Genomic DNA, 72,089 nt, shown 5'->3' on the forward strand with positions numbered 1-72,089 from the left:
ATCCAACTGACCTATTTCCTTCTGGTAAAGTCACTAACTGTCAAGTTCCATTCTTCTTCAATGCGTCCATCTCAATATTCATGGCTTGCTTCCATTTTTAATCTGATAATACCTCAGAAACATTGGTAGGTATGAAAGTAGCGTTTAGGTTTGTAAGGAAGACTTTATGGATAAGTGAGAATTTTTTAAAAGAAAGATAGTTTGAAAGGGGATATAAGGGTTGTTTGGTGCATTTTTTGGTTCTTTCTAATAGAAATTTGAAGGTGTAGGTCATCATCTGTTGTTTGGGTCATCATTTTATCTTGTAATTTAGAAGAATTAATTACCTCATTTGAAGGAGTCAAGTCAGGCTCTTAAAATTGTGTCGATTCAGGAATGACCTTTGACTTTCTCATGTAAACTAGATTCTTTCCACATCTTACAACCATTTTAAGTCAAAGTTCAGCTAATGGTGTATTTGATTTATTTGACTTAGCTCTTAGTTCTTCAGCCTTAGATGAGTCTGGTACAAGTGTGTTTAACTCAAGACCAGAAATTTAAGGTCTATTTTACTGGGTTATGTGTATTTAATTTGGGACCATAAAGATTTAGTGTATTTGAGTCATGACCAAAATGACAATATGTATTTGAGTTATACTAGATAGGTTGTGTGTATTTGACTCAAGACCAGAAAGAATGAGACGCTCAAGCTTATCTTCCTTTAAATTCTCCCCTTGAAGATAATGTTGAGTGAAGTATGGTTCCTCCTCATGAAAGGTAACATCATGCAACACAAATAACTTTTAGATGGAGGATGGAAACACTTATATCCCTTTTAAGTAGAGGAATACTCGACAAAACCACATCTTAGGGCTCTAGGGTTGAGTTTTTTTTCTGTCTTGACTACGCACATGGACAAATGACACACACCCAATGATTCGAGGTTTAAGATTACTACTTGTTGATAAATTTGGATAGAAGGAAGGAAGAACATCCATATGACTCCTGAACCTTTATACTATAGAGGATAATCAATTTATAAGATATATTCTAGTGATAACTTCCTTCACTCATAAATATTTTGGAACATTTTGATTAAACAACAGTGACCGGGTTTGGTCTAATAGAAGCCCATTTTTTCTTTCTGTGATTCCATTTTGTTGTGGTGTTTCAGCACAAGAAAACTCATGGATAATTCCCTCTTTTTGACAAAAAGAAATAAGAACATGATTGAAGTACTCTTTTCCATTATCAGACCTAAGTCTTTTGATGTATACTCCAAATTAATTTTTAATCACGCAGAAAAACTTTGGAAAAACAATACTGACACCAGACTTGTTTTGGAGTAAAAACAACCAAGTAACTCAGGTACAATCGTCTATGAAAGTCATGAACCACCTAGCACTTGTTTTATTTGGATTGGTAGAGGGACTCCAAACATCCGAATGAATAAGGTAGAAAGGGGAAAGGCTTCTTTTGTTGTTTAATGGAAAAGATAGACAATTATGTTTAGCAAACTCGCACACATCACAATGAAGACTTTCAATATCTACCTTATTGAATAAAGATGGAAACAAAATTTTAATGATTTCAAAAGAAGGATGAATTTTTTTATCTTATTTTATTTTTAGAGAGTACTAACTTTGTCATAAATGAGTGAGACAAGTGGACTTTTGTAAACTGACCTAGTTCTTCAAGATAGTAAAGGTCTTCCTTTATTTACCACGTCCAATCGTCATTTCCAACTCTTTATATTGAAATATACAACAACCATTATGAAATGTCACAATACAATATAAATCGTTTGTAAGTTTTTGTATAGAGACAAGGTTCATGGATAGTTTTGGAACATTGAGGACCCTTTTAAAGTTATAGAATGGTTTATTTGGATATCTCCAACGCTAACTTCAATTTCAAGAGTACCATTTGCAGTAGATTTTTTTTATTACAGTATAAGTGTCACAAGCAAAAATTTGTTCAATTTTTGTTTACCATTCTAAATAAGCACCTGGATCATTTTTTCCTTGAAATGTTGTAACTTTAATTTTTATACCACTCAATCTTTCCTCGATAGGCCTTCCCACTCTCCCTCTCCTTAATCTTTCCTCCTTATCAGTATTATTTTATAAGTTTAGTAATTGATCAATCCTTGCATGAATTGTATTTGTTTGTTCTCTCATCATTTCTCTCATTTTAGTTGTGAGAGCTTCCAACAATAGTCTATTAGATTCTATTCGATGAGGGCTACCATCACCACCTGAATTTGACATGGTTAATCACAAAATAATAATAATAATAATAATAATTCTAACGTGTTTACACTCAAATTTGTTTTTTTCTAATATACACTTTTGCCTTTTTCCACTCAATTTCTCTTTTAGTTCTTTAAAGAAACCAAATTTAATCACACAAGAAAAACAAATTTCAAATGCTAAATACTCAAAAGGCTGAAAATGAAAGGAAAGTGGAAATAAAACAAGGAAATAAAGGAGAAAAATTAAGACAAAAGAAATTAACAAGGTAAACAAGAATGTGACGGCAAATAAAGCAATATGGATAATCACAATCTTAAACACAACCAAAAAATTATTTTATGATTTTTTTCCTTTTTTTTCGAATTTTCTTTTTTGAATTTTTTATATATATTTGATTCAGTACAAGCTAATAAGAACGGAAATTAAAATTTGTAAAAAGAAATGGTCATATACGAACCGTGCTCTGATACCACTTGATGGCTAACCAATTTGATATTCGACCATTTTTCTCATGATTTGATTAATTTATGAAACTTGTAATTTTAAGGTGATAATATGGTGTTGGAATCAAGAAATTATATCAAATATTGGAGTTGAGAAGAATTGAAACAAAGTAAAATTTAGAAAGAAAATGATGGAAATTATAGAAACGGGACGCCACACTCTTTCTATGATTTAGAAAGGATGATAAGTCTAAGTGAAGATCATCACAAGAAACTTGATTTCTTGATAAGATCAAAATATAGTCTAATCCATAACCAAAGGAGAAAAGCTCTCAAATTCACACAATGTTTTAGTTTAACAAAATTCATCTTGCATTTTTATTCATGATTAACTCCTTATTTATAGATGAAAGGTAACTTACAATAATAACTGAAAAAATTCTACAACTTCAGTCCACTAACCTATTATTAATGACTTGAGAATGAAATATCACACAATAAAGATGGTGGAGAAAGTGAATATTCATTGCCTTGATGAATAAAAGCAATGTATAGCCACTATGATTAATGCATCACACCTTTCTATTTCTCCATCCTTCAAATATTCATTTTTTCTGCCCATTATTTACTTAGAAATATAAAATCCACATAATTTTAAAGCTTTAAGAGCTATAGAATGTTTAAAACACACACACACACAAAACAAAAAAAAACAAGTGTTTTGGGCCAAAATTTGACAAGTTAAGCCCTAACATATTTTATCACAACATAATTGATTAAAAACATCAAAATGGGGAAACAAGCCCACATGACATTCCCTATTCATTACATTCAACCAAAATGACAAGTCTTATCCCATTTTCTTTCAATTGATCCCTTGCTCCCATTGGTTTGTTCATAAATTACATTAGATCACCGTTAACTGTCGTAATACGTGCTCTTGTCATAAGACCTCCCAAGCTTTGTCTGTGACTCCTGGATCTAATATCCAAAATAAGTAAGAAGGTGTTTCTGAGACATGAAATCCATATGAGAGTGGAAGCTTACCAAAATACACCACACTACAATTACTTGATGATTTTTCCATACTATGTGTCATAAAGAAGCCATAAGCAACCACCAAATATTTATGTATAAGATACCAAAGAAAACAAGATTCGATGAAGGAATCAACCCATAAAATATAGGGACAATGGCTGGTAAGTGCAGACAATGGCTAAAAAATGTACAGAGTTGTACTGATGGTGGCAGGAAAGTGTACACGACTTCTGAAAAGTGTACATAACTGTACGGACGACTGCCAAAAAAGTATAGATAGAAGTTAACTTGAAGAACTTGGAAGCATGTAGCGCACAATCAATATTTGAGGTTATTGACAACAAAAAATGCCTAGTCAGATTTCTCAAGAAATATTTGTGAAAGTTAAGTCCCCTAGATCAGGGGCTCTGATTCCATGTGAAAAATATGATTTTTTTTTTATGAATGTGCTTGAGTGAGTAAAGCACTCAACAACCATGATATTTATACACACTATATAATTAGTTACATATTATTTTTACAAGGAGAAATAAATAATAGCTCAACTCCCAAAATACATGAATCTAAAAATACATGAACCTAAAGACTTAAATTCTACTTTTAATAGGAAAAATACAATGAATTTTCCTATTTTCAACGTGTGGTTAAGATCAACGTGAGAATAAAGTAAGTGTAGCAGATATGAGGATTTTGCAATGGAAGTGGGATAAGACTCGACATTATTAAATTAGAGTTGAAAATATTAAAAAGTGTCAGGGTAGCGCCTATACCGGAGAAGATGGTCAAAAATAGACTAGGTGGTTTGAATATGTAGAGAGAATACCGATAGATTATGTAGTAGGGATGATAGACTAGATGGAGAGAAGAAAACCAATTAGAGGAAGGGGAAGACCTACAAAGACTATCAGAGAAGTTATTAAGTAAAATCTCGAGATCAATCATTTAGATAGAAGCATGATCCTTGATATAACATTAAGTCAAAAGTTGACCCGTGTAGTTGACTTCATTTAGTAGTATAAGACTTAGTTGTTGTTGTCGTTGATGTCATAATCAAACTCAAAAAATCCAATAATCAAATTCATATAAAGTAAATATACATTCTTTTCTAATAAGAGGTGACACAAAATTATTACTATATAGTCACCAATTCATATTCAAAATCATCTTATATACAAGTCTGAACATCAAACAAAACAAAAAATAGAGTCATACACTTTTAGATAAATCACTCAAATCAAATGACAAATGCTAAATGCAAAATAAAAATGTAACATTGAAATTGAATAACAATAATACAAATGAAAGTATGAAATTCAACATTAATAACAAAATTAAATAACAAGAACTAGTTTTATAATAATAAAGAAAATTGATTATGATAGTTGAAAGTTTGAGGTAGATTAATGAATGAAAGGTAGAATTTTAAGATTTTTAAAATTTTATATTTTGATTTAAGACACGAGGGAGGAGATGTTTCAATTATGGACTTTACACTCCTTGCAAAATGTGTTAGTAAAAAAAAGTGCAACCTACCGGTTAAAACAAAACCACTAGTTCACTAGTTTGACCGGTGAATTGGTCAAGTCACACCGGTTTACACTATATCAATTGCATATTCATTTTTTTAATTTTTCCATCCCACCCTACCCTTCAGTTCACAACTAGATCGGTCAAATTGGCCATTTTGAGTTGAGTTTTAAAACACTAGTATTGAGTTATATTGAGAGACTAACGACAACCTAGGAAATACCTAATTTAGAGAAACTTTTTTGCTCGAATATTTGCTTAAAGGATGTGGATATACCATTAGAGTAGGCATGTCAACAAAACACGTACTCCTAGACACCTGTTTGGATAGGGGTGTACGGGGGTCAGTTTGAAATGAGTTTGGCCAAACCCAATATCCAATTCATATAGGACTCTCCGATTTGGTGAGGTAAAATAATCACTCGTTATATCAATTGGATGGTTTGGACAAACTCACTAATTTTCGGGTTGGATCGTGGATTGCCCAAATAATTTTTCTATTTTATTAATATTAAATGACGAAATGATAAGTCATCATATTTTTTTTATAAAAGTTACTCAACATTTATATCTTAAAAAATTTAGATAACCTATTTTCACTATCTTTTAGCATCATAAGATAATAAATGACGTCTTCAACTAATACAAATTATCATAAAATACTAGCAACAAACTAAAGTTGCATGACATAAAATTGTATTAACATCAAAATAACTAAAGAGTGAAACATTTAAAATTAGTTAAAGTCACGGTTCATTGAAAAAGTAAATGTTAAGAGAGTAAAATTGCAACAATTAAATTAATATTAAACAAAATCATTAAAATTATAATAATAAATATTTGATTAGTGGATCAGTATCCAAAATCCGATTTTATAGAATACAAAATATTTTATTTTCAGATTTTTTATCTAAAAAAACTATACTTTTTTTGTAATTTTATTTTTAATTTTTAATAAAATATTTTTATTTTTCATAATTACAAATATTTTTTAATTTCTATTTTTTTTGTTTTCACTTTCAATAATTCTTCTTCTTCTTTTTTATAAAAAAGAATTATGTATATAATTAAAGCGGTTTATAAAAAAAAACTGGTTATGAACCGATTTTAAACTGAAATAGAATTGTTTGATTTAAATGGTTTAGTTCATTAATCATTTAAGTGGTTCAGTTATTTTATGGTGCAATACAATTCAGTTTAGTAATATAGTTTTGTTAACCAAATTTTCACACACCCCTAAATTTGACCATGGAAGTGGATAATATGTTTTATTTTGTTGATTAAGAAAGTAATGTAATCGATTAATAAGATAGAGAAAAAATAATCTTTCTTTAAACCACATCTCAATTAGTAGCTGTGCTAAGACGTCAGTTGTAATGGTGCATGTTTAAATTTACGAGATCTCATTTATTCATTTTTAAAAGATGAGTTTCAGCTGATAGCTTACTTGATAACATGAAGAAAAAAAGGTAATGTAATTTAAATGTTATTTGAGATATTAAGTTATATGAGTGTCATACCCCAAAAATTACCCATCATTTTTCCCAAAATAAAAAATAAAATAAAAAAAAAATAAAAAAAAAAAAAAATAAAAAAATAAAAAAAAAAAAAAATAAAAAAAAAAAAAGAAAAAAAAAAAAAAAAAAAAAAAAAGAGAATTTTTTTTAATTAATTAATTAATTAATTAATTAATTAATTAAATAATTAAAATAAATAAATAAATAAAATATAACAAATTATTTTGGACTTGGGTCTCCCTCAGTCCAAGCCCATTACCCACGAAATTAGTCTATAAATACTGAAGTTTCAGTAGGGGGAGTTACACTTGGAGTTACACTTGGAGTTACACTGGGAGATTCACTGGAGAAAGAAGGAAGAGAAGCAAAACACTCTGAGGTTTCCTTGGAACAAAACCTTGAGGAAAAAGAAAGAGAGAGAACAGAGAAGGACGGATAGAAACTTTGGCATAGGAACCCTGCCTACCCGGAGAATTCAGAGTAAAGAAACCCTGAAGGCAGCCCATCTGCACCGAAGCCATCGCCGTCCAATTCCCGCTGCCTAACTTATTCCGATACTACAAGTGGTCAATCCCTTCAACCTTGAATTGGCAAACAGGTTTGCGTATCTCTATTGTTTATACTTTCAATTGGCCATATCTACATATATAATGTATCATGATTAAATGTTGATATATAATTTGCTTTCGTATGGGAATCTAAATACGCCTGAATACCCTGAATGTTTGACCATGTTATTCCTGTGATAAAATGCCATAAAATTCAAAGTTCCTAACATGGGGCTGTTTTCAAATTCAAAATCCGTGGCCTTCGCTAGGCGAGGCAGAGGCGGACGAGACAGTACCTGATTCTTCTAGTCTGTTTTTTTTATGTTTTTATCATAGCCATGCATTATTCATCCTATCCTATTTATTGTTGTGATATTTCTCCGGTGTAATCTTCGATTGCACCCTGATTTGGTGTTCTGACATGTTTCTTTTTTGAGTTTCGTAAAGGTTCACATATTATTGGCTAGGTATTCCACTTTATTTGTGGGATACCCTTGTGGAGTTTCACCCTAAATTAACTTTTAATGTATTAATTTCTAATGTATTAATTTTTTAATATATTATTTTTAATAATTTTAATGTGGAGTTTCATCCTAATTATATAATTAATTGTAAAACTTTGCCTTTGAATAAGTGATCTTGGACCTCTCTTTGTTGCCTTACGATTACGATATTACGGTCATGTCCCGCGAACGTGGGGATACCCTTAGCAAAGACCCTTCGGTTAAATCATCATAAAATAAATTATAGTCCCTCGGATGTTGCCTTCGAATATACAACTTTGTCCCTCGATGACCCTCCGATGTTGCCTACGGTTAAAAGATGATAGTCCCTTCGAATGCTAAGGTATCCTCGTAACTGTTGCCTTCAATGACCAATCGATGACCCTACGATGACCCTTTTACATCCAAAGGATAAAACTACTTATTTCTCAATAATAAGGACAGTTTTACCCTCATAAGGATAGGAAATACTCATAAAGACCTTGGGTCGGTATAACTCTTAATTGCTGGCTCACAACCTAAAACATTTTTTCACACCTCACACCTTTCAAAATACCTTCAGAAAATCACCACTTGGTATACATTCATACTAGAATCATTACCGAGTTATATTTTTCTAAACAATTTTCAAAACTAAACGAGATAATCACTTTGTATACATTCATACAAGAATCATTACAAAGTTAAATTCTCTTTTCAAAACAATTTTTCTAAACAATTCACAAACACTTTTTTTTTAGACAAAAATAATATAAGTGATCGAGCAATTAAGAGCCCATGGATAACCATGGATACAAAGGGTGCTAACACCTTCCCTTTGTATAATGTACCTCCCGAACCCAAAATCTAAATTAAGGTTTTTCCTGTTCTTTTCCACCTTTCCTTATTGGATAAAAGAAAATTCGGTGGCGACTCTTGCTAACCGCGACATTGCGATTAAAACCACAAAAAAGTCCAGTTCACCGTATGACAAAACTGGCGACTCCACTGGGGACCCTAAATATTTAAAAAGAGAGGTTACCTTAAAAACAAGATCACTTATTCAATTTGTCTGATTTATTTTTAAGGGATTGCTTGGGTATGTTATGCTTGAGTGAAAGATCCTACACCCGGATCTAGTGTACCTTAGGTAAGTAGCAAGAGATCATCGCGACTGTCCGGCGTATACTGGAATGGTCAAAATGATGGCTACGGTTAATGTGGCACTTTGGATGTCCTGATGTTCCTCGTGTTAGTTGAGGAAATATTTGGCATTCGCGTGGTGTCATAAAAGCATTAACCAGACCTTTAGAACCCTAATTGACTCATCCTGGCCATTAGAAAGTAGTGAGATAACTGGCTTCGGTTCCGACTGGAGTTGGTTGAGACTCGATACTACACTCTTTGAGATTGGACTTTAGGGAAGCTTCGGTCAACCACTTGGTGTTGCACTGAAGTGGACTTAAGGAAAGGTCAATGATTTGAGATCCTTCTAGAACCCGGTTACTATTCTAAGACAGGTTGAACCAACCAAACTTCAGTGGGGAGGGTATTTACCTATGGAACTCACGCAAGCCTTAAAACCTAGGAATGATTGTTGTGTGACTTGCTTGTGCTTGTTATTTATCTAACAACATGACATCATAACAACATAACATCATAACATCATGGCATTGTACTAACCATTTCAAGGATTTAGGGATTTAACTCTGCTAAAAAAAAAAAAACAAAAAAAACAAAAGCAAAAACAAAAGAGAAAAGAAAAAAAAAGCTCTTTTTGTTAGTTTATGCAAAGTTAAATCCCGAAAGTCCTTGAAAACATTTCATACATTGCATTGCATCGCATAACAGGTATTCTAAAGGATCAGTGTTCTCACGATTTTCCTATCAAACAGATTCCAGCAGATTCAAACAGATTGAACAATGGCTCTCGAACAAACTGTCAAAGATCTCCAGGCCCAGAATGCTCAATTCCAGGAAATGATGCTGAGCTTATCTAAGGGGCAGGAAGAACTGAAAGCTCTTTTGATGGAGAAGAAGAAGGACCAGAAACCTGTGGGTTACATCAACCCGGGGAGAAGGCTTAAGGGACAGGTTACAGGAGTCAAGATTAGAATTCCGAAGGATTCAGAAGAAGAGACCGAGAATGATTCGGAAGATGAGAATCCTAATCTCGTCAATTCTGAGGACGACGATGAAGATTATGAACATGAACAGTACTCTCCGAAGGATGATAAGTACAAGTTGCTGGAAGAACGTATGCTAGCTATGGAGGGGCAGAAAGTGCCCGGTCTGGATTTCGAAAACTTGGGTCTGGTCTCTGATGTGGTCATTCCCCGCAAATTCAAGGTTCCCATTTTCACTAAGTAGATGGTGCCTCTTGTCCTCAGATGCATCTAAGGGCTTATGTGAGAAAGATTCAGCCGCACACTACTGATAAGAAACTGTGGATCCATTTCTTCCAAGAGAGTCTGTCTGGCACACAGTTAGAGTGGTATTATCAGCTTGAGAGCTCTAACATCCGCACATGGACTGATTTAGCAACAACTTTCTACAAGCACTACCAGTATAATTCTGAGTTAGCGCCTACTCGGCTACAGCTACAAAATATGACTATGGGCTCTAAAGAAAGTTTCAAAGAATATGCTCAAAAGTGGAGAGATTTGGCTGGCAGAGTCAAACCCCCTATGACTGATCGAGAGTTAGTGGACATGTTCATGGGTACACTGACTGGCCCATTCTACAGCCATCTACTGGGAAGTTCCTCGTCAGGTTTCACTGAACTTATCTTGACAGGTGAACGGGTTGAAAGCGGCATTCGAAGTGGAAAGATACAGGCAGCTACTTCTGCAAGCACCAAAAAGTCCTATCAGGGAAAGAGTGAATCAAATGCTGTGTACAGTGAGAGGAAGCATAACAAGAAGAATCGTGACCATACTGTTGGGGCAGTTACAATTGCCGCACCGCCATCTCAGAACTTCCAACACAGACAAGACAGGTCGAGAAGACAGTTTACCAAGATCAATATGACTTTAACCCAAGCACTGCAGAGTATGTTAAAGGCCAATTTGATTACCCTCAGAGGCCCTCCTGCAAATCCCAACACTACTTCTCCTCGTTATAATCCCAACGCCAGGTGTGCCTATCACTCCGATAGCCCCGGGCATGATACGAATGATTGCTGGTTGTTGAAGAACAAGATTCAGGATATGATCGACGCTGGAGAAATTGAATTTGATCCTCCGGCGACCCCCAATGTCATCACAGCACCTATGCCTAATCATGACCAGAATGTTAATGTTGTGGACGACAATTCTCACGTTACTGACGTTGCTGATTTAGCATCTCCTCTCCTGATCGTTAAGAAGAATTTATTGCAAGCTGGTTTATTTCCAGGTTGTGCTGAAGATTGCGATCTCTGTGTACTCCGACCCAATGATTGTTTGAAGTTGAAGAACGGCATTCAACGGCTGATGGATGATCGTACAATTCTATTTGAAAGGGTTCCTAAGGTGGACAACTCTATTGAAGAGGTATCTGTGATTGCTAGGTCCAAAGCTCCAGTGAAGATTACCGCTACTAGAGTGCCTGTGAAGATTACCGCTGAGCCCAAAGTGGCTCCCCTGATTATTACCGCACCTGGCCCCGTGCCATATTCCTCCAGCAAAGCTATTCCGTGGAACTATGGAGGCGACGTTTACATCCATGGCATAAAGCAGGTTGGTAGTTCTGCTAATCCTAATGATATTGTGGGGACTAGTAAAGTTACTCGAAGTGGAAGGATCTACTCCCCAGAAATCTCACCTCCCGCTCCCGAAATTCGAGGAAAAAGACCAGTCAATCCTCCTCAGTCAGAGACATCGGTCGAAGTTACTTCTGAAGATGTTGCCAAACAGGAAATGGAAGAGATGCTGAAAATCATCCGTAAGAGCGATTTTGATGTAGTGGAACAATTGGGGCATACTCCGTCTAAAATCTCAATGTTGTCCTTGTTATTATCCTCTGAATCCCATGCCAATGCATTGATGAAATTCTTGAAGACCGCTCATGTGCCTCAAGAAACATCCGTCGATCAATTCGAACATTATGTTGCTAATTTGACTGTTGACAATGGCCTAGGCTTTTCCGATGCTGACCTGACGCCAGCAGGAAAGAATCACAATAAAGCTCTGCATATCTCCATCGAGTGTGAGGGGATCACCCTGGCTCACGTGTTGATCGACAACGGCTCTTCCTTGAATGTGCTCCCGAAAGCTGTACTCGATAAATTTGACTACAAAGGCATTGAACTGAAACCTAGTGATGTTGTGGTGCGTGCTTACGATGGTGCGAAGAGTGTTGTCTATGGTGAAGTGGTTCTTCCTATCAAGATAGGACCTCAAGTCTTCAACACTACCTTTCACGTGATGGACATTCGTCCCGCCTACTCCTGCTTGTTGGGGCGCCCTTGGATCCATGGGGCAGGTGCGGTAGCTTCGTCGCTTCATCAAAAGCTGAAGTATCCAATAGCAGGCATGGTTGTCACTGTATGTGGAGAAGAAGAGTATATTGTCAGTAGTGTGCAAGCCTTCAAATACGTCGAGATGGATGGTGAATTCTTTGAGACTCCTTCTCAGTCATTTGAAGTGGTTCCTCCACCCAGTCCTGTCCTTAAGCCAACTCCCCTTGTGCCCAAGGTTGTTCGTGCTCCCCCTGTCATGATCTCTCTGAAAGATGCTCAAGCCGCGATTGAAAATGGTGTTCGTGCTGGTTGGGGTCAACTGATCAATGTACCGTACAAGTCTGATAAAGCTGGCCTGGGGTTTAACTCTGGAAAGATAGTCAAAAATCAGATTAATGCTATGGAAGATGCTGATAGTGATTGCGACTTAGATAGCTGGATTTTCCCAACAATTGGTGACGGACTCAACAATTGGAAGACTGAAGACATTATCCCGATTTCCTTTAGTCAGGAGTAATTGTTATTGTTTATTCTAGAATTGCAAATTTTAATTTTCTTTTACAATCAAACTTCTTAAAGCATTGTGTCTATGCCCGAGGCACAATGGCTAATTTGTTAGGGGTTTGTCATTTTCATAAGCATATTCATATTCAATAGATCAATGGACTTTTTGCATTCAAATATTGCGCTCTTTATCTTTCCTGTCATTTTTCAAACAAGCTATGTTTCTTGCACACACTCACGTAACAATTTGCCGATCCATATCCACTCTGGATCCTGTTGGTAATGACTCTGCTACTGTTCATTATGACTTTGAAAATCCGATCTACCAGGCCGAGGATGGAAGCGAGGAAGATTGTGAAGTCCCTGGAGAACTTGCCCGACTACTGCGAGAAGAAAAGACTATACAGCCGCATGAGGAATCAATTGAAATTGTAAATCTGGGTACTGAAATAAACAAGAAAGAAGTCAGAGGTTTCTTGGGGCACTCGAATTACATTGCCCGATTCATTCCACACTTGACTGCTACCTGCAAACCCATCTTCAAATTACTGAGACAAAATCAAGAGATGGTATGGAATGATGAATGCCAAGAAGCTTATGACAAAATCAGGAAATATCGCCAAGAACCTCCAGTTCCGATGCCACCAGTTGAAGGAAGACCTTTAATTACGTATTTGACCGTGTTAGAAAATTCAATGAGGTGTGTTGGGGCAACATGACGAGTCTGGTCGAAAAGAGCATGCCATATACTGCCTTAGCAAAAGGTACCGACTGTGAAACAAGATACTCACAGCCCGAGAAAGCTTGCTGTGCTTTGGCCTGGGCTGCTCGCCGACTAAGACAGTATATGTTGAATCATACCACCTTATTGACTTCTAAGATGGATTCTATCAAATACCTATTTGAGAAACCTGCTGTCTCCTGAAAGAGTTATCACTGACAATGGTACTAATTTGAACAACAAGATGATTACTGAACTCTGCACGCAGTTCAAAATAAAACACCATAACTCTTCTCCGTACCGGCCAAAGATGAACGGCGCCGTGGGGACTGCTAACAATATCAAGAAGGTCATGCAAGAAATGACAGTAACATACAAAGACTGGCATGAGATGTTACCCTTTACTCTTTACGGTTATCGCACTTCAGTGCGCACTACGACAGGGGCAACTCCGTTCTCTTTAGTCTATGGAATGGAAGCCATCTTACTAGTGGAAGTTCAGATTCCCTCTCTAAGAATCATGAAAGAGGCGGGCTTAGATGAAGATGAATGGATTCAGACTCGACTCGATCAGATAAATCTGATTGATGAGAAGAGACTTGCGGCTGTTTGTCATGGGCAGATATATCAGAAATGCATGACCCAGGCATTTAACAAAAGAGTTAAGAGACAGGTGTACCAACTTGGCGACTTGGTGATCAAGCGTATCATTCTACCACAAGGTGATCCCAGAGGCAAATGGACTCCCACATACGAAGGGCCATTTGTGGTTAAGAAGGTATTCTCTGGTGAAGCCATGATACTCGCTACTATGGATGGTGAAGACTTCCCACATCCCATGAACGCGGACATAGTTAAAAAATACTACGCATAAAAGAGACCCGCTAGATCGACGTATCTAGGCAAAAGTAAGGGCATCCCGGCGAACCAAAAGGGTTCGGGCAAAAATTAGGGATATATAAAAAAAATGTACACCCGGCAAGTCGAAAACCTGAAAAGGCGGCTTGGGCAAAAAAGGGTATCCTGGTGGACTGAAAACCTGAAAAGGCGGTCCAGGCAAAAATTAGGGATTAAAGCGTATGACTATGTCCCGTTCTCAGTCAACTTTCATCCAAGTTCGAGGGACTGACCAAGCCAATCACTTCTATCCGACAGCAAGGGATGAGATGCTCGAAGACATAATGACAGTAGTAGGCTTAAAATCAATAGACTTCTTCCACATAGCTTTCTCTTTGTTTTCGACAATTTCCTCTTACTAGGATTTCTGTCTCCTTGTACACAAATTGCCTGTTTATAGGCCTCCTTTCAAAATCAATACAACCCTCTTTCAAAAAAAAGATGCTTTTGTTTTTACTTTTCTGTTTTGGTTGCGTAAATGTCCATTGATTTAATTTGAATTAATATGTGCATTTGAATATGACTGATGTTTACCAAAAATACATGCATAGAATAGCAATAGCAATTACTACCCGACTTCAGGATCCAGGAAAAGGTCTAATCATGCTTCCAATGAATCCGCTACCAATTCTCTTCCCCAGCAAGCCTGTTTTTTTTTTCCTCAGAAAATGGCAGTATCCCCAGGCACAGCCAGTTACTCCCCAACAGAGGTCGGCGTCACCAGACAGATTGATCATCTCATCCATCCCCAGCCAGGCTCTGTTGAATATTTCCACCATCAGACAGAAATCAAGCATCCCCAGCCGAGAAAGGGTCATCGACACAAATGTCTCAAATCAGTAGATGGGGATTTATTTTCCCCAGTAGAGTCCCCAAGCAGAACTTCTCATACGCATAACTCATTCATTACATCCTTTCACAGCATACGCATGCATACAACATTCACATTTATTTTAGCATAACACGAAACATCTCATGCATCATGACATAGCATGAAGCTAACTTTTTCTTTGCAGGTTAATTATCCTCCTGATATAGTCAAAGTAGAAGGTTCATTCAGACAGACACCTTTATCAATCACATTCAAGATTCAGATACATATTTCAAATACAGTTCATGGGAACATTCATTCTGACAACACTTCGATATCCTCCTAACGACGGCATCTCTAAGCCCATCCCAGACATTTATTGCAAGTACAACATATACAGGTTATCAGATACAGCCTAACGTACGGTTCATTCTGATTCAGCCCAACATATGACTTCTTCAGCAACTCCAATGCGGTCTAACGTACGACCCATTTGGACCTTCAAATCCTCGGATACTGCCTAGCGTACGGTACGTTCAGGGGTGTAGTCTAGCGTACGACTACTTTCTTCTTCGGATACAGCCTAACGTACGACTCATTCTGCAACTCAGATACGATCTAGCGTACGATCCATTCTGAACTCCAACAACCCCAACGCGGTCTAACGTACGACCCGTTTGGATCTTACAACCCTCAGATGCTACCTAACGTACGGTACATTTCTGAAGTGTAGTCTGGCGTACGACTACCGCTTTCATCATCAGATGCGGCCTAACAGACGACTCATTCTGCGACGGTCTAACGTACGACCCGTTCGGATGTCCATCCCCACAGATGCTACCTAACATACGGTACATTTCTGAAGTGTAGTCTAACGTACGACTACCCCTTTCGTCATCAGATTCAGCCTAACGTACGGCTCATTCTGCAACTCAGATACGATCTAGCGTATGGTCCATTCTGATCCTTTATCCCCAACAGCATATGACACACTCCGACTCCCCAGCGAAGTCGGCAGCCTAATGGATGACTCATTATACGGTCTAACGTACGACCCAGTGTGGCACCCATGTCTTCAAATTGGCCTAATATACGGCGCGATCTGAAGCTTTCGTCATCAAACCTCCCGGATGGCATCTTTAAGCCCATCTCCATCAAGACCAACTGTCGATTCTCAAGTGCAAATTTTTGGGGCATTCTAGTGTTCAATAATCTTCCACCTCCAGACCACGAATGACATACACGCCATCCTAACTCTCTCGGTTCAAGAATATTGAACAGGGGCAGCTGTCATACCCCAAAAATTACCCATCATTTTTCCCAAAAAAAAAAATAAAAAAAAAATAAAAATAAAAAAATAAAAAAATAAAAATAAAAAAATAAAAATAAAAATAAAAAAAAAACGAAAAAAAAACGAAAAAAAAAACGAAAAAAAAAAGAGAAAAAAAAAAGAGAAATTTTTTTTTAATTAATTAATTAATTAATTAATTAATTAAATAATTAAAATAAATAAATAAATAAAATATAACAAATTATTTTGGACTTGGGTCTCCCTCAGTCCAAGCCCATTACCCACGAAATTAGTCTATAAATACTGAAGTTTCAGTAGGGGGAGTTACACTTGGAGTTACACTTGGAGTTACACTGGGAGATTCACTGGAGAAAGAAGGAAGAGAAGCAAAACACTCTGAGGTTTCCTTGGAACAAAACCTTGAGGAAAAAGAAAGAGAGAGAACAGAGAAGGACGGATAGAAACTTTGGCATAGGAACCCTGCCTACCCGGAGAATTCAGAGTAAAGAAACCCTGAAGGCAGCCCATCTGCACCGAAGCCATCGCCGTCCAATTCCCGCTGCCTAACTTATTCCGATACTACAAGTGGTCAATCCCTTCAACCTTGAATTGGCAAACAGGTTTGCGTATCTCTATTGTTTATACTTTCAATTGGCCATATCTACATATATAATGTATCATGATTAAATGTTGATATATAATTTGCTTTCGTATGGGAATCTAAATACGCCTGAATACCCTGAATGTTTGACCATGTTATTCCTGTGATAAAATGCCATAAAATTCAAAGTTCCTAACATGGGGCTGTTTTCAAATTCAAAATCCGTGGCCTTCGCTAGGCGAGGCAGAGGCGGACGAGACAGTACCTGATTCTTCTAGTCTGTTTTTTTTATGTTTTTATCATAGCCATGCATTATTCATCCTATCCTATTTATTGTTGTGATATTTCTCCGGTGTAATCTTCGATTGCACCCTGATTTGGTGTTCTGACATGTTTCTTTTTTGAGTTTCGTAAAGGTTCACATATTATTGGCTAGGTATTCCACTTTATTTGTGGGATACCCTTGTGGAGTTTCACCCTAAATTAACTTTTAATGTATTAATTTCTAATGTATTAATTTTTTAATATATATTTTTTAATAATTTTAATGTGGAGTTTCATCCTAATTATATAATTAATTGTAAAACTTTGCCTTTGAATAAGTGATCTTGGACCTCTCTTTGTTGCCTTACGATTACGATATTACGGTCATGTCCCGCGAACGTGGGGATACCCTTAGCAAAGACCCTTCGGTTAAATCATCATAAAATAAATTATAGTCCCTCGGATGTTGCCTTCGAATATACAACTTTGTCCCTCGATGACCCTCCGATGTTGCCTACGGTTAAAAGATGATAGTCCCTTCGAATGCTAAGGTATCCTCGTAACTGTTGCCTTCAATGACCAATCGATGACCCTACGATGACCCTTTTACATCCAAAGGATAAAACTACTTATTTCTCAATAATAAGGACAGTTTTACCCTCATAAGGATAGGAAATACTCATAAAGACCTTGGGTCGGTATAACTCTTAATTGCTGGCTCACAACCTAAAACATTTTTTCACACCTCACACCTTTCAAAATACCTTCAGAAAATCACCACTTGGTATACATTCATACTAGAATCATTACCGAGTTATATTTTTCTAAACAATTTTCAAAACTAAACGAGATAATCACTTTGTATACATTCATACAAGAATCATTACAAAGTTAAATTCTCTTTTCAAAACAATTTTTCTAAACAATTCACAAACACTTTTTTTTTAGACAAAAATAATATAAGTGATCGAGCAATTAAGAGCCCATGGATAACCATGGATACAAAGGGTGCTAACACCTTCCCTTTGTATAATGTACCTCCCGAACCCAAAATCTAAATTAAGGTTTTTCCTGTTCTTTTCCACCTTTCCTTATTAGATAAAAGAAAAGTCGGTGGCGACTCTTGCTAACCGCGACATTGCGATTAAAACCACAAAAAAGTCCAGTTCACCGTATGACAATGAGTATAAGTTCTTACTTCATGATTCAATCTTTATCTTACCATTGTTTTTTTGCATTTCTATAATGTGTTGTATTAATATAAAGATTGCTGTTACTTTTAATCTTAGTGTAATTAAATCGATTTTGTTGTTTGACATGTCAATATTACTGAGTATGTTTTGAGCCGATTAAATGCTCAATTATGAAAGTCCAATCCAAAATTTTACCAAGTAAGACAAATGATCAGGTGAAACCTCATCATAAAATTGAACATCTAATTCTAATAACTTAAATATATTCTATTGTGATATGATTGAACAACTCTCTACCTCACATGTTGGGTTAGACATGACAGTTTCAACTGCCCGTCATATATAAGTTCAACGACACGTCATTTTAGATATTATCTTATGTTTTTTTTGCTTTGCCGCACTAAAACTCTCATTGACGAGCCAATTTTTTTTTGTTGACATTACATGTTTTTTCCACCTGAGAACTAGGTCCATAAGCAAATAGAAATTAATCCGAAGAAAGAGGAAGGAAAATATAATAAATTACCTATATTTTTATTCAAAAAATGATACTAATTTTGTGATATATTTAGAAGGCGAAAATAAGAAAGGAACATAAATGTGTATGATAACTTTAATTTCCACCCATTGTTGTTAACTTCCATGAGAAATTCCTTTTTGACTGGTCATCTGTAATGTCAGACCATTCCCTCCCACTATGTTGAAGGATCCGAGGTCACTAACTAATGTTCTATGTCCAAAATTATACACTGATTATTAAGAGTTCTAGATCCAAGAAAATCCCTTACTTTCATGCATAAAAAAATTCACTTGTAATAGAAAACAAGAGTGAAACTGAAAAAAGGAAATAGCCTTGTACACATAAAGTTAAAAAGCCATTCAAGCTTTGCTTTATTTTCATTTTTAGTTTTCTAAAGACTGCAAAAGCTTCATTGTGTGGAAACTTTGTCTCCATGCCAATCAAGTTTGAGGTGTTATGGGCCATATATTTTGTAACTAGGGTTAGAAAAGAACATGATCAATATTTGAAAGAAAAGAGGCTTTGAATGCTTTAGAGGGTTAATATGAACCCTAAAAAGAATACAATTAGTGGGGTCATGATGCTTTTGATCACAAATTCTCTCTTTATCTTTACCTTTTTGAGATTGTAATCATTTATAGATCATGTTTAAGTGTCCACAATCACTGCTGCCAATATCTTCGTTTTTAAAGAACCTTTTAGCCGTTGGGATGTCAATGTGTAGTACAATGTACAAATAAGGTGCTGTAGTTGGCATCAAAATTCAAATAATTTTCAAGGAATTGTCAATATCAATGCAAGTTATTTAATGATTTTTAAAAGGTTATATCAAAATATAACTATGATATGTATAATGGTTTCCATCAACCACCAACTTTAAAAATAGATGAATTAAGAATTCAAAATAACGTTTAAGAATTAATACATTTTAAAATTTGTAACATTTTCTCATGATTAGAATAAGAAAAATTAAACTTAAAATCTTATATAAATCAATGTAATATATTTTAAATTATTTAAGAAGATTTTAAGACACATTCGAATTAGAAATTAGACTTATGAAAAAAATTAATCTATTTCTCACTTTATAAATAATTTTTTATAAGGATGAGTTTAACAAATCTAATATAATCTCATAATCTACCAATCAAGTTATATACCGTCCACTTTTAATATCCACACATTAAATCCAAAAAAAAATATTAGATTTAAATATCATAAATTTCATATTAATTAAATATAAAATTTTAAAAAATTTATATAGAATAACATAAGTGTTGTGAATAAGAAAAAATCATTTGACAAATATACAAATGATATATTTAATGCACTTCCCTCATGTGAAATATTTGTTTATATATAAGTTTGGTTATGAGCAGGTATTATTGTTTTTTATGTTTAAAAAAAATTATGATTAATTTACACTATAGCAATCACATCGAAAATATATAAAAAAAACTATATATCTATGACACAATCATTTTTTAAAATTTTGATTATGAATCCGTGAAAGAGGTCTTCACGGCAACAACAATCAACTAAAGTTGAACTCACATTTTCAATTTATATATATATTCACATTCATATCATCTATTTTATGATATAAATGAACCTTATTAACTTGTATCCTATTAAAAAACTAAAAATAAAAAATTTATGTTAAAAAGTGAATAATTAAATCAATCATAAAATTTTAATCAGATCAAAATAGAATTTTGAAACACAAAATTTATACCTTCAATACAAACATTCTATTTATAAATTTTTAACATGTACTCCAAAAACAATTTAATATTATTATATATTATATTATTTCACAATTCACAATTATTTAAATAATTTAAATATATTATTTTAAATGTTTATATCATTATTCAAAACTCTAAATTGAATTTCCCTAATCTCATGTTATTATTCAACCTTATATTTTACATTGATATATAATTGAATTTTTTTTGCCAAAGTCATGTTGCTTTTTACGTGGCTCATTAATATCATTAGAATTGAATCTAATAATACTATTTTTTATAGAGAGAATTTTGTACTCATTTTCTTCTATGAAATAATTAATCATTTCATATATATTAAAAATAATAATAATAATGTTTTTACTCAAATACTCATTATTAAATATTAGAAATGATAAAAGTAGTAATGATTAAAATGTAAAATTGGAAAAAAGATTAATTTATATTTGTAGATTAAAATTGATCTTTTTTTTGAACAGATTTTTATTCTAAATAAAACCTCATTACTCTCATCTCAAATTATAAGAAATTTTAAATATTTTACATAAATTAAAAAATATAATAAATATTGTATGAGAAAGAGAAATTATGTATGATTTTATAATATTGTCTTTTATTTATTATTGATGAAAAATAAATTTAAAGAATTAAAAGAAGAAATAGTAATAAATGATAGATGATATATTAAAAAATATCATTAATATTAAAATGACTTATAATTTAGAACATATTTTTTTTACAAAGTGGTTTATATTTTGAGACGGAGAGAGTAATGTTTAAGAAACTTTCGATAATTATATTTTTAATGTTTTTTTTAAGTTGGTCCATATATTTTTCATAAGGAAATTGGTTCTTAAATTATATATTTAGCTTTAATTTTTTCGTATTTTAAAATTATTTTTTTCAATTTAAAATTTGAGCTAAAATATTTAAAGACTTCATTCTAATCACCTTACATCATATATTTATACTTTCTTATTATGATATATCTTTTAAAAAAATTATTGATTAATAAATATTAATAACTTATTTATATTAATTCATAAATATATTGAATCATAAACTAACAATTTATATTTATTTAACTTAATGAGTACATATCACTTGAGTTACCTTACAAAACCTATAAAATTAAAAGTTTAAAAATGAAAAACTATATATACTTTCAAACAAATATTATAATTCAATTGTTCCATTTAAATTGACTACAATTTTAATTTTTTAGTAATAAATTTTTTGATTATTTTATTCAAATCTACTCTTAATATTTAAATCATTTCCCCTAATTTGTTTATATATATATATATATATATATATATATATATATATATATATATATATAATATATTATATATATATATATATATATATATATATATATATATATATATATATATAAACCTATAATTAAACTTATCCAGCCACACCCATTGTGCTAGGAAATAATTAATCATTCTAAATGGATATACTAAAGAATTAATAATAAGCACCGCATATGCTTTGTTTCATGAAAATTCCTTGTTCTATATAGTGGACTACATGCTTCATAAAAACAACATTTGATAAAGATATTTTTATTTAATTTTCACTTGGTTGATCCTATAAAGATTTAGTCTACAAAAGTTTCTTTTTGATGTCGGCTTATGGAGATTAATTCAGTCCTTTGTCCCTTCTAAGCAAAGCAATACTTAACATGGAAGTCCTATATCTATATTAATAGTTAGTTAAATATAAAAATGGAACCACTATGTGAATTCGAAAAACATGAAGACTCTCACCTATATATATATATATATATATATATATATATATATATATATATATATATATAATATATATATATATATATATATATATTGTAGATATGGACAAAAACTAAAGGTGTATGAAAACGATTTTTGCATGTTTAAAAACTATAAACGTGAGATTTGCTATTTGATAAAGAAAACAAAAAATTGTAATCTTGAGTTGATGGGTACAGTGCTCGAGAACTTACTTGTCTTTTCTTAATGGAGTGTGGTTAGTGAGTGGTGGTCAAATAGTTTTGCAAAGTTACTTGCACTTTTTTTTAAAGGATCCTAACAAATATATAATTACATTATTTAAGCAATCTACTACTCTATTTTTTTATGTTTAAAACTTAAATGTGAGTGGTTTTTCTCTTTTGGCAAAAGAGTGCAAAGAGCACAATAAATGGATATATTTACAAGGTAATAAATCAAAAGGGAAAATAAAGGTCAAAACCCCTCTGCCGTACAAATCTAAAATTAGGGAATTCATACTTGTTTTTTAAGAATTGATCACAAATTTTTATGCATACACAGTTCCATCAAGTAAATTGAATTATTTATAGAGTACGTAAAGATTGGTTATATTTTTGAAATATATAAGTTGCAATGAAATTTATAGAATTGATGAGATGCAAATAGTTGAGTCATTTGTTTCTTAGACTTCAAGGAACTATTGAAGGATTACTCATGGCTATGGTGACTAATTTGGAGTCTGATTCTATCCAAAGTTTGGACCAATTCTTGGAAGAAGCTATCTTCATTGCTATCATTTCACCAGTAAATTCAGCAAAAAAATGAATTACCATTTCCAATCTTGAAGGCAAAACTTTCAAGATGATATCCATTAGAATTCCTAAAAATTTCAATCTTAAGAGACTGTAAACTGAAATAATTTTACTGGGCCCTAGAATGAATAGGTCAAAGGGCACAAGTCAAAGCAATTATTCCAACATTGGGAGAGCACTTAACAGCGAGCCAGAATCGAATGGGCACTCGGGGTGCCCAAAGATGCTTGTCGTGTTAGGCATGTGCCTAGCCCTATTTGACCATCCAACAGATGGAGTATGGGACACACACATAATCAATCAAAGGATGAGGAATAACTGATTTTCACACGATTGCAAAGAGAGTCAAGTATTCCCACTCTCGTACCTTCGACTGAAATAAAGGGAAACCAGTCCTCTTGGTCTCTGATTCAGGACCAAAGGGTTTCCTATATATACCATGTTTATACAAAGCAAAACAAAATTCCTCACAAACATATACATGAGCTCTCCATCACCCTCATGTGGGCGAGCTCTTAGCACATGATAAACCATAAAATCTCAGGTAGCCCTATGCATGCAGCTAGGGCTTGTCCCTCATTGTACTTGTTTTAGACATAATCCAGGGACTCATCATCTGACTCTAGTTTCTCATCTTGGAGTTCCTTTATTTTACCAACTTTACCCATTTACTTTATACTAATGGGTTTTACCTTCTTAGGAGGTTCATCTGCGTCTAACTTAATCGCATGACTCTTCAAAGAGCTATTTAGTTTTTATATCCCCGTGTGATTCAAATATTTAGTTTCCTAATTATATGTAACCTTATGTCTCCATTTGGCATACAAACTTCTGAGAATCTTCTTCATATGGTATGCGATAGTATAAGTCTTATTTAGGGCTTGAATTCCAAAAATTAGAGTTTGGAACTTGAAAATATGATTCAATTTCTTCATGATCGTGCATCTTAAACAATTCATGTTGTTGAATTAAAAGCTCAACTTTGTATTATTTAATTTGTTGATTTCCTTCATCCGCATTGACGGGGAAGTCATAAATTTTACTAGTAGAAGATTGATTAAGAATTTAATGAATTCATTGAAATAAATAATATTCACCATAATGATTTTGGTTTTATAATAAAGTTTATACTTCTTCTTATTCCCAGGTGATAATGCTTTCCTATTATTAGAAGTTTCTTATGCGTTAACACGCATACTGACCTTATTCCAGCATGTCACACATATTTTTATATTGGGACAAGAAGAAAATATACAAATTGTTCTTCCACCAAAAAAATTGTTTATAATCTCCATTATATATATGTGGCTTAGAATAAAACAATGACTACTAAGATTTTCAAATCCGTCGGTAAAATTAGATTTGAGATCGAAAAACATGTTTTTATCAATGGATCTTTTACTCTTACACAGTTAAGTGTTCAAATAAGAGACACACACTCAAATGTCAATTAAAGGTGAGAAAAACACAATAAATATGAGATATTAATTATGTAATATTTTCGAAAGCTTTTTGTTAACATACAAACAAATAAGGTAGCAGTGGAAAATAAAGAGAGTATGGAATAAAGATTGACACAAAGAATTTATCATGATTCACCTGTTAACTAGAGCTTAATCCATTCCCCTCACACTGAAATATTTTCGTAATAAGAAAATATGATTACAGATGACCACTAAGAAAATATAGTCCTAAATTTTTTTGCTTCAGACTAGAGAACTTTCCTGCATGCTAGAGAAACTACCTTGACCTAAACCTTTAGAGTGTGTTTAGATGAGGTAATTTAGAATTTCTAAGAAATTTAAAATTCTAAGTAATTCAAATGATTCTATTGAAATTCATTCACTTTTAAATTCTTTTGTTTGGATGGAGTATTAAAATGATTGATTGTTAAATTTTTGGGTTACTTTCATAAATTTTAAAATATTTGGGTCAAATTTAAAATAAAAAAATAGGGACCAATTTGCAATTTTTGAAAATTTAAAGAAACCAATTTGTAAAATTCGAAAATTATTAGGGACTTATTTGCAATTTTTGAAATTTTTTGATGATGATTTTGAAATTTTCATAAAATATGAGGACCATCTTACAAAATTTAAAAAATTAATTAATAAATAATTTAATTCGCATTATAAGCAATTTGAAATTCTTTTTTTTTTTGTCATTTTAAATTTCTTAAATTTAACATAAATAAAATAGTCTATAAATTTACATCATTTTAACAATTCTCCATATTTTTTATCCAAACAATAAATTTTTATCAAGTCATTTTAAATTCCCTCAAAAGAGTATTTTCTCTCATTAAAATATTTCATCCAAACACACTCACTCTTAAGAAATTTATTGTCTCACACTAAAGGATTTTGAGAGATTATAAATCTCAATTACAAATATATAATTTTCCTATGAAATAATAATGATAAAAGAGGACTTGTGTCTAGGTGTTTGCTCTTTAGTAATATTAAAATGAAATGCAAAGCTTAACAATAATTCAGTGTTGTTCAATGACTCATTAGTATAATAGTTTGGTCATCTTCAACATAAAATTTGATATATATATATATATATATATATATATATATTATATATAATATATATATATATATATATATTATATATATTATATATATATATATATATATATATATATATATGAATGAGTCACGATTTATTGACACTGTGTGTAAGTGTAAGACTTACACTAAAACTCAACTGTTAATACGATTGAATCCAAATGTCATATTAATTGAAATAAAAACATACAAAAAAAATACATTGATCATTTCTTTTTCCTAAAAAATAGACTAATTATATGACAATTTGGTTTATTCATATTAACCGTTGAGATTTGGTGTAAGACTTTTAGACTTACACTTGGTGTCAACGGATCCTGAGTCAATATGATCATGATCAAATGACACCAAAATGTCAAACTTAATAACATGACACCTCCGCTAACTATTTACCACATATTCGTATAACAAAATTCACCGCTGGATTAAAATTTATTATCATATAGATCATGTCTATAAAATTTAACAGCAATCGAAAATCATTTAATATGTCAACGAAATGCAAAAAAACTAACGTCTTACAAAACTTCAACAAAACAGTTAATTTTTATCATTCTATTTAACATATCAAATGATTTTTTATTGATGTTAAATTTTATAGACACGATCTATATGATAATAGCTTTTAATCCAACGGTGAATTTTGTTATATGGATTTCCAGTAAAGAGTTATCTGATGTGTCAGGTTACTAAGTTTGACACATTAGTATCATTTGATCTTGATCCATATATATATATATATATATATATATATATATAATATATATAATATATTATATTAGATATTTAATTTTTTAATTATTTGTCGATTGAGAATGAAGTCTTTGGAATTGCACTGTTTGTACGGAACATTATCTATCATTTTTTTCTAATGCATGAGAATAAATGAGAGAATTTCATTTTAAAAAATATCATTGAACGATATGATTGAATATCACTTCTTGAAAATTTCAATTTATTTTTTATTTTTCTTTGTTTTTCTTTATTTATAAACATCATTAACTATTTACATGAATACGTAAATTTTTTCATCAAAGATTGAATCATATATGTCAACAATTTATACTTATTTAACTGAATTACTATATATCAGTTGAGCTGCTTTACTCATTTGATTTGTCTTTTTTTTATTATTTTCCTTGATTCATAGTTTTTTTCCTATTTGCTAATTTGGTAGTTTTTTTTGTTTGAAGTTGTATTTTAATATAATGGATTAATTACAATAATAATTATTTATTATGTTATTGATTTTAACGAGATCCAAATGTGAGGAGGTGTGTTTGAATTTTTACCTTCATTACGGATGTCCCAATCCCCTAAATTGTGGTGTTTGGTTTACCTTTATTGTAACCTCCAGCACCTTCATTATGTTGGATTTGAAGGGATGAATTTAGTCTTACATAGAGGTGGCAAACGGACATGTCCGTCCCGTTTAGGCCCGCCCAATAAAAGTCCACAAAAGAATAGGGTGGGACAGGACAGACATAGTTGAGAATGCGGATCTAAAACCTACGTCCGTCCCTAAAAAAAGTAAGGGCACAGGGGAAAAGCTTGCATGCACTGCACATTTTAAACCTAAAAACGCAAAAGTTTATGTAAACGCTTGCACCTGTAAAACCCGCAAAAAAACGGAACGGGACTGGGAAGATACATTAGAGGATGATGGCATAAACCCTTAACTCGTCCTGCACTAAAGTGCGAGCAAAACGGGTATGCCTAACGTGTCAGATCCATTTTGCTAACCCTAATCTTACATTATTTAGAGACGTGACATGTGTTGTGTTTATAAATGGGGTAATCCATATCTTTCAAAGTCATTTTGCATAGATGAGTTAAAATCAACTTAAATTATAAAGTCATCTATTTTATTTTATTAAAGGTCCAATTTATAAAAACAGAAAATTTAAATTATTTAAAATTAAATATTTGTTTTATTAAAGATCTAATTTACAAAAACAGAGTCTTTGAGACAATTATTGTAAAATAATTTATAATTTAAATTTTTTTACAAAATATCTTTTAATTAAATGAAATATCTTTGAAGTATCATTAAAATATATTATTATTTTTACTAATATACATTTTTATTATATTTTAATTCACTTAATTACTATTAATAAAAATATTTTAATAAATAAAATTTAATTTATAACCAAAATCATCATAACTAATTATTATTTTAGATATGCATAAAACTCATTAAAATGAGAGTATTGACACCTATATTTAAAAAAAAAATTGGGTGGGAAAGAGTAACAATGAAGTAAATAGTTTCAATCTATATATTAACTATTGAGAGTCGGTTAAGATTGGTGAACTTGAAAACATTGAAAAGAAAAGTTACACAATCTTTTCAAAAGGCGGTAGGTTTCTTGTAAGTTAGGGAAAGCACATAAATTTAGATTAATTCATAGTTTCTTTATTTTTTTCTTTTGTAAAGAAAGGTCAATTTAATTTTTGTCTCTTCTTTGCATCTTTTAGAGCATGAAGAATCAAGTTGTACATATCATTAAGCTTTTGACACTTTGCTAGCAATATTTGGTTGATCACTTGAGTTTGGTTAACTTTTGTTTTACATACTTTCATGGAAAAGGAAAATAAAAAAGAAAAAGAAAAGAGAATAGTTCTTTAATTTTATGCCATAGTTATTAATTGCTTAAAGGATACTAATAATGTTTAAAAGAGAGTTTGAGAAAAGGACATGTTTGTTCTATAATGTGGTGGATAGTTTTATTTCTTTTAAAGAAAATTCATTTGAGTTCGATGGTTTCATAGAAGATTGTAGAGTCATGGATAGTCTTTATTTTGAAAATTCTACTTTGAATTTTCTAGGTACAAAACAAGAGTGCTAGTTTACACCTTAGCAAGATTTAAACAGTAATTCAACTTGTTCGAGGTAGGAGATAAGAGTAGGTGAGACTTTTGACTAAAAAACGAGTTAGTCAGAATTCCAACAGAATTCTAGTACCCGGGATCAGTTTGATTTATTTAGTAAAAATTGTCAAATTCAAATCTTTTAAAACATTTGTTTATTTTAACCGACCAAGTTTAATTTCTCTTTTTTATATATATATATATATATATATATATATATATATATATATATATATATATATATATATGAACAACAACGATCTATAAAAATAAAGAAAAGCGTAAAAGTCAATGACCATATATAACTCCATTTATTTTAATCTAATAATTAAGATTCGTTTATATAATATCAATTTACAATAATAACCTAAAGCCCTTACCCATAATAATCTTAATAATACGAATTATACTCATAATATCTATAACAATCTTTATAATATAAGTTATATTTAACGATACTCATAATAGTTTCCATAATATCTTAGCGAATATCAAATTCTAATAAAGATTTCCTCGATCGCATTTTTGTCAATTAGAAAGATATACCTCCTGCTTAACACTGAGAAACATGTAACAAGTTCAAATAATATCTGAATTTGTCACTGATGAATGTCTTAGTCAATATGTCAGCTGCATTCTTTAAAGTGTGAACCTTTTCAAGTAATATCTATCCAGATGTATGTAACTCTCTGATCTTGGAAAACCTCATATTAATATGTTTGGTCCTGGCATGATACACATGATTATTTTTCAAATAAATGGCACACTGACTACAATGCAAGTAAACTTCACATTGTTGAACATCAAATTCTCTCACCAATCATGTAAGCCATAAGGCTTCTTTGGCAGCTTCACTTGATGTTATGTTCCATACTTCAACTGTCAACATAGCAACTATAGATTGAACCGATGATTTCCAACAAATAAGTCACCTTACTAAAGTAAAGAGATATTATGTTATAGACCTTCTATTATCCATATCACCAGCATAATCTGAATAAACATATCCTACGACCAAAGAACCACCTCGTTCACTGCTAAACTTGATACTATGACTATTGTACCCTTTAAGTACCTGAAAATTTATTTGACTTCTTCTTAATGACGTTTTTCTGTTTTGTATATAAACTTACAAACTTCACTTACAATAAACAATCAGCAACACAATCATAAGGAACCTTTGACATATACTCAGCTTTTTTAACATCTTTTCAACATAGCTTTTTTGAGAGAGCCATAATTTTCTAGGACTCATATCCTTGTGAATTTCCATACCAAGAATCTTCTTAGTAGCACCTAAGATTTTCACTTGAAACTCCTTTCCTAACATGATTTATCATTTCATTTATGTCATGTAAACGATTAACAACATTAAACATATCATCAACATATAATAACAAGAAAATAAAAGAGTTTTCATCAAAGCTATTAACATAAACACAATAGTCATACTAACACCTTTTGTAGTCAATCTGAAGCATGTATGAATCAAAGTGCTTGTACCAGTATCTTGGAGACTGTTTAAATCATATAAATACCTCTTCAATTTACAAACTAGTCTGCCATGTCTAATATCATTGAACCTCTGTGGCTGCTCCATTTAAATTTGCTCATCTAGATTACTATGAAGAAATATCCTCTTCACATGCATCTGTTGTAAATGCATATTTTAGCTGACTAACACAACCCTGATAGAATATAATGATCGAAGAGAAAATCTCATCATAGTTAACCCCCTTATGTTGTGAGTACCCTTTTGCTACAAGATAAATCTTGAAATGTTTCTCTTATTTTTCTGTTACTACAGGTTTTCTCGTGAACACCACTTACAACCGATGACCCTTTTCACCTTAGGAATTTAAACAAGCTCCCACATTTGATTTTTCTTCAAGGACTTCATCTATGTGGAACTATATATTTGCAAGTATAATCAAGAAGTGATCAAAACTCATATATAAGCAAGATATGTTTAGCTCTGATAATGTCATGATTTTGATGAGGACAACACCTAAAGATAGAAAACTCTTGAAGTGTTTTTTATGACAACAACACATGAAGATAAACAAGTACTAAAGCTAGTTCAAGTGGTCAAAGGTGCACAAGATGGTTGATCAAACAATTATTTCGAATCAAACTAAAGAATTGGGGTTTACGGTCATTAGTGATATCTTTATAACTTTATGATGACGGTGACTGGCTTGAAGATATCTCAAGCATCATCCACAAGAAGATTCAAGTGAAATGATCATATGATTTGCATATTTGTAAAAAGGACCTGAAGCTTCAGAGTGTGAAAGAGAAGAAGTGTGAAAGCTTGCTTGATTAAGTCTTTCTGAGTGATCAGTGTATTGTAAAAACAAGAGGGCGTTTTTGTAAGTAGTATGACTAAAAAACACACGCGCATTTAAAAATATTTTTTGAAGCCTATATTTTTCAAATAAAATCACCAAAAATATTTTTGGAGCTTATATGTTTTTTTTAAACTATCAAATTGATTAAGATAAGTTTTTTGAATAGTCTAATTGATTAGAACAAATAATTAACCAATTAGATGAGGGAGAATAAAGTTCATAACTGATTATGATAGTTTCTTAATGAATGGTAACAACTATCTATCAAAATTTTACAATTTGGGTAGTAATAATCGATTATTACAAGTACCTAGTCGATTAGGTAATTTATTTTACCCATGAATTGTTTTCTAAAATGAACCATCTCTTTACCTATAAATAGAGGGCTCCCATTTCATTTCAAACAATCCAGAAAATGTGAAATGTATCACTTTTCCTCTTTCTCAATCTCTCTAAAATATTTCTCTTTATCTCACATACTTTTAGCCATAACACTTTGAGAGCATTCTTGAGTTTAGTGAGGAAGTTGTTTTGGGTGAGGGATTTATTGTAAATTTACCAAGAGTTCTTTTTCCTCTTGAGTAAGTTATTCTTTCTTAGAAAAATTTTGTTTTGTTTTGGAGCTAAACCTGTATAAAAGCTATTTGGGGAATTAGTATAAGTCTCTGTGTGGTTCATGAGCTCTGCCATTGAAGAAAAGTCTTTGTGTTGTTTTGGCATGAAGACTAACCAGAGAAAAATATTCATAACGGTTCTTGAGTTTATCCTATTTGAATGCTCAATTAGTTCGAGATTAGCTTGGTATAAAACTCACTCGATTTATGAGTTTATCGTGTATAATAGCTCAATAGGTTCGAGATCAGCCCAACAAAAATCTCAATTTTATTTGTGTTTGTCCCGTATAAAAACTCGTTTTGGTTCGGAGGATAGATAACTCAAAACTCTAACTTGGTTCGAGATCAACCTGTGCAAAATCTCAGTTTGGCTTAGAGACTAACCGCTTGAAACTATGTCCGTTATTTTGGCATGAAGACTAACCACTTTATTCCTCATTTCGTTGTTTGGTTGGAAGTTAACATGAAACTTCATTTTCCTTCTATAAGGATTTTTATGGGCTTAACCTTCTAAAATATCTCAAGCATTATTGAATACTCTTAAGATCACTTTTTGGGGAGAGGAGTAGGTCACTTCCTTAAGATCGAACCTTTATAAATCACTTGTGTTATCTCTATTTCCTTAACTTCTTTATTTTCAGCTTTAATTCTGCTGCATATTCATCATTTTTTATTTTCAAACTCTATCTTAGAAGATAATTTTGTTTCAAACTATTATTTTTCAATCCTCCACAGTTCACCCTCATCTTATATATGGAGTCACATGCTCAACAATCTCCTTCACTATTGCACACATCCACTTATCTTTCTGGTGGGTAGCTATAGTCTTTCAAAAGGTGGAAGGACCTCCAAAATTAGTAAGAAATTCATATGTTGACAAGTCTTCATACACATATCTTTTTGGTGGCTCGGTTGGACGATATTATTTGTCACGTACAAGAATATAATCATGTACTCCCCCTGAAACTTCAGGTTCATGGTCAATTTTTGTAGCATCATCTGGTTTATTTTGTGGTTCAGGCACTAACTGCATATTATTCACTAGTGGTAGATCAACATTCACCAGAATTACCTGTTTACTAGAAGTTCTTATTAAGATGCTGACACATTTGTTGCAATTGTCTGCTTCAACATTAACTGCTCGCCCAAAACAACATCTTTGTTGATTACCATCTTCTTTTTAATCAGATCTCAAAACTTGAACCCCTTCTCACGTTTTACGTAACCGGAGAACACACACTTCTTTGACGTTTGAATCAAGTTTGGATTGATTTTCACTGGATATATGCATATAAGATGGACACTGAAAAATACTTAATTTGTCAAGATCAATTGGATTACATGTACATACCTCCTCTTTAACCTCTCCACCCAATGAAGCTTGTGGTGACATGTTGATAAGATAGCATGCCATGTTAATTGTTTCTTCCCGAAAAACCTTTTGATAGTCTAACGTTCAACAAGAGACATTTTTCCTGTTTAGTTAGAGACATATTGGTTCTCTCTGCCATACCATTTTGTTGTGGTGTCTTACAAATTGAGAAATGCCTTTGAATAACATTTTCTTGATAAAACCTCTTGAAATTCGAATCAGTGTACTCTGTCCCATTATCTGATCGCAAATTCTTGATTTTTCTGCCAGTTTGAGTCTCCACCTCTGTCTTTCACAACTTGAATTTGATAATGACTTCAAATTTTTGTTTCAAGAAATACACGCAAACCTTTCTAGAAAAATCATATGTGAAAGTCACTAAATATCTGGAAACACCCATGGAAACCTCTTTGGCAGGGCCCCCACGCATCTAAATGCACATAGTATAAAATTCTATATGTTTTGTGATTTTCGGTCTTGCATCCAACACGACACTATTTCCCAAATACACAACACTTACACAAATACATCTCGCAAATACAAAGACCTTTCAATATATTTCTCTTGTGAGGTTTCATAATCTCATGCTCACTGAGATGACTCAGACGCATATGCCAGAGTTTGGTTGCATCATTATTAGACTTAACTAATGTAACATCATCTACAATAGTGTTCCTCAACAGTTTGTAGATGTTACCCGTGATTCTCCTTGCTCTAATCATAATTGATGCACCCTTGATAACCTTCATAATGTACCTATCTCCATCAAACATGTAGGAGAAACCATTTTCCTATAGAGTACCTAGGTAAATCTAGTTATATCTCAATTATGGAATATATCTGACGTCATTCAATATTTGCACGCCAACATTGTGCATAGGAATTTTAATTTGTTTCATTCCAGTGATAATACATATTTTATCATCACCTAACTATATGAAAAAATTAAAATTTCTTAATATGAATATAATGAACCATTTTTGGTGCGACGTCAAATGGTAAGAACAACCAGAGTCAAGAATTCATGTATCAGTTCACTTGCTAGATAAAACACACAATATATCCGTTTCACTTCCAGAATCATCAGTTTGAACCACATTTACATAACTGAATAAACCTTGCTTTTTGTTTAGACAATCCCTCTTCCAATGTCCAATATGTTTGCAACTATAACACTCAGCTGTTTTCTGATTCTTGAATTTAAGCCTCTTTTTTCCAGAACCTTCATTACCATGTTCCGCCCACGATCTTGATTCCCTTTTAAATACAGACTGTCGCTTTGGGTTCCTTCTTCTAAACTTTGTCTCCTTTGAGAGTGAGACAAAAGTGTAGCAATAATCACATCAAGATTGATAGTGTATTTCATGTAGGTAAGAGTAGTCACCAAATGGTCATAAGAACCTAGTAACGAGCACATCAAGATAATTGTCTTATCCTTGTCGTCAATTTTCACCCCAAGTCTGACCAAATTGGTGATTACGTTGTTGAAGATATTGACATGTTGTTGCAAATCAGATCCTTCCTACATCTTCAGTATGTATAGTCATTGTTTCACGAACAATTTGTTCATCAACGTCTTTGACATATACTGCCTCTCCAATTTGATTGAAACCTCTTTTAACGTCGTCAGGTTTAGGATATCATACATCACCTCATCTGAAACATATGGGGAATCAATCTCACAACCTTCTCCTTCCTCTTTGTCCAATCGGTATCCTCTACATCGTTCGATTTCGTCTCACGCAACGCCTTTTATAAACTTTGTTGAGCCAACACATCCTTAATCCTCATTTGTCATAATCCAAAATTATATATCTCGTCGAACTTTATTACTCCAAATTTTATACTATGATCAATCATCCTCTAATACCAATTATTAAAACAACAATCGATAATAGAAAAATAAAGAGAAACGAACATAAAAGATGAACACGTCCTTAAAATTTTAACACTACTGTATTTTTAAACTTAAATTTGAATCTAAGATATGTGATTCAACTAGAAGAGATAATTAGTCTTAAAGTAATATTTATTATTGATTACATAATTATGTAAGATAATTAGAGTTACATTGATAAGTAAATAATTCACATAGTTAAAAATTCAATAGAAATCTAAGTTGGTTATGCTAAACAAAGTTAATAAAAAATTAATAAAAATTAAAAGACTTTACTAATAAAACCATATATTTAAGGATACAAATAGGAGTATCTGTATATTCCAACTACCATATATTTCTTTTCATAAACAAGTGTCCTATTAGTATAAACTCTTTAACTAATTCATCTCCTTGAATCTCTATTTCAAATGAGTTGAGCCATTCAAAATACCCTACCATGGTGCTTCTTGATTCACACAACTAGTTGCTTTTGAACTTCTATAATTCATTATTTTAAACCAAACAAATTGTTTTTCTTTCTTTGCATAATTCTTAAGCTATGAGTAGTTCTTCCATCAACCTTTTCAAACCTTTATCCTTCAACTATATACTTCCTAATGGAATGCATTTGAACAATGCATCCTTAACTACATTCCACAATATAAATTTCACATTCTTTGCTGAAATAATCTATCCTTAACAATATGTTAGACAATCCATATAAAGTGATGTGACAAAATATTCTATGAGATATTATTCTTTCTAGTTCCTCTTCTCCCTTTGTTACCATCTTGACCCTACATTGCACTTTTCATGTTTTTTTTTCAACAGTACAATTGACACATTTCACTTGTACATCAAATCTATTTACTCTTCTTTTTTCAAAAAAAACATTAACAGTTGAGAATACAGCCAATATTATAACACAAGATTGATAAATAAAGTGGAAACATTATAGTACTACACTGTCCTCACAAATAATGTATCAAATATTCAACTGTCTGCCAAATATTAGTTAGAACAGAAACCAAATCTCACTTAGTTAAACATATATACAAGTTGAAGAAAAACTATAACTGAAAAACAATACAATTTGAAGAAAAAAAGTTACACTCAAATTTAACATATATTAACTCAACTTTTTTTTCTCTATCGCAATCACAATCACAAATCTTACATGTTAATTAAAACTAATTTTCTTGTCAACTAACTCAAGAATACTGGTGTCTGCATTATCATGATCTTCAATGGCTATATTCAGATCCAAAGATAGGTTTAGAGTATTTTTATGATCCTCTATCATGGTCTCTTTCCCTTTGTTTTCAGCACATGATGATGATGGTTGTGACTTTGACATTGAAGAACTGAAGCTTTCAGAGGTGAAAATGATAATTGCATCCTTGAGAGGAATTGATTCACCATCTGGAATTGTTAAACTTCCACTTTGAATAGCTTTTTTGATACCCTTTTGAGTAAAGTGATCAACTTGTTCTAAATCTTCCATGAAGAACACTCTATGAGGATTCTCATTCATTGCTTCTCCAAATCTTTGCAAATAAGTGCTTCCAAACTCATCTCTTGGTCTTTTCCTTTTGGATTTTTCGTCGCTTGAAGAATCATCAACATCATCCCCTAAGGAAGAAAAAGTGCTTAGGCCAATTGTCATAAAGTTGCTATAAGATCCAAAAACAACTTTTGCTAGCTCCTTTGAGATATTCTCTTTGGATTGAGAATCATCGCCGAGAAATAACATCCAAGTTTCTTGCGTATGATTTTCTCTTTTGATCAAGTGGTTATCTCTTTTTCTCATTCCTGATCTACAAAAAAGGACAGTACTTGCAATCTCTTGAATGGTTTCTTTATTTTGTGGAAACTTGTTCTCCAAGGCATCACAGAGAATCTTGAGATTCTCTTCATTATGTTCATTGAACATTTCAGTGCTCTCTAAACCTTCCACTGCTTCACTTGAAGAGGCTGAGTTTGGACTTGAGTTAGGATTTGACAAAAGATCTGGTTTTGGAACATTTCTATGTGGCATGAACATTATCAAGTTACCATCATAACAATCATCATCATCGTCGTCGCCGCCACCAGCATTTTCAGTGTACAATAACTCGCATTCTTTTGGTGTTTTTTCTTGTTCAGAAATCATAGGCCAATTTAAGTGGTTTTGTTGAAAAGTAGACTTTCTTTCAAGTGAGGAAAATGAAGTTGGTGATGAAGGGGTTGACGATATAACAAATAAATCTTGTTTGTCGAGAATCGAAGGCTTTCTGTGTACTGATTTGCATATTGTGTTCCATTTCTTGCACAGATCCTTAAGCCTTGCATTCTCCTGTTTCATAAAGGAAAAAAACAATAAGAAAATAGAAAAAGGACAAAACTTAATGAAAGAATTTAATCAAAATATAACGATTTTTACACTGTCAATCAATCGTAACCGTTAGATCTTAAAATTATACTGATAAAATTTTCTCAACCAAGTATGAATATTATGATACAAACCTGATCTTCCATTATGTAGCTTCTTTCTTGTTTACAACTTTGAAGCCATGATGGCAAGCTAGAACTGCATGCTTTCTTGCTTGAATTGTTACTCAAACTCTGAGCTTCATTTTCAAATTTCATTGAACAATCTTTGCAACAAGTTAGATACTTTCCAACTCCTACTTTATCTTCAAAAGCCAAGTCCTTGAATAACACCAGGCTTCTTTCCTTAGCTTGAGAATCACTATAAATAATGTAAACCAGAAGAGATGTTAATTAATCACAAAAAACACTCAATAGAAGAAGAACAAGAGTTTCAAAAGAATCTAAAAATTACCTGTCAAAATTCAAACTTAGGCTTAGGCTTCCAACAGGAACTGTGAAAGGATGAAGCTCCCAAATAGATTCTAGAGAATGGTAACATGTTTTACACTTCATGTATGTTTTGAAATTTGAAATTCCCATAAGCCATAATCTAGTACTCTCACCACTTCCATTCACCAACTTTTTAACCTCCATAACCATATGCTCAACAGAACAATAGTAGTTCCTTTTTTGCTCACAGTAACTTGACCAAAACTCAAACAACCATTTCAAATCACCTAAATATAGAATCACCCCTCTTCCCATATAGCTTTTCACTAGGCTTCTAACTTCCACAAACTTCTTTTCAACTTCCTCTTTGCTTATATTCCTAAAGCATATCAAAGGAAGACTCACAATTTGCACATACCTTAACTCATTAGGAACATTACCTATCTCAAATCTTTCCATCACTCCTTTAGCTACTCCCTCGGCATTCGAAACACTCTCTCCTACAATCACAGTGTTTCTTCTCCTCTTCACTAGTTCATTCAACACACTTGTTACATCATCATTGTTAACATATTCTATAGGTTTGGCGAATGAATTCGAACCGCCAAGGCTAAGAGCTTGAGGAGGTTTAATGCTAATTTCTTTCTGCGAAGAAACTTCGATCGGAAGAGCTTGTTCAACTTCAACTCTTGCTTTCACAAGAGTACTAGAGAAACCAGCTTCCCTCATAACTCTACTAACACTTGGATCATCAAGTATAGAGATTATGAGCTGCTCAACTTCAATCTTCAAGGCCAAAATATGTTGCTGCTGCTGCTGATTCTCGATCGTTCCGCGTCGTTGGTGAGCCTGAGCACGTTTGAAAGCTGCAACCAAAGCATTAGAAAGTGAAGGAGAAGATGAATATTGAGGACCTAAAAGTGGACTTTGTGTTGAAGCTGGTAAACGGTTAAGTGCAACATTGAAACAAAGCTCAAGAGCTTTGCATTGAAGAGGGTGAGAATGACATTGAAGACAAGCTTTTCTTAATAAACCAGTTGAAGTTGCAAGCATGGCACTAGCAACATGAAGAGGTGTGACTTGTGCATGACCTCTTCTTGTTGCTAGATTCACTGCTTGTTTAACAACAGTAGCTGCTTCTTGTGTAAGAGCTTGAAGCTGAATACTGCAAATTCCTCCTCTCATGATAATGGTTAGAAGAGAGAGAGAGAGAGAGAGTGGAAAAGAAAGGTTATAGTTGGTTTGGTAGAATAAGAGGGAAGAAGTGGAAGATATAGATATAATGTATGAATATTGTGCCTTTCTTGTCAGGGAGGTAAATTTTGGCTTTTTATATGAAAGTGATTTTGGTTATGAGATATGAAACTTTCTCTTTCTTTATTGTACATGCAAAGTTATGTGGATTAACAAAAGGTTCTGTTTGATGATAGAGAGAGAAGTGTAAAAAATATATAAATATAAAAAGTAAGTATATAGTGACTATAGCTATAGCTTTAAACATGATGAATGGAATAAATGACTTTTGTTAAGAATAAGCTAAACTTAAAAACATGAAGAAGAGAAAAAGAGAAAAGGGTTATTGAGGAAATTAACAAAGAAGAAAAAGAAGTAGAGGACTGTCTGTCTGGTTGAATAGACATGGAACTACAGTAGTGGTGGTGAGAGAGAGGTATATAGGCTTTAGCTTTTTATCTTTTTTTGAGGAGAAGAAGGAATAATAATAATAATAATAATAATATTGCTTTTGAATGATTGATGGAATAATGAATGAATCACAAACTAACAAATAAAAAAAGATTGTGAGAAAAATTTATTTGTTTTGTTTTTTCAAAATATATAGTTACTTTGTAGTATCTGTGTTGTTGCATAATTCAGTTGTAAAAAGTTGGCTTTCTTCAACATTTTAATGAGTCTAAATCATGGTTTTCTGTTGTCTGACATATTTTGGGAAATAAGATGACATGATATAAGATATGAAGAAGGAAGATCTTAACATAGAGTAGGTTTTTTTATGCATTATTAAAGTTATATAGTTTTCATAAATATATAACTCTTTCTTAATTCTTAAATTAATAATGTAGAAAAGAACAGATAAAAATAATAACAATAAGCATTATTTAATTCTTTTCTGTAAATATATCTGTACTTCAATACTATTATGTATGTTATAGTTTTATTGTTTGAATTCAAATTTATGATTTGTTTAATATTAATTTTATTTAATTATTTGAGTTATTCCCAAACTTATGCGATGAAATTTTTGTTTTGGTGACTTTATCATTCATGAATAATTTAAATGTTTCATAATAACATAGTCTACGTAGCAAATTAAGTGTAACAACTTTTCTGTGTGGATATCCACAATTTAAAAATACGAGTGAATGATTTACTTGCACGGGAAATAGAACTTCAATTCATTATATATTGGTTGTTTGTGACCGTTTGAAAGCGTTTCCCATTTATTTGAATTCTCTTGTACTTAATCGGTTAACATGAAAAGGAAATTTAGATGGTATTTATACTGTTCGAGTGGTTATAACTGGCTGAATAGTTATAACCATCTTGAACATTATAAATATCATCTAAATTGTCTTTATAGATTTTATTCCAGTAAGAGAGATGCACATCATAGTTTGAATTACCTTTCCACAAAATATTCCTAGTCATCCAATCAATAAAATCACAAGTTGGTTGAGGTAGCCAAACCACTTGCATATAATAATTTGGGATGGACAAGTCATACCTAACCAGAGTCAAACGACTAGCGTTTAACAATTTATGTTGCCAAAATACTAACCTCTGACATATTTTCTCTTTTAGGAACTCAAAGTTTTTGCGTTGAAGACAATCCTGCAACATAGGAAAACCCAAGTTGCCAAAATACTAACCTCTGACATATTTTCTCTTTTAGGAACTCAAAGTTTTTGCGTTGAAGACAATCCTGCAACATAGGAAAATCCAAGTATTTATCTAGACTAAGAGTTCACTTGATACCTATGCTGGAGAAAATTAAATTCATTATATTCGACCAGTGATAGCAGATAAGAACACATTTGATTTAGCAGCATTCACTTTAAGGTCAGAAAACATGGCAAAACAATTCAAGATATCAGAAATGATTCATGCACGGGAGTTAGAAACCTTCACAAAAAGAAGAACATCATTAGCAAAAAATAAATGCAATAGAGGGGGTCCTTTACGAGATAACCTGACAGGTTTCCAATGACCTTCATCGACTGCCTTGATGATTGTCTGCGACAAGAATTTCATTCAGATAACGAAGAGATAGGGTGAAAGGGGGTCACATTGCCATTAACATTGACCTTTCCGACAATCCTGCAAGACCAGATCAATCTCCATAGAAATTCTCGCAAACCTTCCTCTCTCTACATTCAGGATGTTAGTATCTACCTTAACAAGAGTACCCATAATAGATGTCAAGTCAAGAAGGAAACTTTCATCATAATAAAATGAGTTAAGCCCTGGAAATCAAATCCAAACATGAGTTATCTCCACCTTTGCGAGAGGAGATGCAAAGTCTATATTCCATCGAGCCACTGTCAAATAATGGTCAAACAACATCTACGGGTCTTCTGACATAATTTTTTCCCTATCTGCGAGCAGCTTGCACTTGACCATAAAGAAACCATTGTCAACTTCCTTGATCTCAAAACATCCGGTAAGTTTCCACCTCTTCTTCAACCTATCTTTTATCAAATGATAGCTCTCATTCTTTCCAAGGAGTTTGATGACTAACATCTCCTTCCAAGGATTGCACAGTTCTTGAAAAAACTTCTCATCCATCGTGATATTTTGTAGTAATCGGTTATATTCTTCAAGAGAGACTTTCATAAGTCCCTTTTCATTCAGGTTCACTCTCTTCTTCACAGTAGTGACTCATTGGCCTTTAGTGAGAACATCCTAGAACGACAATTTAGAAGGCTTAGGTGCACCTCCATCTAGTGGCTTGACCATTATTTTGTTCTGTATTTGTGTCAAATTATCTTCTTTTCGATTTTATTATGGTGTTTATTTTAGTTAATATTAATTAATCATCTCTGATTCAGATTTAGGGCATCTTCCGTCAATAACTTTAATATCTTCAATGTTGAAGATTTAGAAGTATGAGTATTACAAACACTTTAATTCTATCGATGTAATTTTTCATTTTATATTATTAATATGTGAATATGTTCATAATTTTATTTTCTTTTTAATTGAATGTGTTTTTCTTCATCTTCGTATTCTATAAATTTAATGAGATATTACTTTATTTTTAGTTAAAAAAATAAATTAAATGTGTATTAATTTTTTAAAAGACTATTTTTTTTAAGAAAAGAGGGCGAATCACAAAAATAAAAGATTACATGAAAATCAATCTAAGAGTAGAAATTCCAATATAATTAGCTAGCAACAGAAGAAGAAAAATTGAGTAGGAACTCGTTCATAGAACATCAAATTATGACTTAGATCACACCCCATATTAACAAGTGCATCAACACAAATATTCGACTCACGGTAAATATGACAAACACACACCTCCTAATTATTTTATATTTATTTATTTTAGAAGAGTTTAATAGTAAAACCCTTCGATAAAAGTTCAATTTTATTGAGAGGAAAAAAGGTAAATTCTGCTTATAAAAGTAAATTTTGAAATAAATTAAAAAATAATTTCAATTTTAAAAAAAATTATAAATTTGAAACAGGTCAAACATAAATTTAATGTGATATTAAATCTATTTTTTTTGAAATATTAATAATTATATTTATATTAGATTGATATGTATTGATAATATAAAGATTTATGAGACATTTGTTTGAGGGTTCAACATGAGGGAACAATTTTATATTTTTTATGGTTTTTTTTATCTATGAGCAACACACCTTGTGAGAGACACATCACATATTCACCCAAAGTTTTAAGGTGATATGTGTGTGAGTTCTCTCGCCTATAAATGCACAAGTCTCCATTTTGCAAATCAATGTGAGATTTCCCCACACTTTGTTTTTTAAAGTTTCCAACTCACACTTGTTATTCTCAACACTCTCCCTCAAGTGTGAGTCTATCCACAATGATATCACTCAAGTGAAAGCTCTTTCATCCACATACAATTGTACCGCCGTTGACACCTTCTATCCACCACCCATGAGGATGAATTTTATTACAAGTGTCGGAACATCAATTCTATGAGGTCAACATGATGGAGCATTTTTAGATTGGGATCTTTCTTTATGAGCAATTCTCAACTTTCTGTCTCAAGTGTGAGTCTATCCATAATACCTCCTTCTAGAGGAAGCTCTTTCATCCACATACACTTGTACCTCCGTTGACACTCTTTTAAACGGGACATGCCTCCTACCTACAACCATTTGGGAAGGATTTTTAATACAAGGAAGTCGGTCTCTCACTCAAACCAAAGGCTTTTGATACCACATTTGGGACATTTATTTTGGGTTCAATCAAGAGCATTTTTACATTCATTTGAGTTTTTTTCTCTATGAGCAACCCATCTTGTGAGAGACACGTCACATACTCACCCAAAACCTTAAAGTGATAGGTGTGTGAATTCTCTCACTTATAAATGTCCAAGTCTCCTCTTTTCTAATCAATGTGAGACTTCTTCACACTTTGTTTCTCAAAGTTTTCAACTCACACTTGTTATATCTTATAAAATTAAAGTTTAAAAATTTCCATCTCTTAAAATTAAATAAATTAAATATTACGAGTTTGAACACGCGTTTTTGTAATCAAATATATTTACATTTATCAGTAGAGTCGCCCCAATATATATTGAGGTTTAAGACGGATTTTAAATAAAATAAAATGTAAAATATTTAAATTAGTTTTTTAAACTTTTAAAACTTAAAATTGTTTATTAAATTCTTCTAATTGATTTTAGTTAATATGTTTTTTTCATTCATAGTAAAATAAAATCCCTCAATATTTATTTATGTAATATTGATCTTAAATAAGAAGTATTAGTTTAAATATTTATTATTATTATTATTATTATTATTATTATTATTATTATTATTGTGAGTTATGGCATAAAATGATAAAATAAAAAATACTTAAATATGTTTACAACCAAAAGTAAATTTATATGACAATCTTAGAACTTTTTTCTCTATGAGCAATCCATCTTGTGAGAAACACATCACATATTCACTCAAAATTTTAAGATGATAGGTGTGTGAGTTCTCTTACTCATAAATGATCAAATGTCTACTTTTCTAATCAATGCGAAACTTCCTCCCACTTTATTTTTCAAAATTTTCAACTCACACGTGTTATTCTCAACAAAGATATCTTATAAAAGTAAAAGTTAAAGAATTTTATCTTTTAAAATTAAATAGGTAAAGTATCGCAAGTTTGAACACGCGTATTTGTAATCAAATATCATTACATCTATCGGTAGAATATTTCCGATACATATTGAGGTTTAAGACGGATTTTAAATAAAATCTATTATAAAATATTTAAATTTGTTTATTAAACTTTTAAAACTTAAAATTGTTTATTAAATTCTTCTAATTGATTTTATTTATTATGTTTTTTTTATCGATAGCAAAAGAAAACCACTTAGTATTTATTTAGATATTATTGAGCTTAAAGAAAATTTATTAGTTTTAAAATTTATTATTATTATTATTATTATTATTATAATTATTGTGAGTTATGAGATAAAATGATAAAATAAATAATACTCAAATATTTTAACAATCAAAATAATATTTTTTTCTTCAGAATAGATTTTTACTTGTTCATGTTATAGAAATAAATAAAGTTTGTCAAAATTAACATTTGATATTGATTTTTCCGAAAAATTACTTATTAAGTTAAAAATAACAATTTAGTTAATAATCACTTGCTATAATATTGATATATTTTCTGTTCAAATTCTGGATAATTATTATTATTATTAGAAAGAAGGACATCAAGACACTTATTTATCAAAATGTAGTTTGTTGTGTATGCTTCATTTGTAATGAAGGGTGAAAAGTTTTTTTGGATTTCTCCACGAACACGTCCATTAAAAAATGGGTCATATATTTTAGTTAAGTATTTTTTTTTCCTCTTATCATCAGACAATATAATTGTTTTCCTCTTATCATCAGACAATATAATTCGATTTTCAAATACATCTACATGTGTTAGGGAGTCTGAGAGAGTCTGGAGCACCAATGGAAAGACCACAAGGGAGGAAGACACCACATCTCAACACAAAATCTTAAGGTATTAGGTAAATATGTCATCTCTATTATAAATCCAACATTTCACTCATTCATAGGCAATGTGAGGCTTTAACCACTCACACTTGCATCCAACATTCTCCCCTCACAAGTGTGAGTCTCACATATCCTATAACAGGATCCAACACCGGATCCATCTCTCGCTCTCCCACAAAGTTGAACCATGACTCTGATACCACTGTTGGGGAGTCTGGGAGAGTCGAGAGTACCAATGAAACTAATGTTTCAGGACCACAAGAGATGGAGACATTACATCCCAATCCAAAATCTTAAGGTGTTAGGTATATGGGTCATCTATATAATAAATCCAATATTCCATCCATTCATAGACAATGTCGGACTTTAATCACTCACATTTGCACCCAGCGCAACATGATGAAATTTCTTATATTTCTTATCTAGAATTTGTGCCCTTTTAAAAAATTCATTTCTTAATTTATGTATTTTTTTTCTTTATTAACAAGCTGCAATAATTGAACAATTCATTATCATTATAGAAGATTTTCATAAAAATAAATAAATTAATAGTTATGATAAACTCACATTATCTAAAAATATTACGTGTTAGCGAGTCTATTTATTTTATCACGTGTAAGTTTTACTTTATTAAAATTTAATTTTATAGTGTACATTGTAAAATGAAACTTTACGATTTGGTCAAGCAAAAAAATTGTTAGAAAACTAGTAACATGTCCGTAACAGAGTTTGCATAGCTAATTATCATTTCAGCTACATGTGATCCATGATCTATGCTCCACTGAACATGTTGAATGACGATGTACTTTTATTGTTAGAGCTTACTGATGAATGAGAAAGTAATCATGAATGTGAAAGAAATTTAGTAACAATGAGCCATGAAATTTCAATATGGAAAGTTGAAAATCCGGGTGAAGTAAAAGAAAACATGAAAAACAAAGTGAAGAAAACATGAAAAATAAAGAACAGTAAATCAACAAAAAGTCATGGAGCAATAAAAAATCAGGAAATAAAAAGAGCTGAGTCTTCCATTTTGCAAACATGTTTTCTCATATTTGAATGGATGATGATTTATCCAATGTAACTTTTTATAATGGACAAGAAGAGTTGTGACGTTTGATTCAAGCGTTAAGTATTTAAAATATGGAATTGGTTTTACAGTTAGGAGTATTGGTGGCTGAAGATGGCAATGAGAAAGGGGATTATGATAAAGTTGTTTTGATCTAAAATATGTTTGGTTATCTAAAAAGAGCATGAAGAGAAGAGCAAGAAAAGTATTTTTATTTTTATTTTGAGTTATGACGATCGTAGAAGGAGAAACAGTGGTCAACGACAAGGTTGCTCGAAACAAAAATTCAAATAGTTTATTAGGAAGGTCGTGAGATGAAAAATACGAATATGACTTTAGTTTTTCCATTGGAGGTAGTGGTGGTCGTAAATAGGGTGGAGAAAGGGAATTGTGCTAGGGTTTGAGGAGAAAAGAGATAGGAGAATAAAGAAAAGAGAGAAAGTGGAAAGGTTTAGGGTTATGTGTCTACCAGAGATAGGGTTAATAGGCCAGACTAACCTACAAGGGTCTATAGCTTGGTCTGACCTATTTAATTAAATAAGTCTGACTTAGGCTATTAAAAAAACTTATAAAATATGATAGATCAGCCTGGCATATATTAATAAATATTAAAATTATTTGTGATTATTAATCAATTAATGAATAATATTAATAAAATAATTAAATAATAATTTAAACTCGTCAACTGTTGCGTCTGAGTTCATATTTAGTGTTGGAGGTGGAGTTTTAGATGAGTTTCGCTATAAACTAAATGAAGAATCTGTTGAAGCTTTCATTCGTGGTGGAGATTGGTTCCGACATAAGTATAACTTAAAGAAAAAAATTAAAGGTTATTATTTTTTATTTGATATGTTATTAAATAATATTTATTCATTTTTATCATATTTCATTCCTTTATTTATATAGTATTTATATTTATTTTTTCTTTCTCCTTATTTTGAAGGTTGAAAAAGAGAATATGCATATCACCTTGAAGATTTGATATCCACCGATCCCCCTGTTACAAAATCAGCCATTAATTTTGATGGTCTTTGGATTTTTGTAGTCCCCTTTCACTTTTGTATACGTGGCATTGATGATTGAGATGAAAAAAATAATTTTTAATGATATGTCATTGATGACTAGGATAATTTATTAATTAATATTTTTTATAGAATAAATTAATAATTAATTGTTTTAATTAATATTTTTAGAAATTAATTATTTAGAATTTTGAAAAGAATTATTGGGCCTAAGCCCAATTAATAATAACATCCATTTCATTTAGCATTTTTCCAACACAAGGTGACAACAACCCATGTGTGACTAACTTTTATGAACACTCATTTTATTTGCAAACAAAATAATGTGGGACTTTGTTGATATATAAAACAACTCAGCCACCACATATTCCATCAACACCAACGCCTTTTCTGATTATATGTACATGAATACAAATTTATGCATTTCAAACAATAAATTCAGGCTCAGCTTATGCACTTTCATGAACATAAATCCATATGTTTCCACTTGTGTTACTACTATGACAAAAACACTCTTATTTAACCATACACTTTTCAATATCTTTTTGATGTATTCCTTTCTTTTTCAACAATTTTTTCAGTAAATTACCTGTGTTATGTAAAAATGTTATGTTTGCTCTTGTTTGGATTAGCACTTGAACATTTATACTATGAGGAAAGAAAAAGGATCACCACTCTTATTTATTTATTATTTATTAGATAAATACTCACCACTTGTATTTATTAGATGTATACCTGTTATCAAACTACTTTGCTTCAATTTATGTGCATATCACGTTTTGATTATGGACTTTTGGCATATATATTCTTGAGTATTCTTGCAACTAACTCTCTATAGATTGCAAGAGATAAGATTGGATGTTGCGTGATGTAGTATTGCGCTAGCCATGCACAAGGATAAGCTAAGAATCGGTTGACTGAGGACATCATACTAAATGCTCCACTATTAGCAGAAGATTGTCACAAGTTAGTTTTTACATGCATTTAGTAAACCTTCATACACTACAACAGACAAGACCTTAGACAGCGCTTTTTTTAGCCTTAGACAGCGCTTTAAAGCGCTGTCTAAACCTCCGCTGCTAAAGGTTTAGACAGCGCTTTTTTAAATCTTAAAAGCGCTGTCTAAGCCCCCCCCCCCCCCCCCTTAGACAGCGCTTTGGCCAAAAGCGCTTTATAAGACCCTCTTATTTTAAATTTTTTAGGTATATCTTAGACAGCGCTTTTGAAAAGCGCTGTCTAAGCCCCACCCCCTTAGACAGCGCTTTGGCCAAAAGCGCTTTCTAAGACCCTCCTATTTTAATTTTTTTAGGTATACCTTAGACAGCGCTTTTCAAAAAGCGCTGTCTAAGCCCCCCCCTTAGATAGCGCTTTTGCCTAAAGCGCTTTCTAATCCCCCCCTTAGACAGCGCTTTTTACAAAAGCGCTGTCTAAGGTATACGAAAATTTTTGAAGCTTTTGTTTTAAACCACATTTTTTCCAGGTTTATAAACCAGAATTTCTACCTGTTTTCAACCAGATTTTGACAGACAATTATCACATTTTATATATGCCATTTTGGCCTTTTTTCTACCAATTTTTGGCTAACAAATATATATATATACCAATTCAAACCAATTTTGCCTTAAATGTATCAAAATATATACAAATTTATGTACACATTTACAAGTCATAACATATACTACAAATGTACACATTAATTACACAAATTTATGAACAAACATTGAGCTCTATCATGAATTGACACCACTCCTCTTTGATTTCGTCCACTTGATCCTTTGTATAAAATGCACACTTGAATTCATCAAAGTACTACATAATAATATAACATATTTTGAATTAATTCCAACTATTTAATTATATGAGATATGTGTAAATATAAAAATAACTCATAAGTTAGAAATACATACATCGGTGGGAATCTTTAATCGGCCCAAAGCAAGAGTATCTTGCATAAAGTAAACCGGATTAACACCTCTTTTGAAACATAAAGTAAACCGGATTAACATAAAGTAAACATCATTAACATAAGTTGTTTAATTAATAAAACAAAGTAGACCGGATTTACCTAATATATGTATTGACAACGGTGACGCCGATTTCCTCATGACTAAAAACTTGCATGAAACCGTGGACTCGGTATGCCGTGGAATCGCATTATCTTTTGATTTGGATTTTGTGGGAGTCTATTTAACATAACCAAGGAAAATATGTAAGTAAAATTTTAAGCATAAATTTTAAACTTTGAATATACACATTAAAGTTAACATAAGTTTTAAGCATACCTCATATCCTACGCATATGAGGTTTGTCGGCCATGCAACAAACGAACCTACTGCTTCGTGCACCGTTGTTGCATCCGAATCATCGCTAGGATATGGTAATGCTACATTCGGCTCAACTGCAATATCAACTGATACCTTCAAACATCCAGCAGGGAGCTCTCTAGTGTGGAGTAATACTCCGCTAACGTTATGCACTTTTCCCTTGCCAACCATCCGATAGTATGGTGACGACAAATACAGCTGACAATGGGAAATGCCCTAAAACCAATAATAACAAGAAATCGTTAATGTGTATATATGTCAAATACATAATTTAAGCAAATAGTTCAATTTAAGACAATTATATGTAATTACCTCTGGTCTAAGGGGGGTAATTTGTAGAGTCGTAGGTTTGAAGCTATATCTCACAAATTCTATCAAAAAGACATGAGCATTTGAGCTTGACAACATGGACCCAGATACTAAACCTTTGTCAATACAAGGAGCAAACCAGAGAAAAATAATCCTGTTCACTCATCACTGCAGTTGATCGGAATACTTTTCTACACAGCCTAGGACAAAATAAACTACCACGTACAAGGATTACTCAGATGAAAACTGTCCAATATTAAGAAGACATTACCTTTGTCTCTAACAATTCTTCGTGAAATTTCATTTAGAATCTCAGCAACTTGTGAGTCCTTTAATGCAGAAGCTCTCCTTAATTGAATTAAATCAGCTATAACATCAGGGTTGAATGGTTTCTCGTTCAGAGCATATCGGATGTATTTGCGCAAAATTTCTTCCAAGACAAAACCTGTCTGGATATGAATTTTTTGTTACTTAAAATCAATGACACATGCAGAGGAAGTCAAAAGTATGGTAAGCCAGCAAACAGAAAAATGAATTTCCATGAGATTTTTCCAGCCAGCAAAATGAAAGCTAAGAACTACTTTCATGATCTAGACAGATGGCATGATCCTTTATTAAAGAAACATTTGCACAGAAAAAACATATCATGATTAGGAATCGAAGCATATACACATCAACAACAAAAGTTTCACCTAAGGTTAGACAGGCAAAATCCAATATTTCAGACAGACCGTTAATATATATACTATAAAGAATATTACAATGACTTGATGATGGTAATTTTATACAATACCAGTTTAGAACTTATGGTCTTTTAGTGAAATCATTGTTCTTATTTTGTAAAACCAAGATACATTATCAATAATAACGAAACCGATATAAATAGGAGCAAATAGCCAAATACTCAGCCTTATAGATTAGTATGTAAAAGAAAACAGTGTTTCTAATGCAAATGATAAGCAATCAAGTATGTCAAGTTACCCCTATCTGATAGGCACTCGTGCAGAAGAACATAAAAAAAGAAAAATAAGTTATCATTATTTAAAAATTAAAACTAGAAATCAGTTCATGATTTAACCTTGTGCGGAATACCAAAAAAGGAGAAGTAACAAATGATTCAATTCAGTGTTCTGAATATGAGATTCACTATATGTAGTTGCAGATAGTGTTACGACTATCGTGATAGTGAAATATTTTACCTTGCTGTGGATTTTTAATCTGTTACCTTAGCATTGTATGACACTGATTCTCAACAGATAAGAAGAATCTACTTTGCTGTCAGTTATACTATTGCTACAAACTTCTCCACATACTTCCTATCAAGGTAGCACTTGTTACATTACAACCCAAAAGAAAAGGAGGGCTGAAGATCAACTGGCCTAGCAGTTGTCTCATGGGCCCAAGGAATGGGAAGTGTAAGGAGAAACAAAGGACAGTTGAGAAAGAATCTTGTGATGGAAGAAGGGGAGCTAGTTGAGATGGGAGAGTTAGTTAATGATGGTGGGGAAGTTATCAAATAGTAGGAGAAACATATGTTAGTTGTGAATAAAGAGTTTCCCTATGTAATCAAATTATTATCATCAATAAATCTTGTATTTACATCTATCTTGCGGGTTTCTTTAATTTCAAATAGTTGAGAATATTGGTTTGTATCAGAAATCAACAAACATGGGGAAGAACAAAGCTTCTCTACCCATTATTGACGCAGATTCAAAAAGTGATTCCATAACCCCTAGACAAAATGTGAGGCCATATATTATTCAACAGCAAATGTCAAATAGTGACCACATGTCATATTCAAGGTTTTAGAAAAAGGTCTGCAACTGCAACACAGACCTGCAATATCAAGAGTTTTTCTATATCTCTATGACTATAAAGTGTCAGCAGTTGCAGTCACATTTGTATATAATTTTTCACAATAACAAAGATTGCGACAAAAATTAATTACAAACTCAGGTCTACAGCGAAAATATAAAGGTTTTAGATGTCTCTACAACTGAAATCGCGGTTGCATTTGCTCGCATTCTGCGACAATATCATGGTTTGCAGCATAACTACAATCACAATTTAGAATCATACCCAACTACAATTTAAAGTAAATATTTTCTATAACTCACCTTATTTTCGATTCCTTTGAGATCATCAACCTTAACTTCATCTCGTCCTCTTTGTAACAAATCATCAACAGACTTACACAACAACGCATTTTTACCAACCTGAAACAAACAAACAAACAAACAAACATTATAATTTCCTATAAGCGCAATGAACAAAAAAAAATCCAAAGAAACAAAAAAACCAACCAATTTCCTGCGTTGTGCTTTGGGAGAACTGAAATTCCTAACGGTTTTAACAAACGCGATAACGAAAGTGAGACCAGCATAACCAAGAGGAACGGCGAGAATCCACGGCAACGAAGTGGGACCCACTCTCGGACCGGGAATCGCTTGGGTAACAGAACCGGTGAACTCAACGAGGTCGAGAGCTTTTTCTTGAATCCACGGAAGTTCCTCTTCTACTTCAACCTCAACAACTTCATCTTGTCTAGATTGTTTAGGGTTATTGTTACTGGAAGGGTTTTTCGATGATGACGCTGAAGCAACGGTTGAGATTGAAGTAGGTGATGATAAGAGTGGTTTTGGGTGGAGTGTAGGGAAAAAGAAGGGTTGAGATTGAAAAGGGGTTAGGGATGGGTTTTTGTTTGGGAGAGAGAGAAAATGGGAAGTGAGAGAAGAAGTGAAAGCCATTGGAATGGGTTTTTTTTTAATTGAAAGACTTTAAACAGCGCTTTCTCAAAAGCGCTGACTAAGGTCTATATTTAAAAGCGCTTTCATTATTTTTTTAGAATATTTTCCGTGTTTTATTTTTATTTTAACCTTAGACAGCGCTTTCTTTTAAAAGCGCTGTCTAAGATGCGCTGTTAAAAAACCTTTTTGGCGTAGTGATATGCGTAACGAAAAGGACTTAATGATAATAATGATCAAATAACAAAAAGTGTGGAGGAAACTATCAGGAATAACTGTTTTGAATTTTGTGAGTGTTTTCGTCATAGTAGTGCATAAATTGAGCCTGAATTTGTTGTTTGAAATGCATGGATTTGTGTTCATGTACATGTAATTTTCTATAATTATTTATTTAATAATAATTACTCCACTAATTTGAGGAACCCAGCTACCAAGTGTTTTTTCATCAGTTGCATCATCATCATCATCATCATTAGTCTAAGTCACTCGTGTTCTCACTTAAGTAGTAATCAAATCCTTTAGACAATCGATTAGTAATAGATAACTACTATGAAGCACTTTTGTTCTCGGTGTGCACTAACTTTAATCCATTACCATTTGGTGTATATTTAATTGATATTACATGAATATCATTTCTCAGTTTCATCTTCATGCATTAATAACAAGTGATCACAGACTAATTGTGTAATCTTGTCCCACAAAATAAAAAGGCTTAAAAACAATTCTCATTTCACTAGACTTTAAACCAAATGTGGAGAGTCAAGTTAAGCTTCTAATTATTTCACCTAATTATTTATCATGTTGGATTCATTTCGAACTGAGGGAACCATGAATCACATAATGAGTTATACTGTAACACAAATCCAATCTTTATTTGTATGTTAAAGTTGAAGTTGAAATGTGAGTTGTAGTGGTGTTGGTAGTATAATATCACATTGTTTTTCATTAGTATAATATAAGAGTTTATATAGCTTGAAGATGTGGAGCTTATTGCATAAGTATCTTGAGATGAAAGTGGGCCTTTGAGAATTTATCATATATTATAAAGAAATGAGCTTTAGGCCCTGATTGCTTTCTAAAATTTTAATTAATAAATTTATTAAATAACAATTTATTAAATTATTAATTATGTAAAATGTATCAAAAAATAAAATATCATGCTCAGTAATTCCACGTAATTAAAAATAATTTTTAATTCCTAGTCATCACAGCCACCTATGTAAAAGTGGAGGGGATCACAAAAATCCAAAGGCAATCAAAATTAAATGACCAAAATAGTTGGTTTTGTAATAAATGGGTCAATTGTTTAAAACGTCCAAACTAGGGGGATCAAAAGTGTATTTAAGCCTTTTTTTAATGTTCTTTTAGTAACTTCGTAATGTTGAAGTGTGAGGAATAAAATAGTTGGTTTTGTAATAGGGAGACCAATTGTTTAAAACGTCCAAACTAGGGGAATCAAAAGTGCATTTAAGTCTTTTTTTTAATGCTCTTTTGATAACTTCGTAATGTTGAAGTGTGACATAGATATAATTATCTTGCTTCAATGGTACGAAGGTCTGAAAATTTTAAGTGTTGGATTGTTTGTTTATCATGTCAATTATATTGTTGCAATGATATGTTTAGTCTTGCTTCAAATTACATGGTGGTGGACTTGTAATCTTAATTTGTTTACTTTGATATATCTTTAGGTAAAGAAATGTTGTTAGTAATTTTTATTTTATTTTTTTAAGAGATTTTAAAAAAATAGGCTAAATAATATTTGTAGCCTATTTAAAATTGGTAAAATAAATTTTTTGAGTAGGCTTTTAAATAGGTTTTAAGATCATACCAGACTTTCAAAAAGGTCAGGTCAGGCCAAAAAAATGTCTATAATAGGTCATAGTCCAGGCTCATGTCTTAAAAATTTATCATAGGTTAGGCTGAGGCCAGGGCCGGCTCAATGCAGCGGTAGTCTGTGCTAGAGCAAGGCCTAAAATTTTGGAGGGCCCACTTTTTTTTCTAAAAAAATACATTTTTACCTATTTTTTTAACAATGGAGATAGAATCATAGGGCCAGTTTGTTTTAGCTTTAAAAAATGGATTTTTTTTTTGTATTTTTGAAAATGGATTCTACAAAAATGTTTTTCTAACATATTATAAGTTTTTCTAAATTTGTTTTTTATAAATTAAAAGATTGAATTGTTCATTCTATAACATAAATATACATTATTGAAGATCAAAATATAGTCAAAATCATAATTTTTTCAAAAAGTTGTATCTTAAAAATGATTTTTATGAAAAGCTATTTGAAATAGCTTCAAAATTAAATGATTTTTTGAAAAATTGATATCCAAAAAAAAGTTTCGATAAAATGATGAAATACCTAAAATAACATTTTAAGAATAACTATTTAAACCAAATTTTCATTTGAAACTTTTATGAAAAGTTTCTTTGTAAATTTTTTTTACATTAAAATATGTAACACTATAAAAATCATTTTTAAAAAAAGGCAAAACAAACGGGCCCATAGTATGTTTTCAAAATTTATTTTTAAAATGAGGTGTAAAATCATAATTTATTTTTAAAATTTATGTATTTTTATTGATTTTTAAAAAAAAAACTCAATATAAATTAATATTTTTAGACCTATTTTTTATAACAGGTCCTAGATTGATTGAGTCGGTCTTAATTGAAGCTTTTTAAAACCTAGTCTAACCTGACCTATTTTCACCCATAAGAGAAAGAAGGAAAATCAAAAATAGTGTATGTCAGGTAAAAAATGCATGTCACGTGTCATTGTTGAAAATGCTTGATTTGTGAATTAATTGGTTAATTTGTTAAATACTCCGTTAGTCTTTTATGTAGTGTAAATTTTTTGAATAGATGAGGGTAAATTTGGGGAAATGGTATTAGTTTATTTTCTTAGGTATATAATTGATATGATTGATTAGTTATATAGTTGATAGTTGACCGAGGATAAGCTAGAAAAATATACGTATTTTAATTATTAAGTTTTTACAAAAAGTATTTTTCAAAATAAATAAAATTGTTTTAGGGTATGGGAAATTTAAAGTTTGACTCAAAATATATCATTTTTCGAACATATTTATGTTCCATAAAATTCAAATTTTGAGTTTGCCGTAAAAAAAGAAAATTAGTTTTTATTTATGTTGCAATGCATAAAGTTAGGGGTAAGGAAGTGAAATATGACGGGGTGTTAAGAAGATTTTCCAAAAAAAATCTTATCACAAGCCCAATCCACTTAATTCTGAAGAGGCCCATCATCATCAATAAAAACATATTTAAACAATTACAACTCTCTTTTCAAAACTAAAACCCTAGGGCACCATCAAACATAAAAAACAACGCTATCCCCTTGCCGGAAAGAACAAAAAGTGACCGGAAAACGCTATCGCCTCGCCGTAAAGAGAAAAAACTGACCAAAAAACGCAATCCTCCAGAAAATTGCGTCACCGACGAACTCCACTTTGTGATAAAGCATCGTAATCGACAAAAAAGACATTAAAACGTTGATTCACAGATTAAATTTTGCCATAATGAAACTAAATAAGAGACAGAGTAGGGAAAAGAAGGAAAAAATAAACATGGTGCAAATTGCTGATGTTGAAACCGTGAACAGTGATGGTATAGAAATTGAAGTTTGTTTCTTTTTGGTGATTTATATTATTAGATTTTAGTATCCATGTTGATATTATTATGAAATAGCATGACATATACTATCCTATTGCTCATGGAATTTATCTTTGTTTTGTAGGTAGATCAAAAGAAGCATCACTAGAAAAGACAGAACAAGATCATGAGAATGAATGTCATGTTATTTTTTCTGGAGATGATGACTCATCAAATGGAATGAAAAGTATGAATCGCTTACTTTGCATTTGTTTTAAAACTAGACATATCATGCACATATTGGGTTGTGGTGCACCTGTGTACCGTTTGCATATTTGCATGGTTATGCATGGTATAGTTTCTGACTGGTGAATACTCAAACTACAGAATGGATCAAGGAATACCGTCAAAGTAAACCAGGGTTGGAGGTATTGCAAAATCAAATCGACCACTTTGTAACTGATTACGAGCAAAAAATGGAACAGGTAAATCTTTTTAAAACTTCCAAATAATAGGCAGTTAACCCTTTTCTCAATGGCCATTATATCCTCTAAAATGACTAGAAATCATCCTCTACTATCCTCTAAAACGATTGCACAATTTCTTACTTATTTTTTTGTCAATACAGGAAAGAAAAGCAAAAGAGGCACTTGTTGCAGAAGGAGGATGGACAGTGGTTCAACACCACAAGGGTAGGAAGAAAACAACTGATTCTGAAAGTGGGATTGCTGTGGGTTCAGTTGCTCAAGCTGCTGTGGAGAATAAATTGGCCAAAAAGAAACCTCAACTTGGTCTAGATTTCTATCGCTTTCAAAAAAGAGAAGCTCTGAGAAATGGTATGACTTCTTTTTTGTTATTTTTTACCTTATTTGTTTATCCAAAATAGTTTTTAACCACTTCTTTCTGTCATCAAAAATTTCTTAATGCTTTACCTTCAACATCTGCACCAACATGGAATGGAAAAGATCTTATAGCTGATATTAGGGAAATTTAGAGTGATAGTTGGTAATAACATTCACAATTGATTTTGATTGATGATCAAACTGAGATAAACCATTCGTGTTTTTCTTGCAGAAATAATGGAATTGCAGACCAAATTTGAGGAAGATAAAAAACGTCTGCAACAGCTGAGAGCTGCCAGGAAATTTAGACCTTATTAATCAATGTTGGTAGCAGCCAATATTGATTGTTCTTTTCTTTGAGGAGGAGATTATATTTATCAAATTCTGAAGTTGAATTATCCTATATTTATCATACAATTTTGTGGAAAATATTTGTAAATGTAAATTTAATTTCCACATGGGAGACAGTCCAGCTTGAAGCCTAAAGTCAAGTCAAGGTCACATGGTGACCAGCCTAGCTACCTATGTTCTAATGTACAGTATTACTCATATTCCTGTCTAAAATATTTCTCCATCAACAATTGAATGTGGTCACTTGAACAAGTGATTTTGACTTGACATGGCTCTACCACTAAAAAAATAATGTGAATCACTCTTCTATATAAAATTAATATACGGATTTGTTTTTAAAATGAATTTAATTGAAATATATTGATCGTGTAAAAGTATTATATGCTGTCAGTTATTTATAGACAAGTAATATAAACAAGTGATGGTGATAAATCGTGTAAATTTTTGTATCATCAATTCATTTACCACAAAGAGTACTGAAAAATAAGAAGATTGATGAGGAAGAGCATTCTGTTTTTCAAATACAGTTGCTTTCTGAAAAATAAGAAGATTAATGAGGAAGAGCATTCAGTTTTTCAAATAGAGTTGCTTTCTGAAGTTGTTGATGAAGCTTATTCTGATTTGTTTTCAGCTGATTTTCCAACTTTATCTGGTTTTGCTGATATTTACTCATGTGATGATTGTACTAACACTAACCTTTGTGTTGTTTGTGCTGAGATTGATGCTGCCTTGTAGGGTGACAGTGTAATTGAAGTTGTTTATGTAGCTGAAGCTCTTTACATTCCGGCTGCTCCAAACATACCATCCATTGAACAACCACATTCTTTAGAGCCTAAACCACTTCATGAGGATTCATATTATTCATCAAAGCTTCAACTTAAGCAGAAATATAAGAAGGGAATTGGATGGACCTTGGCTGACACTCGTGATATTAGCTCATCCATATATATGCATAGGATTTCACTTAAAGATGAAACAAAAGTAGTGAGGCAGCCTCGTAATCCTTTAATTCTTGACGTTGTGAAAAAGGAGACCACTTTCACGTGCACATTCAACACTTTTACTTATCGAAGATACTTATTTGATCCTGAAATACAAGGCAAATGCACTAATTAAAATTTCAAGGTCAATGGACACTCCCCAAAGCTACTCCATGAGAACCCGACTTTGGAAGAAGAGACCGTAGAAGAGCTCTCTTTGGGAAAGGCTGCTTATGCAATCATTTATCCGCCTTGACTCCTCGGGTGTGTTCTTTCTTTTCTCTCACTCTTATTTTATATTTATGCTCTTTCATTGAGGACAATGTATGTTTTAAGTGTGGAGGGAGAACCATTTATTTTGTTTATTTATTTAAGAAAGCAAACAAAAAGCGAAATAGAGGAAAACTGAAAACAAAACAAAGAAAACAAAACAAATAAATGGTTCTCTCCCCCACACTTAAAACATACATTGTCCTCAATGAAAGAGCATAAATATAAAATAAGATTGAGAGAAAGGAAAGAACACACCCGAGAAGTCAAGACAGATAAATGATTGCATAAGCAGTCTTTTCCAAAGAGAGATCTTCTACAATATCTTCTTCCAAAGTCAGGTTCTCATGGAGTAGCGGGCTGCCTCACTACTTTTGTTTTCATCTTTAAGTGAAATCCTATGCATATATATGGATGAACTAATATCACGAGTATCAGCCAAGGTCCATCCAATTCCCTTCTTATATTTCTGCTTAAGTTGAAGCTTTGATGAATAATATGAATCCTCGGGAAGTGGTTTAGGCTCTAAAGAATGTGGTTGTTCAATGGATGGTATGTTTGGGGCAGCCGGAATGTAAAGAGTTTCAGCTACATAAACAACTTCAATTACACTGTCACCCTGCAATGCAACATCAATCTCAGCACAAAGGTTAGTGTTAGTACAATCATCGCATGAGTAAATATCAGCAAAACCAGATAAAGTTGGAAAATCAGCTGAAAACAAATCAGAATAAGCTTCATTAACAACTTTAGAAAGCAACTTTAGAAAGTTTGAAAAACAGAATGCTCTTCCTCATCAATCTTCTTATTTTTCAGTACTCTTTGTGGGAAATGGATTGGTGATATATGTTTTTTTTCAACTTCAACAACAATAGAAGGTTCAGGTTTATTTTCAGGTATTACACTAACAATTTTTTTATTTTTTTTCTGGGGCTGGTTCTGTAACTTTTTCGAATCTCAACGAAATTGCACTCACATTAGAGCCTTTTGGATTAACCACTGTTTGGGCATGTAGTTGGTTTGATCCTTGAGCTTGTTGCATGGTATTCATTGAAGTGGCAAGTTGTCCAATTTGTGTTTGCAAAGTCTGAATACTATAATTTGTTCGCTGCTGAAATTGGAGACTGTTTACAACCATTTGCTTGACAAGTTCCTCTAGTGAAGGTTCAGAAGGTGAAGAGGTGGTTACTTGTGGATTGTTATATGGTGGTGGTGGAAGGGGTAATATCAATTGTTTCACTAAAGAGGTAAGTTCATCAATTCTGGTTTCTAGAGCTTTGTTGGAAGAAAGAACATGAATTTCATTCACACCTTTTGCTTGGACCATAAAACTATCCCTTGTTGTGAATTATTGGGAGTTAAGTGACATGTTCTCAATCAAGGATTTGGCAGCAACAAGATATTCAATAAACAAAGAATTATAATCAATATCAGGGGCACCAAGTTCTCTCAGAGTTCTTTGGTCAGCCATGTTAAACTCAATAGAAAAAAATCAACAAACAATGGGAAAACACATAACTAATTCAGCAATGCAACAACAAATAGGAAAATATCGACAATGTCCCTATTAAGAAAAACAATTGAAATACGAAAAAAAAACTATTAAAATAAAAGGAAAAAAAATACAAAAATACAAAAATTAATCTAGTAAAGTCAATTAAAAATTTTGAGATTTTTTTCGGAATTTTCTGAAACTACCATAACAGAAAATAAATCATAAAAAATAGAAAAATAAGGAATTTCAGATTTTTAGAACGGCTTCCATTATTTAGTTTCTAAATAGAGGTTTTTGATTCTTGATTTTTTTCTAGTTAATAGACAAGGAATCGGAATAATTTGAGACAATTTTCTTTAAAAATAGATTTTTTTAATCCTGAAACGCAAAAAGACCAAAACGCAAGAAAGTTAGGACAAAAAAATGCTAAAACACAACACCTACAACTATAATAATGGTTAGACTATAATAATGGTTAAGATCTACAAGAGTCCCCGGTAAAGGCGCCAATTTGATCCGCTGTCGCACACGGGTCAAAAACGAGTAATAATATATAGTAAACGGGAAGCGACACCTCGAGTATCGTATCGCAAGAACTCTTGGAAAATTAACCAAGTATGAAAACAAAATAGGGGGTTTCGATTCAACTTAGAATAAGTGATTATAAAAAGTGATTATGAAAATTGATTATAAAAAGTGATTATGATAAGTGATTATAAAATAAGTTGATCTACTGATTTGGTTTCCTAACTTATCATTGGTTAATATAATTTTCATGCCCTAAGCGGATTCTAATCCCTTTTCGATTACCATAACAATAACAAGCGCATTGATATTAATATATGATATGTGTTCCTAATTTCTGACCAAATGATGTATGTATATTATTATGCTGATTTTGGATCATTTGGTTCACAAAGTCTTAATCTCTACACAAATCACCTTTACTACTTCCCAACTAATTTTTCAGTGTAGCATGGGCAGACTCAACTCAGTTTGTTGTTGTATTTTCAAGGTGTCTAACTTGATCGGTCCAAGCACAAACAATCTTCTCTTTCACCTAATCCAAATATATTTCAACAAATCTGAATATTCTTGCACGCCTTTCTAAAATGTATAAAGCATCAACATATAACTCTTTTGTAGAAGAATTTGTTATAACATTCCATGCATCAATTATTTTTTTCACTATCACGCCCACCTTGACCATTTTTTCATCTTTAGCTTTTATCTGTTTCGTCTCTACTGTGAGTTTAACCTGACTTCTCACATTCTTTGTTATGTGATACCTACAAAGTAATGCATAAGAAGTAGGAGATATAGTTGCAACTGAATTCATCAAAATGGTATCATGGTCGGTAACAATTACTTTCAACCTGTCCTCTTGGTCCTTCAACATCTCCTGACACACCTCTAAAGCTCAAGTAACATTTTCCTCCTTTTCTCTCTCTAGAAATGCAAACCCGACATAATAAGTCTTCTCAGTAGAGGTAACACTGTCAATTTCCAATAGTGAAAGCTTGTATTTGTTAGTCTTATAAGTTGAATGAATGATGAGCACAATAGGAAACGTGTTGACCAACTTGATGGAATCAGGATGAGTCCAAAATATATCTCTAATGATTACTTCATCCTCGCACGTTCGGTACCTAGACCCATAATAGTTATCATCCAACAGTTTCAAGATTTGTTGCATTTCAGTTTTATCCCCCCTCAGTGTAACACCCCGATAAAAATAAGATAATTATTTAATTTAAGTTAATATTATATTTATTAATTTAATTAAATAATTGGAATTTTTGGATTATTATTATTATTATTATTATTATTGGAATAATAATTATTGGAAAATATATAAGTTGGAAATAAGGAAAAAGAGTTCCATTTTGGTAAAAAGAGTTTTCACGTGAAAACAGAGAAGCGGCTCAAAAAGAGGAAAAGGGCAAAGAGGCAGAGCAAGAGGAAGAAGGTTGGAGAAGAGAAGAGCTTGAGGCTAAAGGATTGCCGGATTAACTCAGGTAAGGGGGTTTATCGTCGTTTAATGGGTATTATGGGTTAATATGTAATGGGTAGTGATAAACCGTTGAATTGACCCTAATTGGGATGTTGAATGCTGAAAAATTGTGTTGGATAAGTTGTGTTAAAGCTGTAATTGAATCTGTATTTGTGTGAGTTGTGATTTCCCGAACGTATAGCTTTTTACGGAATCGGAATCGGAGGTCCGGAAGTCCTCCAACGGCGGAAAATACGGAGAATTCTGCATTCTGCTTCGTGTTAGCGCAGGAACAGCTTTCTGTCTTGCGTTAACCGGTTAACCCAGGGTGTTAACCGGTTAACACTGTCAGGAATTGTGAAGTATTGCTGTTTTGCTTGCGTTAACCGGTTAACACTGTTGCGGGTTGTGAAAATATTGCTGTTCTGTCTGCGTTAACCGGTTAACCCAGGGCGTTAACCGGTTAACACTGTTGAGTTTTGCCAGAAAGCGTGTTCTGTGTTGCGTTAACCGGTTAACCCAGGGCGTTAACCGGTTAACACTGTTGGAAAAGTGAAAAATTAATATTTGAATAATGTGTGCATAATTGGTGTTTGGCCTATATTGGCGTATGATGTAATAGGGATTAATTCCCGCTGTTTTGAGCAGTATAGGTATTGGTGGAGTGTGCTAATACTGTGATTAATTATTTGACATGATATGATGTTTTGATACGTGTGTTGATGAATGTATGATGGTATGCATAATGCTGTGAATGTATATGTTATGTATGCAATTGTGAATGGATTGTTTATGGCTTAGAGTGTGAGCATATGTCCATTATGGATTATTGTTGATGATTCTGCATTGCTAGGTGATTTAGCATGCATATTGTGGCCTTTATGGTGGTAGCTAATTCCCATGGTAAGGAATTAGTGAGTTAGTCATTATGGACTGTTGTTGATGTTTGCATGCTAGGTGAATTAGCGTGCATAGCATGGCCCTTGGGGTGGTAGCTAATTCCCGTGGTGAGGAATTAGTGAGTGAGTCACTAGGTCTCAAATGAGTGGGACTAGTGGGCTTGGTAGCCGTATCTGGATTTGATCGGTGAGGTGAACTATATGTTCACGAATAGTCGGTACCGCATGCATGGAGTCTCATTGCATAATGTATGTATGGCGTATAATATGAATGGATGTATTCCAATATTATACGTGTGTTTGTGTTGGCATTGAGTATGAGTATGAATTGTGTTGGTATTGAGTATGATAATTGAGTTGATGTGCCGTTACTGAATGTGTGATATGATTAGGGTGATTAACGTGTTATTTACTTAGCATTTCATGATATTCTATAATGCTTTTTATATCGATTGAGGAACTCACCCTTACAACTATTTTTCAGGTAACGAGCAGTGATTGAGTAGGAGCTAGTACTTGAAGTCTAGTGTAGTTCCTTAGTGGGTCATGCTCTGGTAGATGTAACATCGGGATGGGATGTTTTAAATGTTTTGTTGTTGGTTGTGAACCAGTTTACATGTAATATGCTACATGTTTTGCATGATTGATTTAATCTCTATCCGCTGCGTATTGTGCAAATGCTTTATGTTTTGAATTAATAAAAGAGCATGACAGTTATTATGGTGAATGGTGTGAAGTGTTTGTGTGACACCCTTATTTGCACCTTTACTCTGATGTATATATTTGTTGTTTTAATTAAATATTTGGGGTAATTTAGAAGGGTGTTACATTAGTGGTATCAGAGCATAGTCGGTCGAGTCGAGTCGTAATTATTCTGTTTCCCTGTATGTGATAGGTGTTGTGTAACCCTATCCGTACTTATTGTTTTAGCTTGTTGGATTAACTCAGAATAGAGATGGCTGGAAGAGGTAGAGATGATGCTGCGATTGCTGAGGCTCTGGGTATGCTAGCTGGAGTACTTGGAGGGAATCCGAATGTTGTGGGAATGGGAACTGCTCGTCAACTGAGTGAGTTCCAGAAGAACAATCCTCCAATGTTCAAGGGAGCATACGATCCAGATGGTGCTCAGAAGTGGTTGAAGGAGATCGAGAGAATCTTCCGAGTGACTGAGTGTGCCGATAACCAGAAGGTCAGGTTCGGTACGCATATGCTGTCAGAAGAAGCAGATGATTGGTGGGTTGCTACCCGCACTGAGTTGGAAGCTGCTGGGAATGCTGAGATCACTTGGGCGGTGTTCAGAGAGAGATTCCTGAGGAAGTACTTTCCAGAGGATGTCAGAGGAAAGAAAGAGATAGAGTTCCTAGAATTGAAGCAGGGCAATCGGTCTGTTACTGAGTATGCTGCTAAGTTCACAGAGCTGTCGAAGTATTACACTCCCTATGATGAGGCTACTGGGGAATTTTCAAAATGTGTGAAGTTTGAGAACGGGTTACGTCCCGAGATCAAGCAGGCTATTGGGTATCAACGGATTAGAGTGTTTTCTGTAACACCCCGATTAAAATAAGAGAATTATTTAATTGAGTTAATATTATTTTATTAATTTAATTAAATAAAGTTGGATTATTGGAATATTTTATTATTATTATAAGATGTTATTTATTTTAATAATAATTAAATAAATAAATAAAGGGAATATGAAGAGTGGAAGGGTAAAAGTGGAAAGGGGATAAAAGAGTCCAAGTGAAACTTAGGTTGTTTTCACGTGTTGTGCTTCAGAGTCAGAGAAAAGGGAAAAAAGCTGCAGAGAAAGAGAAGGAAGAGGAAAAGGCCAAAGATTGCTCGGAGCTTCCTTCAATCCAAAGAGGTAAGGGGTCTGAACCTTATTAAACAATAATATGCTGAAATTGGTGAAATATTGGATGAACGAAATTAGGATTTTAATCGAAGTAATTCGTAGAAATTATATGCAATGATGTTAGGATTTGTGAAATCGAATAGGGGACTATTGTATTAGATGATATGAGTGATTCTGTGTGAAATTTGGACTGTGGAGGGATGAATTTGGATAGATCTCGTAGCAGATGGAGCCATTGCAGATCTGGAAATCTGGTTTCTGGTCATACGCGTATGGCACTAGGCAATACGCGTATGAGATGGCCTGGTACGCGTATGGCACTAGGCAATACGCGTATGAGATGGCTGGTACGCGTATGGCGCTAGGCAATACGCGTATGGAGGAGGAAGATGGAATTTTGAACGTGAAATGGTCTCTGGTGGTACGCGTATGGGGAAGTGATACGCGTAGCATACGCGTATGGGAATGGCCAATACGCGTATGGATTTGGCCAGGCGTGGGCAATACGCGTATGGGCAGACTTGTGGTCTTTCCTGGGCTGTTGTTGTACAGTTTCGGTTGTTTAGGCTGAGCGAGGTAACTTAGCTGATGCATAGTATACGAGGGATCATTTCCCGTTGCTTTGAGTGGTATAGATATTAGTAGAGTGTGATAATACTGTGTTTGATTATGTGGCATGATGTGATATGCTTTGTGATAGAATGTGTTAATGATGATGATAACATGACTATATGATGCTGTTGTTGCTATGTTGATTATGATGAATGCTTGGTGTGCATGCATTCATGAAAGGCTGATGCCTAGTGATGAACGGACATGAGTTCCAATGATGTTGTTGACTCCGGGCTTGTTGAGAGGCTTGGTTCCTTACGGGGAACTCGGATTCTATGGTGATGAATCTGGGAGTGGTGATCCTGTAGTGGTCACAAAATGGGTATACCGAGTCGTGTTGAGTCATGCATGGGTGTGTGCATTGCATTTGATGTGTTGTGTTGTTGATGTTCATGAGTTATTGATTATGATGATAATGATGAATTGTGTTGGTATATGTGAAATATATTTAGGTTTATATTTCTGTCGTTATATTATTATTTAATAATGTAATTCTCACCCCTTCTGCATGTGTTTATGTTCATCTATGATGAGCAATGTGCAGATAAAGCGGAGTAGCTATTGTTGAGGTTCGAAGAATAAGTGTAGAGTTATTCTACAGAGTCGAGTCAGATGCTCTGGTCATGTGACACCGGGGTTATGGGATTCGATAGATAGTTGATTATTATTTATGTTGTTTATGATGACCAAATGTTGGGATGTTTTATTGAGATAATGTTGAACCATTTTTATGAATTGTTATATGCTGAATTAGAATAATTGTGTTGTTGTCCGCTGCGAAGTTTTAAATATTAAATAATATGTTTTATGTTGTAATGTAATGAGTGTTATGTTTTATGAAATGTAAACTCTTCTACAGTGTTGTACTCTGATAATATATATAATTATGTCGTTTGGGTAGAAGGGTGTTACATTAGTGGTATCAGAGCATGGTCAGTCCAGTCGAGTCATAATGTGAGGTTTTCCCTGTTGGTCAATTAGTGTAAATGACACTGTTGATATTTAACGGTTGTGGTTGTGTTGTGCAGAGTATGGCCGGAGAAAATGACCGTGCGATTGCTGAGGCTTTGACGGCTATGGCGCAGGCTATGCAGGCGCAGCAGAATCCGCCGGTCGACGAGTTTAGGAATTTGGGAAGGTTTCTGAAGAATAACCCTCCTACATTCAAGGGGCGCTATGATCCAGATGGTGCTCAGATTTGGCTGAAGGAAATTGAGAAGATTTTCCGGGTGATGACGTGTACTGAAGCACAGAAGGTGCAGTTTGGTACGCATATGCTATCTGAAGAGGCTGAAAACTGGTGGGATAACACTCGCCAGAGAATTGCAGTACCAGGTGCTGAGATGACTTGGGAAAGGTTCAAGACGGCCTTTCTAGAGAAATATTTTCCTGCTGATGTGCGATGTAAGAAGGAAATGGAATTCCTAGAACTGAAGCAGGGTAACATGTCTGTTGCTGACTACGCTTCGAAGTTTGAAGAGCTGGTGCAGTATTGCCCTCACTATAATAATGCTGATGCTGAGGAATCCAAGTGTGTCAAGTTTGAGAATGGGTTGCGTCCAGAGATCAAACAAGGCATTGGTTACCAGGAGATTCGTAGGTTTCCTACACTGGTTAATAAGTGCCGGATATTTGATGAAGATAGCAAGGCTAGGACTGCTCACTACAAGAGTCTGAGTGAGAAGAAGAATAAGGATCGTGGTAGTCCTTATACATCTCCGAATGGTAAAGGTAAACAGAAAGTGGTAGATGAGAAGAAGCCAAGTGGGGGAGGATCTTCCATAGCTGGTAAATGTTTCAAGTGTGGCGAGCCAGGCCACCGTGCTGATAGCTGTACCAAGAAAGTGCTGAGATGTTTCCGATGCGGCCAGGCTGGTCATAGAGTTACTGAATGTAAGGATGCTGGTCCGACATGTTTTAATTGTGGCGAGAAGGGCCATATCAGTTCGCAGTGCTCGAAACCGAAGAAGGCGGCTACTGCAGCTCATACTACTGGTAGGGTGTTTGCTCTGAGTGGGACTGAAGCTCCTAAAGAAGATAATCTGATTAAAGGTACTTGCTTGATTAATAACGTTGAATTACTTGCTATTGTTGACACTGGTGCTACTCATTCGTTTATTTCGTATGAGTGTGCGACCAGGATTGGTATGATTATGTCGTCCCTAGGCGGAAGTATGGTGATAGATACTCCTGCTAATGGTTCTGTGAAAACTTCTGTTGTCTGTCGAGGTTGTCAATTGACGATCTTCGAGAAAGAGTTCGTGGTGGATTTGGTGTGCTTACCCTTGCACCAAATTGATATTATTCTGGGAATGAATTGGCTAGAATTCTATGGCGTGTTTATCGACTGCTATAGGAAGACGGTACGGTTTTCTGAAGTTGGTGAGAATGATGAGGCAAGATTTCTATCTGCTAGGCAGGTGGGGGATTTTGTGAAAGATGAAGCTCAGATATTCGCTTTATTTGCGTCTCTGCAAGCGGATAAGAAAGTGGTGAGTGTAGATTTGCCTGTCGTTTGTGAATTTCAGGATGTGTTCCCGGAGGATGTAAGTGATTTACCTCCAGAACGTGAAGTCGAATTTACCATTGACTTAGTACCAGGTACGAGTCCGGTGTCGATGTCTCCTTATAGAATGTCGGCAACTGAATTAGTTGAATTGAAGAAGCAACTTGAAGAATTGCTTGAGAAGAAGTTTGTGCGTCCAAGTGTTTCTCCTTGGGGTGCACCAGTATTGTTAGTGAAGAAGAAAGAAGGTACGATGAGGTTGTGTGTCGATTATCGGCAGTTGAATAAGGTGACTATCAAGAATCGGTATCCGTTGCCGAGGATTGATGATTTGATGGATCAGTTGGTTGGAGCTCATGTTTTCAGTAAGATTGATTTGCGGTCGGGTTATCATCAGATCCGAGTGAAGTCAGATGATATTGCGAAGACTGCTTTCCGTACGAGGTATGGTCATTATGAATACACTGTGATGTCGTTCGGTGTGTCTAATGCTCCAGGTGTGTTTATGGAATATATGAATCGTATATTTCATCCGTACCTTGATAATTTTGTTGTGGTGTTCATAGATGATATATTGATATATTCTAAGACGGAAGAAGAGCATGCAGGACATCTGAGAATTGTGTTGCAGGTGTTAAGAGAAAAGAGGTTATATGCAAAGTTATCTAAATGTGAGTTCTGGTTGAAGGAAGTGAGTTTCCTTGGCCATGTGATTTCGAGTGGTGGAATTTCTGTTGATCCTGCTAAAGTGGATGCTGTATTACAGTGGGAGACTCCGAAGTCTGCTACTGAGATACGCAGTTTTCTGGGGTTAGCTGGTTATTATCGCAGATTTATTGAGGGCTTCTCTAAGTTGGCATTGCCGTTGACGCAGTTGACTAAGAAGGGTCAAGTGTATGTGTGGGATGTAGCTTGTGAAGCGAGTTTTGTTGAGTTGAAGAGGCGGTTGACCAGTGCTCCAGTGTTGATCTTGCCTAATCCTGGTGAGTCCTTCGTTGTTTATTGTGATGCTTCTTTGATGGGTCTTGGTGGTGTTTTGATGCAGAATGGTAAAGTTGTAGCTTATGCTTCTAGACAGTTGAGAGTTCATGAGAGAAATTATCCTACGCATGATCTAGAACTTGCAGCTGTTGTATTTGTGTTGAAAATGTGGAGGCATTATCTGTATGGTTCCAGATTCGAAGTGTTCAGTGATCACAAGAGTCTGAAGTATCTGTTTGATCAGAAAGAGTTAAATATGAGGCAGAGAAGGTGGTTAGAATTACTGAAGGATTTTGACTTTGAATTGAGTTATCATCCCGGTAAGGCTAATGTAGTTGCAGATGCGCTGAGTAGAAAGTCTCTACATATGTCTATGATGATGGTTCGGGAACTTGAGTTAATTGAACAGTTCCGTGATATGAGTTTAGGTTGTGAAGTTTCCGCTGATAGTGTAAAGTTGGGTATGCTGAAGTTGACTAGTGGAATTCTGGAAGATATTCGGAATGGTCAGCAAGTTGATGTCGCTCTAGTTGATCATATTACTATGGTTAACCAAGGTAATGGTGGTAATTTTGAGATCGATGAGAATGGCATCCTGCGATTTAAAGGTAGAGTTTGTGTTCCTGAGGTGTCTGAATTGAAAAAGAGTATTCTTGAAGAGGGTCATAGGAGTGGATTGAGTATCCATCCAGGTGCAACTAAAATGTATCAAGATTTGAAGAAGTTGTTTTGGTGGGCTGGTATGAAAAGAGATGTTGCTAAGTTTGTGTATGCCTGTTTGACTTGTCAGAAGTCAAAGATTGAACATCAGAAACCGGCAGGTATGATGCAACCTTTGAAGATTCCTGAATGGAAGTGGGATAGCATTTCCATGGATTTTGTGACGGGATTGCCGAGGACGGTGAAAGGTAATGATTCTATTTTGGGTGATTGTGGATCGGTTGACTAAGTCGGCGCATTTCTTGCCGATGAAGATTAATCACTCTTTAGAGAAGTTGGCGGAGTTGTATATTGAAGAGATAGTGAGGCTGCATGGTATTCCATCCAGTATTGTGTCTGATAGAGATCCCAGATTTACTTCTAGATTTTGGGAAAGTTTGCAGAAAGCGTTGGGGACTAAGTTGAGGTTGAGTTCGGCTTATCATCCTCAGACTGATGGTCAGACTGAAAGAACTATCCAATCCTTGGAGGATTTGTTGAGGGCTTGTGTGTTGGAGCAGAATGGTTCTTGGGATAGTTATTTGTCGTTGGTGGAGTTTACTTATAATAATAGTTTTCATGCTAGTATCGGTATGGCTCCATATGAAGCATTGTATGGTAGGAGGTGTAGAACTCCATTGTGTTGGTATGAATCAGGTGAGAGCGTTGTACTCGGACCTGAGATTGTGCAGCAGACGACTGAAAGGGTTAAGATGATTCAAGAGAAAATGAAGATTTCTCAGAGCCGTCAGAAGAGTTATCATGATAATAGGAGAAAGGCACTTGAGTTCCAAGAGGGAGATCATGTGTTCTTGAGAGTTACTCCGACGACAGGTGTGGGTAGAGCTTTAAAGTCTAAAAAGCTTACTCCGAGGTTTGTGGGTCCGTATCAGATTTTGAAGAGGGTTGGAGAAGTGGCGTATCGGATATATTGCTTTACCGCCGTCGCTTTCTAATCTGCATGATGTGTTTCATGTATCTCAGTTGAGAAAATATATTGCGGATCCTTCGCATGTTGTTCAGTTGGATGATATCCAGGTGAGGGATAATTTGACCGTTGATGTGTTGCCAATTCGGATAGATAACCGAGAAGAGAAGACCCTGAGAGGTAAGAAGATTGCCCTAGTGAAAGTTGTTTGGGGAGGTCCAGCTGGTGAGAGCTTGACTTGGGAGCGTGAAGATCAGATGAAGGAGTCGTATCCGACGCTATTTGCTTGAGGTATGTTTTCGAGGACGAAAACTCTTTTAGTGGGGGAGAGTTGTAACACCCCGATTAAAATAAGAGAATTATTTAATTGAGTTAATATTATTTTATTAATTTAATTAAATAAAGTTGGATTATTGGAATATTTTATTATTATTATAAGATGTTATTTATTTTAATAATAATTAAATAAATAAAGGGAATATGAAGAGTGGAAGGGTAAAAGTGGAAAGGGGATAAAAGAGTCCAAGTGAAACTTAGGTTGTTTTCACGTGTTGTGCTTCAGAGTCAGAGAAAAGGGAAAAAAGCTGCAGAGAAAGAGAAGGAAGAGGAAAAGGCCAAAGATTGCTCGGAGCTTCCTTCAATCCAAAGAGGTAAGGGGTCTGAACCTTATTAAACAATAATATGCTGAAATTGGTGAAATATTGGATGAACGAATTAGGATTTTAATCGAAGTAATTCGTAGAAATTATATGCAATGATGTTAGGATTTGTGAAATCGAATAGGGGACTATTGTATTAGATGATATGAGTGATTCTGTGTGAAATTTGGACTGTGGAGGGATGAATTTGGATAGATCTCGTAGCAGATGGAGCCATTGCAGATCTGGAAATCTGGTTTCTGGTCATACGCGTATGGCACTAGGCAATACGCGTATGAGATGGCCTGGTACGCGTATGGCACTAGGCAATACGCGTATGAGATGGCTGGTACGCGTATGGCGCTAGGCAATACGCGTATGGAGGAGGAAGATGGAATTTTGAACGTGAAATGGTCTCTGGTGGTACGCGTATGGGGAAGTGATACGCGTAGCATACGCGTATGGGAATGGCCAATACGCGTATGGATTTGGCCAGGCGTGGGCAATACGCGTATGGGCAGACTTGTGGTCTTTCCTGGGCTGTTGTTGTACAGTTTCGGTTGTTTAGGCTGAGCGAGGTAACTTAGCTGATGCATAGTATACGAGGGATCATTTCCCGTTGCTTTGAGTGGTATAGATATTAGTAGAGTGTGATAATACTGTGTTTGATTATGTGGCATGATGTGATATGCTTTGTGATAGAATGTGTTAATGATGATGATAACATGACTATATGATGCTGTTGTTGCTATGTTGATTATGATGAATGCTTGGTGTGCATGCATTCATGAAAGGTTGATGCCTAGTGATGAACGGACATGAGTTCCAATGATGTTGTTGACTCCGGGCTTGTTGAGAGGCTTGGTTCCTTACGGGGAACTCGGATTCTATGGTGATGAATCTGGGAGTG

The 72,089-nt window shown here is 33.4% G+C and overlaps 3 protein-coding genes across 3 annotated transcripts; 1 reads left to right on the top strand and 2 right to left on the bottom strand.

Annotated features, from left to right (window-relative positions):
* Positions 1-35,953: 35,953 nt before the first annotated feature.
* LOC127095395 (protein SMAX1-LIKE 3) lies at positions 35,954-39,210 on the bottom strand. The gene is made up of 3 exons (XM_051034093.1): positions 37,843-39,210; positions 37,524-37,749; positions 35,954-37,353 (listed from the first exon to the last, which is right to left on the bottom strand). Exons 1-3 carry the CDS (start codon positions 39,003-39,005, stop codon positions 36,199-36,201), a joined length of 2,544 nt encoding a protein of 847 aa, XP_050890050.1. The 5' UTR covers positions 39,006-39,210; the 3' UTR covers positions 35,954-36,198.
* Positions 39,211-49,992: 10,782 nt separating this feature from the next.
* On the bottom strand, positions 49,993-52,543 carry LOC127095733 (uncharacterized). Its single transcript, XM_051034382.1, has 3 exons — positions 52,081-52,543; positions 51,895-51,993; positions 49,993-50,226 (listed from the first exon to the last, which is right to left on the bottom strand). The coding sequence occupies exons 1-3, from the start codon at positions 52,522-52,524 to the stop codon at positions 49,993-49,995; spliced, it is 777 nt and encodes a 258-aa protein (XP_050890339.1). The 5' UTR covers positions 52,525-52,543.
* Positions 52,544-55,848: 3,305 nt separating this feature from the next.
* LOC127093109 (uncharacterized) lies at positions 55,849-57,553 on the top strand. Its single transcript, XM_051032011.1, has 5 exons — positions 55,849-56,145; positions 56,276-56,377; positions 56,518-56,615; positions 56,759-56,966; positions 57,205-57,553. Exons 1-5 carry the CDS (start codon positions 56,058-56,060, stop codon positions 57,288-57,290), a joined length of 582 nt encoding a protein of 193 aa, XP_050887968.1. The 5' UTR covers positions 55,849-56,057; the 3' UTR covers positions 57,291-57,553.
* The last annotated feature ends 14,536 nt before the right edge of the window (positions 57,554-72,089 follow it).

Source organism: Lathyrus oleraceus, chromosome 6 (genome assembly GCF_024323335.1).
Source record: "Lathyrus oleraceus cultivar Zhongwan6 chromosome 6, CAAS_Psat_ZW6_1.0, whole genome shotgun sequence".
NCBI classification, from domain to species: Eukaryota; Viridiplantae; Streptophyta; class Magnoliopsida; order Fabales; family Fabaceae; genus Lathyrus; species Lathyrus oleraceus.

Coding starts and splice junctions, on each gene's coding strand:
- LOC127095395 (XM_051034093.1), bottom strand. CDS start 39,005: ATGAGAGGAGGAATTTGCAGTATTCAGCTTCAAGCTCTTACACAAGAA. Junction 37,750..37,842: donor CTAAGTTTGAATTTTGACAG/GTAATTTTTAGA, acceptor CATTATTTATAG/TGATTCTCAAGCTAAGGAAA. Junction 37,354..37,523: donor GCTACATAATGGAAGATCAG/GTTTGTATCATA, acceptor TTTATGAAACAG/GAGAATGCAAGGCTTAAGGA.
- LOC127095733 (XM_051034382.1), bottom strand. CDS start 52,524: ATGGCTTTCACTTCTTCTCTCACTTCCCATTTTCTCTCTCTCCCAAAC. Junction 51,994..52,080: donor AAGCACAACGCAGGAAATTG/GTTGGTTTTTTT, acceptor TGTTTGTTTCAG/GTTGGTAAAAATGCGTTGTT. Junction 50,227..51,894: donor TCAAAGGAATCGAAAATAAG/GTGAGTTATAGA, acceptor ATTCATATCCAG/ACAGGTTTTGTCTTGGAAGA.
- LOC127093109 (XM_051032011.1), top strand. CDS start 56,058: ATGAAACTAAATAAGAGACAGAGTAGGGAAAAGAAGGAAAAAATAAAC. Junction 56,146..56,275: donor TGAAACCGTGAACAGTGATG/GTATAGAAATTG, acceptor TTTGTTTTGTAG/GTAGATCAAAAGAAGCATCA. Junction 56,378..56,517: donor CTCATCAAATGGAATGAAAA/GTATGAATCGCT, acceptor CTCAAACTACAG/AATGGATCAAGGAATACCGT.